At 37.1% G+C, this 72,089-nt stretch overlaps 1 protein-coding gene across 1 annotated transcript; it reads left to right on the forward strand.

Annotated features, from left to right (window-relative positions):
- The first annotated feature begins 567 nt into the window (after positions 1 to 567).
- On the forward strand, positions 568 to 34,645 carry AGL (amylo-alpha-1, 6-glucosidase, 4-alpha-glucanotransferase). The gene is made up of 34 exons (XM_066555419.1): positions 568 to 649; positions 1,072 to 1,221; positions 4,100 to 4,310; positions 5,183 to 5,349; positions 5,789 to 5,992; positions 9,877 to 10,058; positions 10,271 to 10,382; positions 10,675 to 10,795; positions 10,976 to 11,078; positions 11,167 to 11,264; positions 11,841 to 11,980; positions 13,674 to 13,861; positions 15,470 to 15,593; positions 16,139 to 16,302; positions 16,822 to 16,923; positions 17,152 to 17,304; positions 17,385 to 17,535; positions 18,664 to 18,788; positions 18,899 to 19,011; positions 19,125 to 19,259; positions 19,781 to 19,911; positions 20,467 to 20,603; positions 20,854 to 20,987; positions 22,111 to 22,286; positions 23,944 to 24,046; positions 25,267 to 25,492; positions 25,906 to 26,017; positions 26,410 to 26,545; positions 27,720 to 27,832; positions 28,551 to 28,762; positions 29,309 to 29,406; positions 29,959 to 30,046; positions 30,133 to 30,266; positions 31,564 to 34,645. Exons 2-34 carry the CDS (start codon positions 1,140 to 1,142, stop codon positions 31,679 to 31,681), a joined length of 4,593 nt encoding a protein of 1,530 aa, XP_066411516.1. The 5' UTR covers positions 568 to 649; positions 1,072 to 1,139; the 3' UTR covers positions 31,682 to 34,645.
- Positions 34,646 to 72,089: the final 37,444 nt, after the last annotated feature.

Consider the following 72,089-nt stretch of genomic DNA (forward strand, 5'->3'; position numbering starts at 1 on the left):
CCCGCTCGCTGCCGCAAGAGCGCGGGGCACGGGGGGAGCCCCTGAGGTATCTCTGGGAGAGCCCCGGGGTAACCCTGAGGGAACCCTGGGGTACCCCTAAGGTATTCCTGAGGTATCCTCTCCCTTCAGGGCGCGCTTCGCGGAGCCGGGAGCGGAGGGGCGGGACCGGGAGCTAAGGGGCGGGGTCGGTTCGGTGGGGCAGGGCCGAGAGCGGAAGAACGAGGCCGGGAACGGAGGGGCGGGATCGACGGGGCGGGACCAAGGCCGGAGGGGCGAGGCCGGGTGGGGCCCTAGGCGGAGGGGCGGGGCCTGACCGGGGCAGAGCGAGAGCGGAGGGGCGGGGTAGCCCCGGCCCGGCCGCCCCGCAGCGCCGTCGGGGCGGGCCCTGGGCTCTCGCGGGAGCTGCGCCGGCGCCGCCCGTCTACGAGCGCGGCCGCCGCGGAACCAATAAACTTTGTTTAAAAAAAAAAAAAGGCAAGAAAAGGGCAGGAAAGGAGCGCTGCCGCCACGGCTACGGGCAAGTGCGTCACTGACCGCCGAACCGGCCCGGGTTGGCTGCTGCGGGCAGCTCCAGCCCCGGCTCCGCTCGGCCTCGGCAGCCGTCGCCCTCCGCGGGGAGCGGCGCCTCCGCCGCTCTGCGGGCCCGCTCGTGAGTATGGTGGAACGGCTGCGGTGGGCAGCGCGCCCCGCGGAGGGCGGCAGGGCGGCCGTAAGGGGCCTGGCGGGGCACTCCGGCAGCGCCGGGGCGGGCGCGAAGAGTGACAGGTGTCAGGCTTCCCCTTCCCGGGGGCACCCCTGTAGCTCTGGCTGCGGGCCGGGCCGCGCTGTGGGACGGGAGCTTCTCCGGGGTGCTGCCAGCGGCGGTCCCCGGCCGGGGCAGGGCTGGGCTCTGCCTGACAGCTCGTTCCTCACCGCCTCCCCTCCGCCCTGCCCTGCAGAGCCGAGTGTCCGCGCTCCCCCGGGACCGGGGAACATGTAAGCGCGGCCGGCGGCGTGAGGCGCTCCTGAGCGGCCGCGTGCTGCCGGGGGTCTCCGCTGACCCGCGGGGTTTTGTCTGTTCCCCCACGGCAGGGCTCGCCTCTCCCTCCCCGCACTGAGAGTCCCGGCGCGCCGGGAGCGCCGGACGGGCGGGCGCAGCCATGGCGGGCGGTAAGGAGACGCGGCTGCTGCACCTCGGCGAGATGGAGAAGCTGGACAAGACCCTCTTCAGGCTGGAGCAGGGTAGGACGGGGTGCCGGGGCCGGGTGAGAAGGACATGGCCAGGACCTCGTCGTCGTCTTTGGGTGGTAGTGGAAAGAAGAGCTCATCCTGAAGTGGAGGGTTTTTGGGGGTGTGTGGGGGGTGTTGTTAGTTTAGGTTTGGGGGTTGGTTTGTTTTGTTTTGATTTGTTTCCACTGCAGAGCTCTATGGACTCCGCACACAATTTCATCTGACTCGTTAAACTCTTGAGAAATGAAGAGCAAATTGGCCAAGAGCCGTCAGTCTTCATGGGCGCAAAGCATTTTTTAGACAGGACTTTTCCTTCTCCTTTTATAGCCTGTACTTCAGTGACCTGAGAAAGTCCTCATAAGTCAAGGTCTCCAGTGTTTATCTTCTTATGCAGCACCCCATGTTTTAATATTGCAGTTTTGAAATCTATCAGTAATACTTGCATTTTGCAAAGTCTGCAGGTTTGAGGTAGTGTTTCAGAATATAAGCTCTTTAACAACTCCTAAATCTTGTTATCAGATTTGTTATATGATCAGAGCTATATATCATGCTGCATACTTAAAAGAACTTGATGTTATTTCTTCCTGAGAATGTTTTTAAGTCTATTTGTAAAAAAAAGTCCAAAACCAAAATCCATCTACTAATTGGTCTACTATTGTGCTGCTTAGCAAATTGAGACTATAAAACTAAAGCCCATGTCTTTAAAAAACATTTTTAACAGTGCAACAATTTTTAGTGAGAGTTTTTGTGGATTTTTTTACGGTGTGTTACTAATCTAGGAACATAAAGGAGCAAGATTTTGGTTCTTGAGAATAAAAATTCTCTTCAACTATATTGATTCCAAAATCTCCTGACCAGCCTAGTATAAAGAAATGTCAATAGTGAAGAAGTGCAGAGTTGATCCTAACTTCCATTTTTAACTTATCCATCAAGTTGTGTCAATTTTCTTGAAAGGAGGGAAGCAGAAATGCATGGCTGTCAAACATTCCAAGTGCCCCTGCTGGTAGCAGTCTCTGAGAGGGCATAGCTAATTTTGAGCACAGCATTTCTGATGTCATTGTAACTCTTAGAGGAAATAAGATATCAGTGGTATATATCCCTGTGCTCTAATTTTAGTAATCCCTCTAACAAAATGTCAGGCCAGTAATGAAGAGAGTGTACTTAACCTTCCAAAAGTGGTTTTATATCTATATCTATTACATTTGAATGAGCTTCATTTTACCTGACAGACATTCAGATCTGAAAACAACTCCTTTACCTGGTGGGCTTTGGTGCAGTGATGATTTTGTTAATGAGAGAAACACAAAGCTGCATAACACTTATGTTTAAATGTATTCAGATATTGAACTCTGGTATTAGAGTCCCCATGATTCTATTTAATAAACAAGTAGTGTTTTTCAGCCTAAGTTATTGTAACTCGGTGTCCAGAATTTTTTACACTTTGATTCATTATCTGTATACTAATAATTTTCCCCTTCTTTGCAAGCACTCAGGTTTCTTTTACTCCCAGTTTTGTAGGCTGCTAGGGCTAGTAGGTGATTTACTGCACTTAACTACGTGACTGGCATGTTCTATGTAAGAGCTTACATCTGTTTCGTTCACTTGAATGAGCCCTGTACTTAGCCACTTGTGATGGTGAGCCTCATACCTGCAGGTGGAAACCTTTCTAAACCCTCCTGACTAAGCAGAATTTTTTATGTCTTACTCAGTAGAGTACATATGCTTTTATGTTCTAATTTTTTAACTTAATTTTTTCTCACTCTCACAAGTATCTTAAGCCTAAACTTAAGCCTTTCTGTGTGTGAGAGACCTGGAGCACACGTACAAGATTCCCTTTAGTTTGTTGAGCTCTCTCAAAGTTTAATAATTTGTATATTGTAGATCACAGACAAGTATACATAATTCTTCAGTTAAAGCATAAGAAATTTCCCTCTTTAGTGAATCCTTAGTGAATACAAAGGTATTTGAAATATTTTCTGGTTTTAAATGTGTTCCTGGTTTTTTTCAGATGTTTTCATGGGTCAGCCTACTATATAGACTTGGTAAACCTAAGTACTTAAAGACTATGTAATCCAAAATCTACATAAAATTGTGTGTAGTCTGATGATCTTGGTGTTTTGCTGTATTTTGTTTTTAAAACTTTATGTAGCAAAGACAAACAAATTGGAAAGAAGATGAATGGTGCCATGTAAGTAAAGGAAAAAGGATATATGTAAAGTATGCCAAGAACTTACGAAGAAAGGGATAGATGGTGCAGTTTTGAGTGCTGCAATATAAGGTTTGAATCTGTTAGAGAGTGTCCAAAGAAGAGCAGTGAAGATGGTGAAGGTCCTTGAGGGGAAACCGTCTGAGGTGTGGCCGAGGTCACTGGGCCTGTTCAGCCTGGAGGAGAGGAGGCTGAGGGGAGACCTCATTGCAGTCTGCAACGTCCCTTGTGAGGGGCTGATCTCTGCTCTCTGGTGACCAGAGACAGGAGCCAAGGGAATGGCACGGACCTGTGCCAGGGGAGGTTTTGGTTGGATGTTAGGAAAAGGTTCTTCACCCCCAAGGTGGTTGGGCACTGGGACAGGCTCTCTAGGGAAGTGGTGACACACCAAACCTGACAGAGTTCAAGAAGCATTTGGACAACAGTCTCAGGCACGTGATGTGATTCCTGGGGGATTCTGTGCAGTGCCTGGAGTTGGACTTGAGTGGTCCTTGTGAGTTGCCTTCCAGCTCAGGATGTTCTATGATTCTATGCTGTAGAAATTTATAATTGTGCTGAAATTCTTAGCAAATATGATGGTGTTATTAATATGGTAGCAAATTAGGAATTGTAATAAAAGACTAGAGATATCTAGTCCTCCTGATCAAGTGATTTTACCTTTTGTCTTTTTCTTTTTTTCTTGAGGTTTTGAGCTACAATTCCGATTGGGCCCAACTCTTCAGGGCAAGCCCGTTACTGTGTATACAAATTATCCAGCTTCTGGAGAAGTATTTGATCGCCACAAGTTCAGGACACTGTCGTGGCACAATCCCACAGGAAAAGAAGATGACTCTGACAAATACTGCAAGTTGGATCTCCAAATTTCTGGGTCATACCAGTACTATTTTAGTCTTGGGTAAGTGAAATTTGTATACCTGCAGCCAAATGCAGTTTGCTCCCTTGGTCTACATCTTCACCTGAAAAACCCCCTTTTTTTCATGCATTTTTCGAATTGCAGCCAAGGAACCAATTAGAATCTGCCAATGAAAGACAGTAACTCGTGGTTATATAGTACTTTCTGATGCAGAAATATTCTGGAGAATATACAGAACCAAGCTGATCAACTTTCTGTGAATGTTGGAGAAGCAATCTGTTTTTACAAGTTTAAAAATTCATCAGCATTCTGAGTATCTCAGAGATTATTTTGTACTTTCTTCATTGACTTTGAGGGTTGTTTTCTATCTAGCACAGATGTTCTGGCATTCTTTACTTGGATCCTTTACTTCGTCTTTTGTTTTAGTGGGACAACTGCAGAAGAGAATGCCACTGTCTGTAATAATTGTAGTCTGTTATTTTGTGTTTCTGGAAGATGGGTGGTTAAATTCTTCCAGGCTTAAGACATTCAGCTCAGGTACCTTCCTGGGAATGGGGCTCAAAGTGTAGATCTAGATGTAATAGATGGGCACTTGTGCTTTCTGTGTTTCCATATGCCAAAAGGAGAAACCAGTACTCCATCTCAGAAAATGGCAAAGGTATCTCACTTTTCCAGAGTTTTAAGCTCTGTATCCCATTTGTATTCTTTAAGTCCAGTAGAGAGATGAGGCATAAGAGATGAGCATTTCAGTGTTTACTGTTTCCTTCATGTGTCATGCAGTCCTGTCCCCCTCTCTCTCCAGCCACTGTACTGGGCGACTGTGTTTCTGAAAACCTATGGTATTAGAATTCTCTCTCTGAAACAGACTGGTACAATGGGTGTTAATTATACCAATGCAAATTACTTTTTCCTAGAAATGAAAAAAGTGGTGGTGGTTACATAGTTGTGGATCCTATTTTGCACGTTGGAGCTGATAATCATGTGCTGCCTTTGGATTGTGTTACACTCCAGACATACCTCGCTAAGTGTCTGGGACCATTTCATGAATGGGAAGATAGGCTGAAAGTGGCAAAAGAAACAGGTAATGCTAATAGACATATTCAAGGAGAGAAGTTTTTGTTTTATGATCAAAACCCAAAGTTACATGGAAGAGCTTCAGTGTAAACAATTAATAGATTCTTTGTTGATAATATATTTTCTACTATATTCAATTTCACTAACAGATTAAGTCAGCGAATTGATTAAAATATTGGCAGAAGTGCAGAAATTCAGGGATTTCCTAATATTGGAGACCACTTATTGTTTTAATTTCAGATAGACTTGGAAGTTTGTAGAACTGACAGGGTGATTTTTAAAGCTTGTGTTGCATAGAATTTCAAGGGGAAGATTCAGATGAATTTACATTGGTTATTCCAAACAGCATCTCTGAGTACATAAGTGCAGCTTATTATGCTTCTTTCAATTAATTTTGATTGGTTTGGGTTTTTTTCTCATTTAATAAATGGGTTTTTATTTCATAGGTTACAACATGATTCATTTTACGCCACTACAGATGCTTGGACTATCTAGATCATGTTACTCATTGGCTGACCAGTTAGAAGTAAACCCTGAATTTTCAAACCATAATAAAAAGTGCACTTGGAGTGATATAGGAGCACTTGTGGAGAAACTGAAAAATGAATGGAATATGCTTTGCATCACAGATGTAGTCTACAATCATACTGGTATGATTTTCATTTGTTGCTAACCAGATTGGTCCTGTAATTCTATTTTGTTATTTCCCTTAACTTCTCCCTCTTTAACCCATTTTTAGTAGCTGTTTTAAACAATGTAGTTGTGTCTGTCTTTGAGTCTCTCAAATCCGGGACAACTCCTTGCCATTATAACTGATACGTCTCTGTAACAGGTATAAAAGAACTTAGTATTGCTCCTGAAAGAGTGAGGAGAGCCCTTCTTAAAAAGAATTACTAAGTTGTGTATCTGTATTTATATAATACGCCTATCTGCATTATCTGTGGTGTGCAGCTCCCATATATTTGAACAGAGTCTGTATTATGAATTGTTTGATGAATATAACTGAGTACTTTCTTGTTAATAGGGTATTATGCTTGTAGCTGCTTAAAAGTAACTGCTCTAATTTGGGTCTAACATGCAGACTAGAAACAGAGTTGGAACAAGAAGGTAGGATTAAGTAATGGGGAAAATGTTACAGCTCAGTCTGTGGGGGAAGAAAGAAGAGAGCTTTGTGTTTGGGACAGGCTGTTTTTAGGCATAGATATGTTAATACATCAAAGCTGTTACTTTTCTCAATTGCTTGAGGGACAGTGGATTTTCTTCTGTGTGATCTGATGAAATTTAAAGTGTAGTGCTTAAGAATTTGTAATTTTGTTGATTATTTGGATAATGAATTTTCTTTGTTTTTAATGCAGTTGCTACTGCATACTATAATCCTAAAGATCATAATTACCATTCTCATACCAGAGACTGCAGAAAGGGGTTATGTAGATTGATGTCTTTTGAGGGTCAAAAATGCCTAAAACTAAATCATTTGTGAATTTCAAGCTTTATTTGCTTTAGTTCTTTGGTGTTGACTTTTGCCAAACATTCCTGTCCAATCAGTCTGGAACACAGTGCTTTCCCTGTCTGTTGGTTGAGAAGTTACTAATTATAGTTGTTGGCTCTGTGTCTGAAGGAATCAGGCTTTTGAACATCCTCCCAGTTCTCAATAAAAAATTTCTTATGCTTTTTAACTAGATGTTCAGTTTTTCTTAGCAATGCTTGAGATCCTCTCATTTTTGAACAGTGTATATTTGCATGCTGCTAAGGGGAATTTTTTTGATGGACAGAAAGATCTTAACTACAGTAGTTACACACCAGAATATATTTGAGAAGGAAAATGTCATGTTATTTGGCTACATTTGTAGAAGGACTTTTTCAGGTTACATTCAGAGTTAAAGTAATCTTCATTGGGGTGGATGACTCAATGTTTGTACTCTGGTGGAAAGATGTTCAAAAGTATCTTCTAAGAGGATAGAAATATTCAGATGATTGTGGTTCTTAGATCATTAAGCAAGGTATCCTTGATGACTTTGTTGCCTGTCGTGACCCTTCAGCTTACAGGGGTTCTATCTGTTGGTAGTTTCTGCTTTCTAGTGGAGACCATTGTATAAAAATGGCATTGATTCCCCTCTCCCCCTGTGGGAGCCAAGCAGCATCACCTGCAGGATCAGGCATTAAGCTGAGGTGTTTGGTGTGAAGCCCACAGTGTGGGCACAGCAAGGAACAGTGGGAATCAGCTCTGGATGTCTCTGTGAGGCTCTAATGAAAGGCAGCATCTGTGGCTCAACTTGAAAAGTGAAGTCATGTGCTGATGTGAAATGTCCCCAAGCCTTTGGCATCTTTGCAGGAGTATCACAGATAAACTTGCAAACCCTCTCTGGTAACTGCCTATATTCAAATAAGAGATATATTTGCATTTACTTTTCACCAGGAGACAGAAGAAAGACAGTTGGAGGTTTTTTCTCTTTTCTGAGCTTTCCATGGCTGTAATAAATCATATAAAGTTGTAAAAATAAGTGAAGTAAATTGTGAAGAGTGAAGAGGCAAGTGAAAAAGTGAAGAGGCAAATGTTGTACAATTGAAATATAGCACTTGAGTAAATCTTACCTTCAAGTAAAGTTTGTGTTTAATTTATGTAAAAAATGTGTTAGTTAAGAAAATAATTTTGGATTTTTATGAGAAGAATGTAATGAATTTTAGAAAGTTTTCTGTAATTCCATATCTTGGAATTTCCATATTCCTATACTTAGTTTATTCTATACATGTACTCTTTCCTATGGTATTATTTCCTTAGCTGTAGCAAATATCATCACCAGTGATGTTTTGGATAATTTTTCTTCTGCAGTTATGTTACGTTGCAAATCACTGGAACTTAATTTTTGATCAGGAAACATCCTTCTGTACCAGAATTAATGGAAGGCCTGTTGACTTTTTTTTAATGCTAACTCTTTAGGTTTAAATTATGTGTTGTCTTTTTAGAATTATTTGTATTTAGTTATGAAATTCCTTTATAGTAAATTATAGTTCTTGTTAGAAGAAATAGAACAAGCTGGTTTTACTTTTTGGAGAAGCAAGTTTTTTTCAGAAGTAGTAAAGGATAAAGAAAAAAAGAGTAGGAGGGAATAATCCGTTTGGCCTGGAACAGCCTTTGACAGCCTAAACTTGATATTGCTTTACATAACTTTAAAACATGGTGGATTTAGTAGTAGGTTTTATTGGAACCACAAGGATTTTAATTTCCACAAAAGGTTTGACCTTATAATGATGAAATTTTGCTATATCTTGAGATACAAGATGGGTGCTCAGAAGAGCTGTTCACACTATAGACTGAGGTAGTATTTCTCTTTTTCGCTTTGACATTTTTGTTTTAACTTCTTTGAACTAAGTAAACTTGGGATTTTAAGTGTTACTTGTTCTGCTGTAATTCTGGACACATCAGTGACTCTTCATGTTTTCAATATAATAATTTGTTATATATTTCCCCATGTGTGAAGTACTACTTCTGTTTTTCTCAGCTTTTCTGAAAACCTGTTTTTTGTTCTTAGGCATTCTGTGAGGTTTTCTTTTTATTTTCAGTTTGAAATATTCATTCAAAAGAATATATGAAACTTATTTTCATTTAAACAGCATAGCAAAAGAGATGCAAAAATAGAAAGAAATTAACTCTGGGATTTTTCTTCATTATTATGCTTCCAAAATGAAAATTCTGTGCTATGTATGTATTTACCTGTACTGCTGCATGCATGCTGTCTATATTAGAATACCACATACTACACCTGTGTTCCAGGAAGGCTCCTTACCTTCTCTCAGTTAATTTTTAATGTCCAGCAATCTTCTGGTGCTTGTTGATGCTGCAGGGGAAGCTTGGCAGATAGACACAGGGTACAGTGTTTGGCCTGAATGAGTGTTCATTTGCATGCACCAGACAGTGCACTCATCTTGCTGTGTAGGACTCAGGGATGTTGCTTCCTACAACTCAGCTTCTTTCTCTGGACACCAGTATCACAGCTAATCCTTTCTTAAATGCCCATTTAACTATATTTTGCATTAATTATTTTTGGGATGTGGGCACTCTTCCTCTCTAGCTGTATGTAGCATCTTGACAGGATGAAGAATATTAAAAAAGAAACAACTTTATATTATAAGTTTGGGATGTATGTTTGGCTTTCAACACACAAGAATATCAATACCAAATTCAGTATTTGATGTATTTCTTGCACCAAAATTTAGTTGGTTTATTTTGGTGTTTTAGAATTGGTGATACTATTGCATATCTTTATATAACTAACAGAAAGTTTTTCTAGAGTCTCTGCAGCTGTATGTTTGACCAAAAAAATCAGTAATAATGGTAAATCAGTAATAACATTTCTGCACAAGATAGGATTTTCTATTGACATGGGAAACTTCAGTGTAAATGTGAATAAATGAACTGTATGTGCCATAGTAGCTCAGCTTCTCGATGTTAGGATTTTTCAAAATACAGCTAAGGGTTCAGCTTATGTATTTACGTTTCTGTTTGGTTTTTCCCCCCCTCCCTTTTTTCACTAAGCTACTAACAGTGAATGGCTCAGGATGCATCCGGAATGTGGCTATAACCTTGTAAATTCTCCTCACCTGAAGCCAGCTTGGGTCCTGGACAGAGCTCTGTGGCATTTGACTGGTATGGTGGCTGATGGAAAGTGTATTGCCAAAGGGGTCCCTCCCTTGATTGAAAATGATCAGCACTTGAATGTAAGTGACTGAGAACGAAGTATAAGCTAATGAACTGCATAAATAGCTGAATAAACCTTTGATATTTCTAGAGTTGTGTAAATACACAAAAAATGGTGTATGCTTTGCAGATAGATTTACTGAAATAAGCCCTTATTTCCCCTTTCTTTTAACTTTTCTTAATTATATTAACAAACAACCTTAGTAACGAATGCATTTTTTTATTTTTACAGTGTTTACGTAAAATAATTTATGAAGATTTATATCCAAAACTGAAACTATGGGAATTTTTCCAAGTGGATGTTAACAAAGCTGTGCAGCAATTTAAAACCCTTCTAACTCAAGGTAAGGGAAGATCATGTTGCTGAGGCATGTGAATTATGTATTTATAGTTCAAGAGACTTAGGTAAGCTTAACAGTTAGACAGAAAACAAGATAATGCTATTTTTTGCTATGTGAGACATCCCCTGTGCTGATTTAGGCATACAAAAATGCTTTGAGGGCTAGGAAAATCTGTAAAGACCTTCAGTACCTTCATCCACCTGCATCTTGGTTATGCTAGAATTACAAAAATTGTGTGTCTGTTAAATGTAATTCCTGTTTTTACTTTGAGTACTCATTTCTGTTTTGTTCTCAGGCAAAATGGGCACTAAATCTGATCCAAATCAACATCTTCAAATACTTCAGGACCCTGATTATAGACGGCTTGGCTGTACTGTAGATATGAACATAGCACTAGCAACGTTTGTACCACACAGGTACTGTATTACTGATTACAAGTTAAAATCTAAGTGAAGCTAAACTTACAAAGCCAAAAAAAGACCTTCTTTTCAGACATGAGGAAAAATTAGTTTTTGATTCTTTTTAGTAATCTATGCTGTATGTTTTTAAAATATTTTTCTCTAATTGTTCTCTGCTTTTTATGTCCTCCTGATAAGCAATGGACCAGCTGCAATAGAAGAATGTTGTAACTGGTTTCGCAAGAGGATTGAGGAATTAAATGCTGAGCAATACAGGCAAACTTGTCACCATCAAGAACAGGTGTTGAAATTATTGTTTTAATGCTGAATTGTTTAAAATTGCAAATAAACAAAGGCATTTCAATAATGCATCATTTGATTACTTCCAGGCTGTCAATTGCCTTGTGGGGACTGTGGTTTATGAACGAATCGCTTGTAATGGTCCTAAGCTGGGACCTATCAGTAGAAAACATCCCTTGGTTACCAGGTATATACATGTTTTCTTGTTTGTTTGGAAACTATTAGAATCTATCCAGGGAAAGCAAGTTCCAAGTTCAATAAAAGTATACATTTATATGTAGAAATACAGGCTTTCTTTGACATGGACAAATGCCACTTAGCAAATTGACAGGGTTTTTTTAAGCAACAGCAATAGCTATTTCAGAAACAAATGTGATCAGAAAGCATGAGACAATACTCAGAGCACATCAAAACCTTACATAGTGCAAATTGCTGTTGTAGGTGGAAGAGGAGTAGAGCTAGGAAAGTTTACACCTTTCATGTTTTATGTGCTTGATGCCCCTCATATCTAAAGAGCTACGGCTTTACTCTTATATTACCAGCTGACACCAAGATAGTGGCAACATCTGTTCTTGCTCCTTTAAAGCTTCCTTCAAAATAGAAAACTCTCCATCATTTATGCAAGTTGCTCTCTTTTTTATCTGTATTATGTACAAGCCACTTCATAGCAGATGCTTTAATTTCAAAGGCAATGAATCGCAGCTTAGGTTACCATACGTAATTTCTCTTTGATTTCTCTTTTAATTGCCTGTCTATTCCATAGATATTTTACATATCCATTCAAAGAGCTGACTGTGGAGGAAGAAGAAGCTATGATACATCAGCCAGATAAAGCTTGTTATTTCATGGCTCATAATGGCTGGGTTATGGGAGATGATCCTCTTAGAAACTTTGCAGAACCAGGTTTGTAAAAGAAATCTGAATTCTTACAAACCATTTGATACTCTAGCCAAAGCAATAAGGATTTTATTTAATCTGTCTGTTTTCCAGATGTATTCCTATGAAGCTGCAGAATAGCAGATACTAAACTTATAGCACTTTAATTTCCCATTCAGCATACAGATGAACTATAAGAACTGGAATTTGAGGTACAGTTTTACAAGATTTGAGAGGGAAATTACCAGCTTTCTGCCACTGAAATGGGGATGTCCTGCCTCCCCACTTTTGTCATTGTCTTTGTTGCTTACTTTGTACTTTGTTCCAACACCAGTGCTTGTTGGCATTTCCATGAGACAATGACAGTGTGGCAGAAAAACTAATGCAATGAAAAGGTGAATAGTGTTTTACTGCATTAGTGAGCAAAAACTGGATCCTTGAAAAGTCCACTGAGTGGCAGTCAGGCAGTCAAGAGATGACCCAGTAAATCCAAATTAAGTATGCAGATTACTTGTGAAGGTAAAATAGGGCATGAAATCACCATGCACTAAAATATTGCATTCTAACTCCTTTGGGGACAGTGTTGATATCCAATAAATGAAAAAAAAACTTGTGTTCAAAGCCATTCACTTGGTAAACTAAATGAAACAAGGGCCAGTTTAATTGTAATTAAAAAACATCTGAAAGTTTGAGTTTGATTTCTGCAAAGTAATCTACACCCCTTTCACTAAATTTTATTTACTTATATTGTTCTCGAGGATTGAGATAATAGGTGTTTCAAGTTGTTTTTGTTTAATTGCCTTCAGATTATTGCCCTTTCTTCTAGACAGATTTTTGTATGTTTTTTCTCTCAGTCGCTGGCTTTAGTTAGCATTTTTAATTTCCATTACTGAGGTTTCTCTTGTAACTCAGTTACAGGGTTGTGAGTACTTTATATTTGTGTTATGCCTTTGTTTTATGCCACACATTAATTCAACTTAGAACACAATGTGAAAATGTGGTACACAAAGGCACCATAAAGGAATTGCAAAACAAATGCAGCCAGTTCTCTAAATGATCCTTTGAAAAAATTGCAGTGTACATCCAAAGAAACACCGTTTTTCTCTCTGTCTGGCTGTGCTGTGGTTAGTGAAGAAAAGGGTTGGCTGTGCTTACGTGAATGTTTTGGGAATTTGTGGTAATTTATAGTTCCTTTTCTTTTGCTTAGTGGCTTTGGAAATTCATCAGAGTCTGCTGTTAATAGAAGATAAAATTGTAAATTGTGACTGTGACAAATTATGATAAAATAATGAGCTTCTTTTTTGAATTTTACCAGTGTGAAAAGCAAAACTACTCATTTTGCTTGTTTGATGTTTTTTTCTTTTTCTGAAGTGCAGGTTTTTGTACTACTTTGAAGAATTAAAAGGAATTTTATTTCAATATGAGGAAATGTTGCAGTATCACTATAGAAGCTAAATGTTCCCATGGAAGAGTGTGAAATTTTGCATCAGTGTAGTATATATAGACTTTTGAGTTGATATGATTTTTGTTAGAATTTTTACTGTTCATTAGTGTTTTTCAGTTCTTCAGCAATAGAAAATGCCACATTTTCATTTTGGTGCACATTCTATACTCTTTCTCTCTCTCTGTGTATATATATACATATATATATATATATATATATACATATATATATATACACACACACTAAAGTGAATTTATTTATTTATTTCCTTTACAGGTTCAAATGTGTACTTGAGAAGAGAGCTCATTTGCTGGGGAGACAGTGTGAAGCTGCGTTATGGTAATAAACCTGAAGACTGCCCATACCTCTGGGCACATATGAAAAAATACACTGAAATCACTGCCAAGTATTTCCATGGAGTTCGTCTGGACAACTGTCACTCAACACCAATTCATGTAGCTGAGGTACGCAAAATTAAACGTGTTTGTTAGAAAGCAGCTCCTGTCAGTGAAATAGATCCTGCAGATCTCACAGCAACAGTGCAGGACTTAGGTGGCAGAGTTTAACTGGGAATGAATCTTCCTCATTGCATGAAATCAAGGTTTCTTGTCAGCTGAGGTTCAGGAATGGTTTCAGCTACCTTAAACAGTAGAGTAGAGTGGTATAGTTTTATATAGTTTGTATCTTTTACTTCTCTACTTTAGCTGAAATACTGTGGATGTGGATGGGCCTGGCTAGCTTTTCCCTCACTGAGCTGTGGGTGTAGTGCAATGACTGCCAGTATCCAGTATGTCAGTTTGAGCTGGAGTCATTGCCAAGACTTGATTGAAAGTCTGGCTGGTTTTTTGGGGTTTTTTTTTCCATATATATTTTGCTATTGCTAAATTAAACAAGAAGTGGTTCACTTCACAGAATTTAAAAGCTGGTAATGAACTCCTGCAACAAGTTTCATCTGGCAGATGTATTGCTGAGACTAGTGCTTCTTGTTTCCCAGGGAGCTGACTACATCCCAAAGTTGTACTTGCCTAGTAAACTAGCTTTAAATAGGTTTGGAGTAGTGCATCTTGTTAGTGCTTAGTCTTAACTTTGTAACAGAGCTTACCTAAACCTATGAAGAGCTCTCTAAAGCAAGTTGATTTACCCATACAACTTGTAAGTAGCTCCTAAATGCAGCCCTTTCAAAACTTCTGCCATTCTTTTGTTTAGTGTTACTATTTTTGGAACGGTAACTACAAAGGCTTAAACTGAAGTGGTGCTCAGATTTCTTTGTTCAGTAGATGTCTCTTTTATCCAACCTTTGCTCTTGTATTTGGAGCTAAGATTTTGTTTTAAAGCAAAGTAGCTTAAGTAGCTTTGTTTTAAAACAAAGTTAGCTTAAAGTCTACGGAAATTTTCCTAGAATTACTCAATCCATAAGTAGTATCTGTAAAATGTAACCAGGGTTTTCTGAAACTTTCATGTTATCAACATTTTTAATGTGCTGCATATATTGAATTATCATTTATGTTCTGTTAACATTCATGTTAATGCTTGTGTGTACATAGCTGACAATGGATTTCTTGCATTAAAAATGTATTGTGATCTATAGGAGATGCTAGCAACAGCCAGATCAGTCAGACCTAATCTTTATGTGATAGCTGAACTCTTCACGGGCAGTGAGTACATTGACAATGTTTTTGTCAACCGCCTGGGAATTACCAGCCTGATTAGAGGTACAATAAGCAGTTGAAAATTATGTAGGATTGTCATGTATGGTTTGGAGTTTTAAATGTGAAACTAACATTGGTATGCTTTTTTATTTTTCTTACATATTCATGTTCTTTGCTTATGCAATTACCTTTTCTTCATGTTCTGTTTAACTTCTCCTGTGATGTATGCTAATTCTTGGTTTTGCTTACGTTTGTGTGTCCTCTTCTGTGTAACAACTTGTTTTGTTCCTTAATTTTGGCTTTCTGTTTATCTTTGCTGCATGGCATTTTCCTATTGTCCAATCCCTGCCTAGCTTTGAAACTTGTCCTTTTTTGTATCTACCTTTCCCCTTTCTGTGGCTTTTTTGGCTGTGCTTTTTGCAGTACATGCTGGACACAGCTAGAAAATTGCGAGCCGATTTGTATGTAGTGGCTGAACTGTTCACAGGAAATGAGGAGCTGGACAATGTCTTTGTGAATAGGCTGGGCATTACCTCCTTAATAAGAGGTAGGCTTGCTGCGTGTGTGGTCTCTTTCCAACAAGAGATTATAGATGACATGTTCTTTTCAAGAAAAAGTTTTCTACTGGATTATGTCCTTTAAATTTCCGTATTGTGACTTTTGGTAATTGGCAGAAAATAAAGTACTAGCCATAAAATAAGAGAAGATCTCCTTTGTTAGTTTACAGAAGGCTAAATATTTCATTCTTAATCTAGTGAAGGAAAAAGGAGTTGTAGCACAGTTCTGCTATGTAAGTCCTGCATCATGTCTGATTTTTGTTGCATGAGTTTTTCAAAGCCTGTGAGAAATAGCTTGATCTCTGCTTTTTAATCCTTTTTTTCCGATTAGCTTTCTCTTCCTTAATCTGTTATAATAAATTGAATATCCCAAGGCTGTGTTTCCACACTGGAGAATATAGCTATATGTGTTTTGGGTTTTTTTATGATTGAACACACTAAAATAACAACTCCTAAATGCCACGTTAACATCTTTGTGAGTGCTGTGTGTGTGGTAGTTATTGTTATGCAAACACTTAGGTGTTCTGTTCTGTAGAGGCCATGACTGCCTACAATAGCCATGAAGAGGGGAGGTTGGTCTATCGCTTTGGAGGTGAGCCTGTCGGATCTTTCGTTCAGCCACGTTTGAGGCCTTTGATGCCAGCTATTGCTCATGCACTCTTTATGGATATCACACATGATAATGAATGTCCAATTCAGGTGAGCACGTAAACAACAACAACCAAAAAAATTACCTTTAATATTATCGGGAGTGATATTTCCGAACTGTGGGAGGGCTTGATGCAATCTGGATATCCTGAACAATATTTAGAACAAATGCTGTTCAGCTCAAGCTTTCGTGCAGAGAAAAAAATTTTGTAGCAATACTTTCTGACATTTAAGACTTTGTCTTTCAAGGGAGAAGTATATAAAGTTCCTAAATAAACTGATTTGAGTCTGCCATCCAGCTGCTTATTGACATGTTCTCCTGAGCTTGTTTACAGGCAGGAATGAGAGGAGGTGGTGGGCAGGGAGTGCTTATTTTGATGATTTTTCTAAGTTGCTTTTCTTAGTTAATTTGTAGAAATTTTCTCCAATAATTTGTATTATAATTGAGGAAATGATGACCATGGGATTAGCATTTCCTTTGTTAGATTGAGTGCATCTTCTGTATGTTGAATTGGGAGAATTGAATTTTCCTGGTTTCACTATTCATTACCTATATATTTTTTGATGTAGCACCGATCTGCTTATGATGCTCTTCCTAGTGCAATGATTGTTTCCATGGCATGCTGTGCTACAGGAAGTACCAAAGGCTATGATGAACTAGTACCACACCAGGTACGTGTCTCCAGTTCAACTCCTAAGCTACCTTTAAAAATACCTTTTATTCTCATCGTAGAACACATATTTTAATGTTGTTTGGAATCCCAAGTAGCTTGCTGACTGACATTATTTCAGATTGTGTAGCTTCATAGGAAATTTGAATTTTTTTCTACAGTTCAGACCTTAAGGTGTGGTTATTTCCCAGAGTACTTCATATTTGTTTAAATTTGGTTTTTTTTACAGATCTCTGTAGTATCTGAAGAGAGGTTTTATTCAAAATGGAGTTCAGCAGCACATCTGACCTCTGGTGAAGTTAATTTCCAAACAGGAATTCTAGCAGGAAGGCTGGCCATAAACAGGCTGCATCAGGAGCTGGGGGCTAAAGGCTTTAATCAGGCAAGAAGTGAGGGTAACACTGCAATTTCTTCATATGTGTGCTCTGAGTGAGCACAGTTGCAATGTTATGTCTTTTCTAGGTGTATGTGGATCAAGTTGATGAAGATATAGTTGCAGTGACAAGACACTGCCCTAACACACACCAGTCTGTTGTGGCTGTGTGTCGAACTGCCTTCAGGGATCCTAAAACTTGTTTCTACAGTAAAGAAGTACCTGAAATGTGTATCCCAGGTAAACAGACTTCTTTCCAAAAGCTGTTGTCATGTACAAAAATTTCAAGTTATTTATGCTTTTTAACTTCAAGCACATGCTCACGAAATCCATATGAGAATTTTCAGTATTTAACACTCCTTATTTATGTACTAACATGTATGTCTCAAAAGTGGTTTAAGAACCAATAACAGACTTGCAATGCTTAGGGTTTTTAGAAACATTCATATTGAGTATAATCCTGCTGCAAGTTCCCCGTGAGGGGAGGGGGGTTATAGTCTTGTTTGTGAACTAGTAATAGTTCATAGTAATTGTACAGAGTTGGGGGGGATTATTGTTTATTCTGTTATACAGGGAAAAAAGGTTAAAATTTTATCCTATTCATTGATTTGATTGTTGTTCAGCTTTCAAATATATATATGGTGGTTTTGAAGCTTGAAAATATATCTTGATAAATCTCTGTATTGAATAAGTAATGTGAAGACAATATGTATGCATTACATATATTAATACATAGTATATGTATGCAATACATAATTAATTATGCAGAGTATTTACTGTACTTAAAAGTAGCAAAGTATAATGACTTCTATGCATTACCTGGAAATGTTTCTGAAGAGAAGCTTTCCAAAGTGGCTTTTTAAGTATACTTAATTCTTTGAGTGTGTCTGTGTGCTTGTTTTAAAATCAGTTGCATTATATTTTAAGTTATTTACAAGACTTGCATACCTTATGTCTGTGAACTACTTGAAGGATACAGAAAATTAGAATTTGTATATTAATAATAAATTGTTACTGCTTAAACCACCTGTAGCTGCAGTTTGGAAAGCAGTCTAGCATAGTCTCCTAAAAGACAATAGGCAAATTAAGAAAGCTGATGACCAGTAAAAGACATCTGATTTTATTATTAATTTATTCTAAAATAACAAAAATTGCCATTTTAAATACAGTACAGCATATGAGTGTGTAAGGAATATTTATAGGTATTTGAAATACTTGCAATATGTTTCTGTTCTTCTGCTGTGCGACAGAGACTTGTCTATTGAATATTCAGCTTTTTCATTTTAGCTTTTGTTTCATAATTTCAAAAGAATCACTTTTTTCATTTCAAATATCCTAAGAGCTGCAACATGGTTGAACTTTTTCTAGGTAAAATAGATGAAGTAGTACTTGAGGCAAGGACCATTGAGAGAAGTGCTAGTCCTTACAAAAAAGATACACATTTTATAAATGGATTGCCTAATTTCACAGTGGAACTCAGAGAGCATATCCAGGTAATTAGCCTCCTTCACTATGTTCTGATACAATATTTTTTAATTTGTCATATTTTGTATTAAAAAAAAAGACAGTGGATTTCAGTTGCAAATTTATTTTCTTTTTTAAGATAAAAGAGAGTAAAATCATAAAGCAAGCTGGAACTGCTATAAAAGGGCCAAATGAATTCGTTCAAGAAATAGAATTTGAAAGATTAACACCAGGAAGTGTAATAGTATTCAGGTATGTTACTATTGTTGCCATATGGCTGTGTGGGTTTGAAAAGTGTGAAAGGAGACTGGAGAATAGTTCTTCTAAGTGCTGTATTTCTATAAGATGTGCATTTTTATGTACAGAGTTAGTCTGGACCCAAAGGCACAAGAGGCTGTGGGGATACTCCGCAATCATTTGATCCAGTTCAGCTCTCATTTTAAATCTGGAAGTCTTCCTGATGATCACTCAGCACCAATATTAAAAACACCATTTTCTTCGTAAGTATTCTTTAAGTTTCTGACTTAGAACCGAGAGCTACTAGAGGAGCTGAGAATATTATGTACATCTACTGGGGGTTATTGAGTTTTGGTGATGGTGATACAGGTGGAGTTTGAATTGTCAGAGTGCAATGAAAACTATGAGAGGTCTTCTTATATGTGTAATAGTAAGTGGAGCTAATACTGAAAAACTTCCCAGTTTGTGTAATTGCTGCCTAAAGTAGACTTTTTAACATGGTTAGTAGACTGTTTAAAAAGTCTACTTCTCAGTGTTAGGGTGTGATTGTTTGGGTGTGATTTTGAACATAATACTGTGTTTCTAAATAAACATTGAAACATCTGGGAGCATCTTGAAGACCTGAAAAATTAGGCTTCTAATTTCCAAGATGAAGTATTGAGAGAACTGTATATATTTTAGTATTTTAATTTAAGTCTGAAATGAGAATTGTTTGTGAAATCCTTTCCCTCTTTCCTTACTGATGTTATTTTGGGTTTTATTCTCTTCTCCCCTGTATTTTCAGAATTGCATCTAAACTAACTTTGGCTGAACTAAATCAAGTGCTGTATAGATGTGAGGCAGAAGAACAGGAAGATGGTGGAGGCTGTTACAATATACCAAACTGGTCACCCCTAAAGTATGCAGGCCTCCAAGGTAATAGTTTCAGCATTATTTTTTCTGTCAAGTAAAAAAAGTAAATGAGAACTGCTCAATTTAGATCACATCACACAATAATGCTGTTGTGTTGCTGCTGCCATTGTTTGGTATAAAAATTAGGTTTTTTCTGCTTGACCTTGCTACTAATTGGTGTTGTACCCAGGAAATCTCATAGTAGAACAAAACCCCTCTCTCTCAATGCTTTGAAGCTGAACACTGTAGCCCAGGATGTGTTTTAACACCAGTGCCTTGACTTTTAAAGTAAAAGAAAAATATACTTCCAGTGAAAAGTTGCATTAATCTAACCTGAGCTGTTAGTAGATTACTGAGGAGTGTCTGTCATTTATCAAACATACAAATTCCATCATGCTAGTTATTTGCAAAGATGTTCATAATTTATGCTGAGGAAATTAGAATTGGGTTGTAGCTTGTTATGCAGAGGGAGAGAAGCAATCCGGTTAAAGCATCTGTTGCTATGTACCTTTTGCTCCTGCATTGTAACTGCTGTTTGTGATAATGTCTTTTAATACAGAGTTGGGTTTGTATCTTCAGGGTTAATGTCAGTGATGGCAGACATTAGACCAAAGAATGATTTGGGTCATCCATTTTGTGATAATTTAAGATCTGGAGACTGGATGATTGATTATGTCAGTAATCGTCTGATTTCACGTGCTGGAGCCTGTGCAGAAGTGAGTAAAAATACTTATTTGGTAACTTCAAGGTTTTAAATTGCTAGTTAGTTTCATTTCCAATTACTAATTTTTTTTTTAAATTCAGACTGTCTATAACACATTTCCTAACTCTGAGAAAGTTTGGAGCACTAGGGTACAGCACAACTGGGGTGTAATACATGTACAAAAACTGTAACAGTATGGATTCTGAAGGCACTGGCTTTTGAACTTGGATGGATCAAGTTCTAATTCTGTTGTATTTTACTAGGCTGGTAAATGGTTGAAGGCCATGTTTGTGTACCTAAAGAGAATTCCACGTTACCTGATCCCTTGTTACTTTGATGCCATATTAGTGGGAGCATACACAACGCTTCTGGACGTGGCATGGCATCAGATGTCGAGGTATGCTTGGCCTGTTTATCAGAGCTATAAAGGCATCTGGGTACTTACAAAATTTTATCTGCTGGAGAATGCAATTTGAATGTTTTCATAGTCCTCTAATGTAGAAGGGAAAATTGATAGAGAATTATCAAATCCATCTTATAACAGTGGTGGTTTGGAAGACTTGAGTGTTCAGACATCTATCCAGGGTTTTGATTTATAACTACTGTTGGGATTGCACAGTAGGAGGAGGAAACCCTAAGCCAGCATCTTTTTTGCCAAGCTTTGGAAGCTTTTTTTTTGGCCATAATTTTGGTACCAATGCAATGATTCCTTTAAAAGTTCAGGTAACTTAGAAAATACCAGATTGTATTTGATGCCTTCTTCAATACTTCTTCATTATTACTCCCCATTACCTGAGCACTCTGCTTATTTTTTGAAATAACGTCAGAGTCTGCTTCTTTTTTTCTTGCAGAGGGAAGAGAGACTCATGTCATGGAGGCTTCATTGTAGCTATGACTATACTGAACAAGTCAATACTGTTTGATATGTTTTGTAAAAACAGGGATGTTAAAATGAGAATAGAATCTGGTATGGCTGTGCAATCATGGAACGTAATGCATTTTCTGAAAAAATGCTTGGAGATCAGCTAGTCAGGAATGGAGATCAACTATTTCAGGGAATGCCTTAAGAGATTTTTGATTTGCACTTTTTGTATATATATGTAAAAATATGAACTTTAAAAATACTGACTAGTTTTGACAAACTTTTGTTCATAGTAAAATATTTTTTATCATATTTTTGAAATCTTATGTGTGTGTATATAGGCATTAACTAAACCAAAACAACTTCTTGTTTTTAACTGTTTTGTAGAAGTACATGTTATAAACACTTCCATGGCAGTAATCAGTTAAGATTTGACTCTTAACATTGGGCACCCATTTTAGGAAAACATGTGATTTACAAATTAAATCTTAGATAAAAAATCAGTTAATGCAAAATGCTAGTATTAGTTCATTGCTAGTTTTTTTAATTTCTTATGTGTAATGCTTGTCATAGCCTTCTGTAAATGAAAAAGGGTACATTTTATAGACTGCTATAGTTGAATGCAAAGTTATTTTAATTTAATTCTGTTGAATTACAGCTTTGTGCAGAATGGATCGACATTTGTTAAACACCTTTCCTTGGGTTCCATTCAGTTATGTGGGATAGGAAAATACCCTTGTCTGCCAGATCTGTCTCCTTCCTTACATGATGTTCCCTATAGGCTGAATGAGATTACAAATCAGAAAGAACAATGTTGTGTTTCCTTGGCAGCTGGTAAGTGAGAAAAACCTTTTAAAAAAAATAAGTCTTCCAAAACAGTTAAATTGCTTTCAGTAACTATATTAAAATCTTCTGCATCATGTTTGAGAGCCATATGTCAGAAATGGTGTATAAAATGTAGCAGTTTCACTCACTTTGCCTTGTGTTTAGGGTAAAGATTTGCTCATGTTAAAAGTATGGGAGTTTTCTCTAGCAGTGCTCATGGAGGTTGGGAAGGAGAGCTTTGTGTATAAATGCTTTATTTAGAGACTTTTCTTGCTATATTTGCTGTTACCATATACAGAGTTCTAAAAAATGTTGTGTTCCTTTCCAGAAGACTTGTTCGAGATAAGTATACTTATCATAAGGGGTTTTAGTCTGTCTGTTATAAATGTGAAATTAAAAAGTGAATTTTAGTACAGAAACAAGAGTGAATTTATGGTTTACACATTCTCAGAAAGAACTATTAGTAGACCAGAACTCCTGATCTAAAACTGTCTCCAAAAGGAAAGAGCATAAAAGCAGTCAGCAAGTAGTATTTATACCTCCAAATGTTCTGCCACCATCTGGCAATCTTCCTATGGGCATTTGCCTATGTCCAAAGTATTATCTCCTGTGGCTTAGAATGAGTTTATTTTGGTTCTGAGTTGGCTCATTCCTTTTCTGAAGCCATGGAAACTTTTAAGCATCCACAGATGCAGTGGCATCTCTCTCAGTGGAGTGCTTTTCTTCTTTTTGCCATCATTCTTGTGTAGCTTTATTGCTCTTAGTTTCTGGATTTTAATAACATTCCATCTGCCTGCTTCAGTGTAACCTAGAAGCAGAGAGACACAGTGTTCCCTTAAACTGGTCATAAAGATTAATTATACTGAAGGGTTTGGTTTTAAATATTCCTTTCACATACTCACTGGTAGATGTGCCTGAGATTTTTAAATTGTACACAGATTGTCATTCTCAAGTGCTGCTGCCATGTACTGTAAATTTGCAGAGATGTGGAGGCCATATTTGAGAATTAGCAAATACTTTGTTAAAGTGACCGAGCATGCACAAGAGACTTCTGGTTTGAAACTTTGCCATGTGGAGTTTCTGTTTAATAGATCATGAAAGGAAAGAAATGGCAGAAAAGACAAGTATGGATGTTACTGTTGCAATTATTATGCCTTATCAGTAGGATCATTCCTAAAGCTGCATGTTATAATGTCTGCAGTAAAATGTAGATGTCTAAGCTGCTGGAAAAGAGAAGCAGGATGTCTTTCACAGTGTCTGAGAACAGTCTCATCCCCTTTATGCTGCTGAGATGCCACAACCCTCATGCATAAACTCTTTCCAACAAAATGTTCCAATCATAATTCTGATTTTTTTGGTTAATTTTCTTTCTGTTTCTTTTAATTAAATTTTGGTTAAGTTGCCAGGTGATTTAATAAAAATTAAAACATCACTGTTAGTGGTATGAGAAATGCTTTTGTGTGATCTTGAAATTCTAGAAGACATTATTCTAGAGTAGGATGTATTTATCAAGAACTCAGTCTAGGTGATTGTTTATTTGAAATATCTTAATCTAGAAAATGTTATATATGAGGATTTTTTTTTTACTTCTGGTTATTTTATACATGTGTGCTTGGAGATTTCTGCTATATCAATTAATTAGATGAATAATGACGTTTCTTTTCAGGTTTACCTCACTTTTCTTCTGGAATTTTTCGTTCGTGGGGAAGGGATACTTTTATTGCACTAAGAGGGCTACTGTTAGTTACTGGGCGCTATCTGGAAGCAAGGTAAGACTGGCCTAGCCTTGGTTCTTGTTGGCTTTGTAGGCACTTAGAAAAAAAGCAATGCTCTCAAAACCTGAGCTTATGGACAAGATGTTTGAAACACTTCATGTGCAGTATAAAACTTTAATGACACTAGACATATTTGGGAGCTCCCTCTAAGTGGGATTAAAAATACTACACAAATAGTCTTTTGCCTTCTTAGCACTGATACAAAGCTGATGTTCTGTAGAGATAAGATAGTTTTAACTCCAGCAGTGCTACTGTTTGTCCTTAAACAAAGTGATTGTTTCACTAGTACTTGCATCATTCTTGCTGAGCAATAATTTCAGAGTTGTTTATGTAAAAACTTGAAGTAGCAAAAGAGAATACTGTTCTAAACAGAAAGGTGTGAATGCAGGTCTGTCATTTTTTTTGTAACTGCAAGTATTGGTCTGTTGATACTAGATATCACCTAATTGTGTGTTGTTGTAATCTGGTAGCTGTAAATATTTAACCTGACAAATGAGCCAGACATAAGCCAGATGAATTTGGTACTTTGATTAATATTAATTTGAATGGAGTTTGGCACATAATAGAAACATAAAAATTAATTGGTGTAAATCAGCATGTATTTATGCTGCTGTACATTTGGCCAACTGTTAGCTTTGTCATGCAGAGAGATCTGCAGTCAACTAGGATCTTTTAAAGCTAGTTGGAATCCATGTTTTCTGCAAGGTATGCGCAACGGTTCTCAAATGAAACTTCTCATAACCTCAGTTGCTGTCACCTCTCTGTATTTTAATAGGAATTTCCCATCTACTCCTGCCCTCCGTCCCCATTCCACCCCACCCATCAGAATGGATACCAGGGTAATCATATACAAGGTCATTAAAAACCTTCCCTGTGACCTCAATGGGATTTGGATTTAGGATCTATATCACTACCTATTAAAAAGCAAATTATCTTTTCCATATGAATAGATGATGTATATTTTGTACAAACTGACTTAAATGTATTCGTGTTGAGGAATTTGTTAGGGAATGGGTGGTTTTTTAATTGTAAAAGAAGTTCATGCTAAATTGAGTAATTTGTAGCTTTCAACAGCAAACTTTTGGAATCTATCTTTAAAATGCTGTTTGTCTTCTTGCTATTATCATAACCCTGTATGCTTTGTACTTGATGCTTGGTCTAACAATGGCCTTGAAGGCAACTTAGTCAAGACTGTGATTTTTCTTTTGTTTTAGAAACATCATTTTAGCATTTGCTGGGACTTTAAGACATGGTCTCATTCCCAATCTGCTCGGTGGGGGGACACATGCTAGATACAACTGTCGTGATGCTGTGTGGTGGTGGCTTCAGTGCATCCAGGAGTACTGTAAAATTGTTCCCAACGGATTAGACATTCTCAGGTGTCCTGTTTCTAGGATGTACCCAAGAGATGACTCTTCTCCTCAGCCTGCAGGCACTGTGGTAAAAAATTCTTCTAACTGAATTATTTAACAAAACTATAATGTTTTAATGAAAGGATGTAATTTTTTTCTAGCTACAAGAACCTGTTGCTATCTGCTATTTATGGTGAAATTTGATTATAGCACAAGAATTCCACATTTTAGGCACTTCTTGCATCACCTGATTAGACCAAGTGCAAGGAGAAAAAAAATTCCATCGGCTTCTAAATATTTTTTGTTGCTTTTTGTCTTGAAAAAATGTTTATATGAAAAGTTGCATACAATGTTATTGCCATTGCCAAGAATGCTACTTGAAAATGTTTGATGGTGTGGGAGTTGCTTTGAAATATCATATAAACTAGAGGTTTAAGAAATGCTTTCTACTCATTTTTCATCTTGCTTTTCACATGTCATCCAAACACGTAATGAATCTAGGATCAGCCACTTTATGAAGTAATACAGGAAGCAATGCAACGACATATGGAAGGCATAAATTTCCGAGAAAGGAATGCTGGTCCTCAGATTGACCAAAAAATGAGAGATGAAGGTAACATACACAGAACACTTGCTGTGCAAAACAGCAGAAGTTGATGAGTATATTTTGTATTTCCTTTTCCTCTTATTTTCTTTTTCTATTGAGAATTTTTTAAAATATATATTTATTGTAACTAAAACTGTATTACTTTATATATATATATATATATATGTAATATTCTTGAAGTGCCTAAATAATAGCTTATTGTTAGCAACTGGTCATATGTTATGGTGCAAGTTACCTTTAAAATTTCACTTAAAGTACAGTTGCCTTCAGAAACCTACCTCAGGTCTCTTGTTGGAGGGCCTTTTTGTTTGTTAGGAAGTTTGGGTTGGGGGTGTGGGTACTTGAGATTTTGTTTTGCCTAAAAAAATTAACTAACACCTGATATTCTTTCTTGTCAGGTTTTAATGTAACTGCAGGCATTGACCATGAAACTGGCTTTGTCTTTGGAGGGAACCGCTTCAATTGTGGCACTTGGATGGATAAAATGGGAGAGAGCGACAAGGCTCGCAACACAGGAATTCCAGCTACTCCGAGGTATGAAAGCCCTGCTTGAGGGAGGGTTTTTTAAATTTATTTTTAACTTGAATTCTTCTGCAGAACCTATGAGTTCTATTGACACATCTGAGAAGTTATCTCTCAAATGTTCTACATGTTTCCACCGACTAAAATGATTATGGATTTTTTTTTCTTTGTGCTGATTTGAAGTCAAAAGCTGTGTTCTTAGGCAGCTGTGTTCTTGGGTGAAGCCCATGGCTTCTGTCACAGTCTTAGCTCCATGCCAAGAGTTGACTTCTGAATTCAGGTAGTAAAACGTAATTTAGGAAATAGTGCATACTTGCTGTACTTGCAGTACTTTGTTATTCAAACTTCTCATCTGAGTTATATATTGATAATTGTGTTGTTTGAATACTTCTAATTTTGAATTCAGAAATATTTACAGCATCTACATTTTAAGTGTTGATATTAACCATTTTGACATAGGCTCTTTATTATGTGCTAGCAAACTGCTGCAGGCATTCTTGCTTGAGTTTAGTACAGTATCAGTTTCAAATTAATTGCCATCCATGGGTAAGAATTGAGGAAAGTGTTACCTTGTTGACAAGTCGAGGATTTTAATTGGGAACCAAGAGCAGTTGAGGTACTTTCCAAAAGAAGCTGAGTTGGTGATATGAGAGAGAAAATTCCATCAAGTAGACAGTAAAGCTGAGTATGATACAATATGAAATATTTGCATATACTGATTACATGAATATTACCTGAAAAAAGAAGCAAATCCAAGAAGTGCATTTAGTCCTAATTTCAATCCCTCACTTTTGACTTGAGTTATCTCTTATGGCAGAACTGTTACCTAAGTTACAGAAGTGTGTGTGCAGTTGAGAAGCTTTGTATTGAACAGTTTTAACACCAGAGGACCACATTGGGGTTTCATGTTCTTAATCACTGGTATAAAATTATCTTCCATTTGTGCTAATTAGGTGGGTATGATAATACCTCTTTAAATAAGGCTGTTGGACATAAACAGATAATTTGCTACCCAGTTTACAATGAAGTTCATTCCTTGACTGAGAAATAGAGGAATAGTAGGAAAATAAGAAAAAAGAAATTGTTTAAATAAGAGACTTAGAAATTTAAATGTTTCAGTTACTTATTGAGCTTTAATAGCCTTCTTAAAGTAAATAATGAGGGTTTTTTATCATTATTCTTTTAGAGATGGCTCTGCTGTGGAAATGGTTGGCCTGTGCAAGTCGGCTGTTCGCTGGTTGATGGATTTATCTGGGAAAAACATATTTCCATTTCGTGGAGTCACTATAAAAAGACATGGTAAAAACAGGCACATCTCATAATTGTATTACTGGGGTATAAAAATAACTAAAACAATGAAATAGTGACCATATAACTTCAGAAGAAGGTTTAGGGGTAAAAGGGCAAAAACTTGCGAAAGTATCTTGTATGATCAAAATCATTTTGTCAGTATAAAAATTTATTAGATGTTTATATTGTCTTCTCAATCTTTCAGATAGTTTATTCTGTAGATTACAAAGGAATTTCAGAGCCTGAATACCTTTTCTCAAAATGGGTATAAGCGATGATGTTGCTGTGTATTATGATGATTGCATTATTCATTACAAGAATGCAAAGTAAAATGATGCAGGACACTTTATGTTATCTTTCTGTCCCTCCCCCAGTATTCATAACACAGGAAACCCCTTGCTGGGAATATTTACATAAATATCATAGGAAGTCCCTTATCTTTTGGAGGGAGTACTCTTCTAATCACAAATTTACTTCAAGCTTAGCCAGCCCAAGTGAATATGTACCCTGTGCAAACTCTGATGTTGCGTTAGTATCATTAGAAATTTCACTGAGCTGTTGTTCCTGTGATCTGTACAATTGGCCTAAATGTAGGGAATCACAAACTGAGAGAGGTGCTCTTGGTCTGCTCCTGTTATATTAAGTGTCAGGAGTTCAAGCAGCATACTTCTGCTGTTGTTGCTGTGGCTGATTGCAGAAAATTAAAACAGTGTCTAATATCTTGCAGGAAAGGAGGAGATTATCACATACGATGAGTGGGACAGGAAAATTCAAGGGCACTTTGAAAAGCTGTTCTTTGTCTCTGAGAATCCAGCAGATCCTGATGAAAAACACCCAAATCTTGTACACAAACGTGGAATTTATAAGGACAGCTATGGAGCTTCGAGTCCATGGTGTGATTACCAACTCAGGCCAAATTTTCCAATAGCAATGGTTGTGGTAAGTGTGGGCAAGTGGGAGGAGGGCTTTGCACTTAAATGCAACCTTAGTTCAGTTATATAAAAAATTAAGGTATGTCTGCATGGCATTCTATCAGGAGTATACATTGCTTGGAATACCTTTTTGAAAGCAGCTTTTTTTCCGTGCTTTTAATATTCATCAATTTTGGACTATGTCCTAAAAATATATCAAGACAGGACTTGCCAGTTTTCTGTATTTACTGTATTCAGAATATCTTTCATGGCTAGGTCTGGGAGGCTGCTTTTCCCATCAAATTGGCTCTTAACAAATCCAACAAAGTCTTTGTCTTCATTGGATTTGCAAAGAGCTTCAGTGATGATATTTGTCAAGGGTATATAAAATAAAATCAAAATTGAAAAAAGAACTGGATACCTTCTGTGTTCTTGCTTACTCTGACTTTCAGGTTCCAGAAGTTGATTCAGTAATGCAAAACTCAGGCTTTTTGTTGTCTTCTGCATTTGCATACACAGCCTTATCTATGTATATGCACAGGCATTATTCATTAAATCTTTATTATTTTATTAGGCCCCTGAGTTGTTTACACCTGAGAGAGCTTGGAAAGCTTTGCAGATAGCAGAGGAAAAGCTTCTTGGTCCATTAGGCATGAAAACCTTAGACCCAGAGTAAGTACAGTAGAGATAAGATCAAGTGGTAATTCCTAAAGACAATAAACAGAACAGTAGGAATTATTTGCTGTAGGGCAGGGGTGGTGGTGATGGTGTGAAATCTTCACTTATACCAATGAAATAAGGCTGCAGGAAGTACTTCCAGAACAATTGTTTTGAAGTCTGTGTAATTGATTTCTTTATATAGGCAGTGGCTGGGTGATTTTGGATGGCTCACAATAAACAAGTCAAATTTGGTATCATACCAAAAATGTTGAATTTGGATCTTGGGACATAGAGTGTTTGATACAGTGCACAGCACTACAGATTGAGTAAAAGTAAAAGGGTAGAATTATGACTCTTAAGTCCTTTCAAGATGTTGACCATTTTCCTACAAATTTAAACTTTATTTGGAATTTCACTGTCATGTAAAGTACAGAACCTATTGGAGACCTCCCTAACTTAACCATCAATAAATGTAAATTACAAGTTTTTTGGTTAATTTATGTTTTCATTTTTTGTGTATCATTTTTAATTAAGACTTTGTTTGCATAATATTTTTTTTTGCAGTGATATGGTGTACTGTGGAGTCTATGATAATGCTCTTGACAATGACAACTACAATGTAGCCAGAGGGTTTAATTATCACCAAGGACCTGTAAGAGCTACTTCCTTCAATTTTAGAGAAAGTGTAGTCATCTTTTCAAACCAACTGCTTTGATAATCATCTCTTTCTTTGTTTAGGAATGGCTATGGCCAATTGGATATTTTCTTCGTGCCAAACTGTATTTCTCTAGGTTGATTGGTCCAGAGATATATGCAAAAACTGTAGTTATGATTAAGAATGTTCTTTCTCGCCACTACGTTCATCTTGAAAGGTAAGGTAACAACAAACACAGATACAAAATACTGAAAATACCAAGCTAGTGGTATCCACCATCCAAATGCATGTAAGAGTACAGATCTACTGTATAAAGAGGATCTCTTTTCTAGATAGGAAGTTGACTGCTATATGTGCAATTGCAGATCTCAAGTCAGATTTCAAATACAGGTGAGATCTAGTGCCTTTCACAGATTGCAGAATTCCTAATACTTACCCATGTTAAGACTGGGTGAAATAAATCATACACAAAAATTAGCATCTCATTTCATACAAGAAATCAGTTTCAGAAAAAAGTGTCAGTGAGTTATTTTTAAAAAAAACGAAGTATTTAAAAACAAACTTTGTAGAACATAATAGTTGAAGGGCAAGTAGTGACAGATTAAAATTGCAGCCGATAAAATGATGGAAAATATTGTTAGATTTACTGTGTTCTAAGTGAGAAAATCAAGATTCTGAAGCTGTCATACTAATAACCTTGATTTTCTAAAGAGACAGAGGAACTTGCATTTTGAGTTTTCCATCAAACCAAACCCACACACTGTTTTTCCTTTTTTGCTATTTTAATTAATAAGGCTTTGAGACAAACTAAACTAAACAAAACACCTTGCCCTTGATATCTCTTCTGTATAATCTGTTCTGCAGCACATGAAACACGTGTTTATTTGTGCCCAAAAGAGTAATTCAGGATTCATGACAAAAGAGTTTGTCTGACCACACAGGGAAGAAAAAAGAATTTGTGAAGCATTAAAGTAGTGTACTTTTTTTTTTACTTCTCTGTTTTGATACTTTGTTTCTGCACAGAATAATTAATGTAGCAACAGGCTTTATTTGTATATTTGTAAGTGTGCTAGTCTGTTGGAGGAGTTTTTGTTCCTAAGGAGGAAAAGAAGGTTTATGTAAACACGCTGTCTTCCAGCCCTTGTCGCTTTTTAGCAGGATAATCAATTTAAAGTATAGTTTGAATGGCATTGTTATCTCATCTTCCAAATGCAAAACTACCAGAATGAGAAACAGAAGCAGCACACCAGTTGTGTAAGTTCAGTTATTATTAGTAGCAGAGAGTCTGCTTTGAAGAGACACTTCCACTACAATTAACAACTGCAGGTGAAAAAAGTATTAGGTCTCAATTATTAAAGGCTATACTATGCTTGTAGCAGAGCAGACTTTTAGTCAAGCTTTTCAGTTTCCTACTGAGCTTATCTTCCAAAAGGCTTTAAAATGAAATGTTCGCTTTTTTTTTTTTTTCAGCCTATAATCTAACAACAGTACTTATTTCTGTTTTCTTTTATCAGATCATCCTGGAAAGGACTTCCAGAACTAACCAATGAGAATGGGCAGTATTGTCCTTTTAGCTGTGAAACTCAGGCCTGGTCAATTGGTGTTATCCTTGAAATCCTTTATGACTTGTAAAAGTTTATTTTGATTGATTTGGTGAAACTTCTGTGGTCTTGTTATTGGGCATAAATGAACACTTGGCTTACACTGCAAGGGAAATTAACTGTTTTGCACAATCACTTAAGTTGTATCCTGACTTTCAGAGATGCTGATGCCAGCAGCTTCTGTGCCCTACAACTGTGTGGGGCTTAGGTGTTTTGAAAATCAGGGCATGACAATAAAATAAAACTGCAGTGCACACTCGATGCAGCAACTTTTAGTAAGGAGCAATTTCAAGAATATGCACAAACTTAATTTTAAGTAGCGTTGGTTTTTTAGCCTTTTCAAAACAAAATCTTAATGTAACAAAGTAAATTTTCTCCTTCCTGAGCTAAAAATAAGCTGCACAGCTCTTATGTTTTTTTTCTTCGTCTCTTAAAGAGCAAATGGATGTTTTTGCAAATGCATGCTGAAGGGGGAGTAGACTAACCTCTAGCTTTCTAAGTTTGGTATGCTTTGTGCTCTAGCACCTTGCATTAATGAAGGCATAATATGTTATCTCTCCATTGAACTGTACAATGGGGATGTTTCTGTATGTGTTCAATTGAACACTCCACTAAGCAACCACAGAAATCAAGTGTATGAATACTGTAATAAATCAACTTTTGAAGTTATATATAAAATTTTAAAAACTTTACTTTGAGAGTTAAGCAATAACAAGATAACATCCTATGTTAATCTGTCTTTAGATTTATTTAAATACCATGAGCCATATAGCAAACCTGTTTTTTCATTTATATCTGGTTTTCACCATGGTTTTCACCATGGCTAATAGAAGTGTGCATACAGTGCACAGCCTATATGTTAGGGAAGGCCAAAGTGCTTGACTGCTTATGAAATTAGTTTATTGAAGAGATAGGGTCACCTGAGCCCTTCTTTCTTGGGAAAATCCTAGCTCTATTAATCAGGTACAAATGCTTAACACAATGGGAAGACATAGTAGCCTACTATCAGAGAGGAGAATATGAGGCTTCTGGACCTTCTGAAATTGCACCAATAACAATAAGCATACTGTGTGGTGTCCTTTGGGAACAATCCAGTGAACATGATGCAAAACATGTTTTTTCATATTTGGATGCCTGCATGTCCTTATTAAGTTCAGGGTTCACAAACTGAGAGGAGAGCAGTTGGTAATTCTCAAACTCTTCATACAATTTTTTCATCTTAGTGCAATAAACAGGCAGAGAGTGATGTTGACAACACCTCCCACACCACAAGGCAAAAAAGCAAAAGCACTATTTCTGAATGTTAGACAACATATGCTGAAAAAATAAATACAGGATGTAATTTTAATGCACTAAAACACAGATCAAGGTTTTATCATGTCTGTACTTTAAAGTTTCTGTATTCTGTCTAAAGTACAGTGCACATACTGTCTTGTTCAGGAAGATGTATTTCAGGTAGATACTGTAAGGGCAAGTTAACTGGTTCAAGAGATAAATTGTAGCAAGTGGCTATACTCATATACTCATTAACCTTTGCTTGAAAGGTTAATAAGGATTTTAACTCCCTTGCTCAAGTGTTCAGTCTTTAGAAGTTAGGAATGGGTAACGTCTATATTATACCTGAACTTTTGAGCTGCAGTACATGGGTTGGGAATTTTTTATTTTCTCAACACAGTGCATAAGAAATGTCAGTTGATCAAAAATGTTACTGAAATGTCAGCTACAGATTATTTTTTTAATGTGCAAGAGGCATAGAAAGTATTTTTCATACTGCACTGAACTTTCCAAAATTCTTGATAATTATATTGAAGTTTCTGTCCTACTGTTTCACTAGCTTTACTGTTTTCCTGGATACTTATTTCTTGTCTATTATATCAAGGTATGTTTTATGGCTCCTGTGGCTTAGAAAGCAGGAACAAAATGGCAGAAAAGAATTTGTTCTTACTTCATGAAAACATTTTAAAATTGGAAGTGAAGCTTAAGAGCTATAACTGTTGAAGATTTCCACCAAGGGTCAAAATTATATTCATTGGCAATAACACTCTTTAAGTGTTGGGAAAAAAAACATGAGTAATTTTTCATCAAAACCTTCCTATGCTATGTACAGATTGCTTTCCAGTTTTGCAACCTGCACTGCTGATAGAGACTGCATATTTGTCACTGCTAGGGTTTTTTTCCTAATTTAATAGTAAAATTTTAAAGATTAATCACCACTGTGTACACAAAAATACATATGTTATGAAACTTCTAAACATGCCCATTTATAATGTTGCTTCTGCACTGATTAGTTGAGCATAGTTTTAGTGACAAATATTTTAAATAGGGAAAAAATATGTATTGGTTGACTTTGCTGTTAAGTAGCAACAAAAGTAAGATTTAAGGTTATTAACTTTCTTGGGGGGTGGTGGTTTATTGGTTTTGGGGTTTTTCTTTTTTTTTTTCCTCAAAAAGCTACTCAACACTTTGTCAAGCCAGACAGTTTAAAAATGAAGAGGGAAGAAAACAATGTTAACTTTTAACATAAAATGAGCTGATATCCATATAGATCAAGTAATTACCCCTAAAAACAGCTGACTTATATTGACTGATCCTGAGCTGTATCATTATCATTTATAGTTTACACTCAAGGACTTGCAGTAATGCAAACTTATAATTGGTAAAATAGAATTAAACTAAATAACTCAGTGAGAACTGTGCATCCATTGTGTTCCAGTTGGTGCTTCTTGATCTATGTTATATTAAGAATTGGTTTTCCTCCCAGTTGAAATAATTTAATTGTTACCAATGCTCACACAGTTAATAGCTCTTGATTTATTCAAAGATTATTAACTTGAGAATTCAAGTAAACTAATGTATCATTCTCACACTGCATGTTGTAATGTAAAATGGAAACATGAGCTTTACATGTCTGTCTATCACAGCAGCAACTGATTTTAGAAAATGTCATTATTCATTTCTGAAATGCACAAAATAAAATTCCTTAATTCAGAGTTAACCTTTTCTTGTGATTTTTTTTAAAAAGGTCAAACTTCGCAGTTGATGTTGCTTGTTCACTTCTTGCAGTTTACCCACAATGGAGAGATTGTTAACTCCTCAAGGTGAATGTAAAAATGTGCTAACAACACTTACTACAAAAACAGCAGCTTATTAGGAAAAAAGCATAAATCTGAGATTCTTATATTGGTGTCAGTATCAGCTGCCCTAGCTGAGTTGGAGTGGGTTTGGGTTAGCTGACCTTCTGCTATGCATGTTTATATAATTTCAGTTACAGTATTGCAACTGCATTACGACAACAGTCGTGATTAAGTGATTTACAGATACCCAAGTGACACAGTGATTCACTTTTGGAGTAAAACTCCTATCACTATGGAGAAGGCATTTTCACTTCTCAGCTCTGCTTGTAAAATCAAAGTCTCACAGCATAGGTGCCTGGTATACTGAATGTGTTTTGCAGTGTCCCCATTTCATTCCATGCTTTATAAAAAATGGGATTTTTTCTAATTCTCTATTCAAGCATTTTCTTTAGGAAGTAGTTTATTATTCTATTGTATAAACTTTTAATAAGTATTCTATTGAAAAATGGGTAAGGAAATGTAAAAATGACAAGTCACTGAGGTGTTGGGGGGCATTGGTAAGGTCAGAGCTGCCACCTCAGCCCTCACGGCACCTCAGGCAGCTCAGTCGGGGAACAGATGGGTAAAATGTTATTGGTGGCTGGAAGGTTTCTCTTGAAAGGTGCTCTGGAGCTTGCCGATGGCAACTGGGGAAGCGCCTGCGGTCAGGACGCCTCACACAGCCCGCGTTGCTGTGTGAGGTGAGGCAAGACCCTCAAGCCCGTCGATTTCGCCACTCTGGAGGGCTTCCCCCGCCGGGCGGCTGGGGCGAGGGCCTGGCGGGCCCGCGGGCACACGGCCCCAGCCCGGCCGGGGCTGCCGGGCCCTTAGCGGCGGGACGGGCCTCAGGAGGGCTCTGCCCACGCCGCCGGCTGCGGCGGCTCAGCCGCGCTCTGCTTGGAAAAAACGGCGAAACCTGCCCCAGCTGACAGCTTGTTTTGCTTTTTGAGTGTGCCTGGAAACAGTTCCAAGGAAAGTGTACTTGCCCGTGAGCATCATGGGGTTTGTGCAAACTTGGGAGCTTGTATGCCTGGTGTTTAGTGTAGCGGTACAAGGGAGAGATCAGCTGTATTCACATTCTGCCAGATTTGCCTGTGCATTTGGTATTTCTCAGAAGTTAGTGACTAAATTAAAACAGAGCTTCCCAGTTCTGAATTTTGCATCAAAGTGCAGATGACCAAGTGGACCAATGCCCATTTTTAATGGGGAGTGTTGATCTCAGAGTGGCTGAAGGAGGCGCTAAGTTGACTGTTAATTGTTTTAGTGATAGCTGTTTTTTACGGGGTCAGATTCTGAAGCAGAATTAATGTGTGGTGGTACAAAACCTGAGAATAATATCGAAAGCAGACTGTGGCTAGTCAGGCGGCATTCTGAGCCACCTGACTAGTCACAGTCTGCTTTCCAGGCTCTTGTGCTTCTGCAAGCACTTGTGCAGTCCCATTGGCCTGTGACACGTTTGTCTCATTGTGTATTACCTCCTTGAACCTGTTTCTTTCAGAAATCTTAATCTCTGACATGTGTCTGTTCTGTTTGCAACCTTTCACCAACAGGCAGCTGTTCACCCTATGAATAATAATCTCAGCATATTACACAAAGTTCAATACCACTGACTATATTTGACAAATAATAAACTTGTTCAATTCACATAAGCCTATGCAATCTGTGAGATCCATGAGCACTTCCCTTCCCTTTTGTGTGCCACAGCAATATCTCAGTGCAACTTCAGATAGAGAGACTATGCTTCATGTAGTGCCTTTTTGCAAAGAGAATGAAAACTGGCCATGAAAGAAGAGAATAATGCTGCAGCCTGGCAAGGGTCTTAAGTTGGATGATGTGGACTCCAGATACTAAAGGAGGTAAGTTTTTTTTTGAGTTCTGTATTTCTGAGTTCAGACTGGCAAGTAAACCAGAGCTTAATTTTGTGTGGTGGTGAGAAACATAAGATGACGTCTTCTAATCAGATATAAAGGAAGATACTTGCAGTCACGTGGTTTACAGACTTATAAGTACAATTATTTTAAAACATGATGCTCTAGAGTAGGATTAAATTATAATAGTGGGAGTATTTTTAAGGTGGTTTTTAGAGTCACAACCACATAATTTGAGAAAGCTGAAAGATTAATTCTTGCAAGTGACATCTCAAGGAGAAGGTCTCTACAAAATGAACAATCTGTTCTTTTGTGGGATACATTCAGGGGCTGTTTTTAAAATTCCTTTGTAACTGGTCTTGTGGCCATTGTCTATAAAGGTCCTAGATGCAGCCTAGACCTGAAGAGGGATACCTGTTTTAACAGTATGCAATGAGAAATGGGTTCCAAATGCAGGAGTAAGGCTCCCACCTGCTTGTGAAACACCCTGAGGACCAGCCAAATAATGAGCTAATAGTGTCTTAGAGCAGTCGTTGGAGGGCAATAGTGGGTTAAGTGTTGCCAAGATGTGTTGCAGTATTATACCTAAGGAGAACTTAGGGTAGGATTTTGAGGTTAGTTAGTGTGTGAATTTTGTTGATATGAATGACTGATAAAGTGTCAGGGATGACATGTTAGAAGGGATCTTACTTGAATGCCTGGTAATCCAGGGACTAGCAGCGTGAGCTGGAGGTGAACACCTCAGTAGAAAGCTGGGGATGATGGGGTAAGAATAGTGCATCTCCCTGTTATAGACAGAAATTAACATTTTCAGCCTGGCAGCAGAGGGTGGCGCCAGTTGGCCCCTGTGGCCCTGCTGGGCCGGCCCATTCAGCCCCTGCTCCCGTCAGGGCTCTGCATTCCCGCACAGCTACACTCGCTGTGCTGGCCCTTAATGGCTCAAGTCTCCTTTCCTGCACGTCAAAATCATAATAAAATCTAAACATTTTTAAATGTTTATAAAATGTTTCATTGATATATGATTATGTGGGAGAAGTGGGAAAGGAATACATCTTTGATGGTTTAGTGACAGCTTGATTTTTTAAAGGGATAACTGGAACTAATTAATATTTCAGTATTAAAAGATCCAGTAATCTATTTCTGTGTTATTGCAAAGTTCAAGAATCTATTTATGTCCTAAAAATGGGAAATGCTAGGATATGAAACCAGCTGTATGTTAAGCATTTATTTATTATTTGCATCATAGTTCATTTAGTGCTTCTGTAATTGCCGGCAATTTTTTTCCGTTTCCTTAAATGCTGGTTTATGCACAAACAAAAAAAAAATTAATATGAAAATTGAAAATAATTCTGCCTGGGCAATCTTTCACTATAACTGTGAGTATTTTAACTTAAGTATGTTGTTACATGGATATTTTTTAGTGGCAGTCATTGTGTGTTTAACGGGCTGCATTTTCTAGCAGTTATTCCACTTGTTGAAGCTGGATGGGAACACCCACATGTTCAAGATAATTTTGTAATTTGTAAAGCCTGTAATCAGACCTAGTGGGACAGCTGTTCAAGAGCTGGTTTTGTTTTCTTGTAATGGCTGTCTGGCTAGTACTGCTAGAGGTCTCCCTGCAGGCCTCTGCAGGGCCAGGTTCATGTGTTTGGAGCTGTTAGGTTACTGCAGAGCTTTTCCAAGGCCTCCAGACACCATTTGGTTAAATTTAAGAACTAGATGCTGCTATCACCTGGATGAGAGTAAATCTAGAGTAATTTAATTTCTATGCCTTGAATAATTACAGGTTTATTTTTGCATAATTTTGTCTTTAGACCGTTTATACACCTTTGCAAACAGGATTTAAAAGCATAAATCAGGTGTAGCAATGCAATGCAGTTGTTTATTCCAGGGTAGGGGGTCTGTACTATGCTGGGGTTCATTGTCACTATAGGTTCCTTACAGCAGTTTCCCCCTCATGCAGAGGGGTGTTGTGCCTTCCTTGTAGGTACCTTTGCTGGAGTCTAACAGAACATACTCTAAATTCTGCTGTAGTCCCAAAAATCTGGTAAAATTTTGTACTTTGGATTTATCAAATTGCTGAAGACATTCTCTTCAGGAAGGTTAAAAGCAAATAAAACCTAGTTGAGGATCAGGGGGCAGGGAGTGATAGTGGTAGCAGTAGACAGGTGTTCCTCTGGTTATTTCCATCAGGTTTTCAAATAAGACCTTATAAAAATTCCTTAAAAGCACTAGGATTTGGAAATTTGTACCTGTGTTATTAGAAATTCTTGTTTTGTCTGTGCTGGAGGATTGAGCAGAGAAGTCTGAAAGTTATAATATTTAAAAAGTCAATGTTTATTAGTTTTGTAGCTGAGATAAGAACCCTTCAGTTAGGTAATTAAGCATTTCTTCCAAATTTCAGCAGATACTTTTTATTGGTTGTGAAGTAATTGTTCTAAACTGGATATTGATGTTAAATGTCATCTTGCTTCATATCTGTCTCCCTGATTTCATTTAACATAAAAGGCTCCATGTAATTGTGGGGAGTGGGTGTTTCTGTGTCTACTGCCATCCAAATTATAAAGCACTTCAACATTTCTTTAGAGAGAGAGCTGCAGTATAGCTCTTTCAAAAAGAATCTCTTGGAGGGCAGAACCCCAGTGTTTGAATTTTAACTTAATGTTTGACGGTCTGAAGAGCAACCCTACTGCTTGGTGGTCAGTGAATCCTTCAGGAAGGTCAGAGATGGGTGATGGTTGAGGATGGGTTACGACAGAAAGGGAGAGTGACTTCTAAGTGAACATCCAAGAGAGACAAGGAGGATGTTTCCTCATCTGTGGAGTGTTTCAAAAGGAGGAAGCAGGAGAGAGAGGAAGTTCTGATTTCTGGTGTGTCTGCATGCTGTAGTACAGCAAAAATGATGGAGAGGGGGAGGCTGCAGTTTACCTCAGTCTGGGCCTCCTGGCTCGTCTGTATGACCCTGTGTTTCAGTGGAGCAGACAGCACAGCCACAGGGCTCTACTGCTGTTACACCAGAATGCAACACTGCCCTGACCAGGAGCTCTGACCACTGAAGGGAACAGCAGCTTGAGGAACTAGTTGTAACCACAGATGAATTTCCAAACTTATTTCAATTATCACCTGGTTTTCACTTCTGAGCACTAGAAAATTTTGAAATATTGAAATCTCATGGGGAGGAGAACTCCTGTAGGGGCTGAAGAAACATTTTTCACTTGGCTGAAGTGAAAAATTGGCATTATTTTGTCAGCCCTATTTCCATCTCTTCAGCCAGTTCACTATGGTGTCTTAAAGCAGACTCAATTTCTCTATCTTTCACCCTTCCTCAGCATAGCTAAAATGCTACTGTGAATTTCATCCAGAAGTCATCAAAATCCCTGGAAATGTAAGTACTACATCAGACTCAAAGGTTTTATGTGCTTGAATGTAACATTTTAAAGTCTTTTGATGTCATATACAGAAGGTAATTCAGAATAATAATTGTTGTAATAGTATATTTTGTCTCATAAATTTAATTCTCAGCGTACTCTCTTTAATTTGCTATAATTATACACTCAATGTGCTGCTAATAAATACACTCTTTCAACATGCATCTGTTTGATGTATATATATTTTCAAACATGGGGGAAGCAGTACAAGTCAAGGATACTATATCTTTAGCATTTTTCACTATGAATGCTTTGTTAAATACCATGTTACATTTCTTTTCAGGAAACTGACATAAGGATGCTTTGAAATAGGATGGTAAATAGTTGTGACAGAGATTAGTACACACCACTCACACTTGTATGTTTCCAGTGCTAAAAATTTAAGGATTGCTCTGAATTAACTGAAGGGGCATTGGCATAGTATGCAGGTGTCTCTGTGCCCTTATCTTGCCTTCTTGGAAATTGTGATTGCTGCACTCTGAGAACTTTTGGTGGACACGCTTATTTTTGGAAAGTTTTGATCTTTGTTTCTTGCTTGCTTATTTTCACTGCCCCTCACAATTAATCAATAACTACTTTCTGCTGAAAATAAGAATGCTGGTAACCCAAATCCTACTTAGCTGAATCTGTCCTCTAAGGTAAGAACCGTTGGTTTTGCTGCCACTGTTGCATGTGATTTCTAAATGCTGCTTCCATTGCTGGGGGTACTATTAAAAGAAAAAACCCTCCTGTTGCTAACACATGGATGAGGAGTGACTGGTAATGAGTCATAATTTTAGATAGCAGCAAGTTCAGCAGAACACAGACATTTAAACACGGGAAGTCCAGAATTAGTTTCCCACCTGTACAGTGTTAATTCTGCCTGCTTAGGTCACTCCCACTGCGCCCCAGTAACACTGATGTTTTGTCTGAACACAGCCCTTCTCAGGAGATGCTTCTGTCTGCCCTGTTGGCAGGATCCACCTGTATGTGCTTGATCTGTAATCCCACTGTATGTTTGCCAGGGATTATACAGCCCTTCACACCATGCCAAATCTCACCATGCTTTGCAGCAGACCTGCAGGTCTGCTGTGCCTTTAAATAGCACTACCTGTCTATATTTTACTTCTACACAGGTTGATTTTTTAAAAAAATATTCCATAATTTATATCTTTGGATGTGTAGACCACAAATTTATCTATTACTCTAAAAAACCACATTTCTATTACTGTTACTGGAAGCCACACACTCCTACCTTTGTTTTACTTCCACATCAATAGAGAAAGCATTGGAAATATTTTAAAAAATTACCTAAAAACCTCTCTTGTTTCTGTGAAGCTTATATTTGAAGTTGAAAGTATCTAGCTCCACTGCTAAATAATGTGGACTAACTATCTAGGAGATGTATGTTCTTCCTCAGGTACTTCTGACTTGAGATGGGTTTCCATTTTCTTTTTACCCTTTTCCTATGCTGTGTTGCAGCCCTTTCTTCATTTTCAGTTGTATTACTTCACTTGAAATAATGTTGGGAACTATTTCAAGCACCTTTGTGGTGTGGGTGTTTAACCCATTTACAGCAGAGCTGCAAAAGCACATTTGTGCCTCAGCAGTGCACATGGCACAGTGACTGTGGCTGTAGCACCTGGGATAATGTATTCCTTGAGTGGCTGTGGAAATTCTCCCTCAGTGCTTCGTGAATCACTACAGAGTGGTGAATCACTGCAAAGTGGTCCTTAGACAACTGACCTTGAGTTGACTCTCCCAAATATTTTCACTTACTAAACCTAATTAAAAGATGCATTAAGGATATTTATATTGCTGTATCTCTATAATTACAGTTGCTATAAGGATGCTATTCTTTTGTGAAAGGGTGATAAGATGTTAATAAATAGCCTCTTTCATACTGAGGATAGCATCATACTAAGCTTGAAGGTCTTTATAATAATGGATTATAGTAAATTAATACTTCATAAGGAAGATTATGTATCATAATTGTATTCAAATGTATCACAAAAAATAATGCATTCTGTAAGGAATTTATTTAGTAGATGGAACACCAGATTGCAGGAACCCAAGAAAACTTATTCATCAGCCCTCGTGAGCAGAAGTGCCCTGATTGTAGTGTTCTGATGGCCCTAGGAAGTCAGGGCAGTAGTTCTTAGTGCAGAGCAAAAATTAGAGGACTAACAATTTAATTTGTGGGACATGCTACACAGTACCTGTTTACCCTGGCTCTCTGTATGCCCAATCATGACAGGTCTAGCCCAGCAGAGAGGGACTCTGTACCCACAACAGCCTTGATGGTCAGCAGCTTCTCTGTGGAACCATCCTAACAAAAAGATCCCACTAAAGACCAGGAGTGGCCTAGGCCTTCACTCCGTGGGAATATAAAACATTAGATCAGAAATGTCATGGAGTTCAGTTTCTGGTTTTGTCCAAGTTATTTTGTATCTCATGGGTATTACAGGCTTTCACATTTCATATATTCCCTGTTTTATATTGTGAGCTTAACATCTAGTGCATCCTGTCCTTCTGGTAGAGAGCTCTGTGACTCTGACTGTTCCCTCCGTGAGAGTCACCTCCTTCTCCTCCCTGACCTCTGGCTAAATGGAGGAGTGGATTGCTAGCAGAGGAATGTAACACTTCCAATTTGCCAGGTAGGCGGTGATTGCTGCGTTCCAAAGAGGTTACCTCAGCAACCCCCTCAGAGATACACGCAGTGCACTCTGCTTCCAGAGTTTGTTAACGTTATAAATCATGTTCAGTGTATACTTGCTATACTCTAACTTACCTGTTTCAACTCCAAGGAAAACACAAATAAATAGGTATCTGTTTTCTCAGGTGACCAGCTTCTCACATTAGTTTTCCCTACCAGTCCTAATAGAAAGTAATTATTATGATCTCAGCCATTTCCTTTTCCTCACCTTCCTATTTTCCATTACACAACTATAATTAGTATTGATTATACCTAATTAGGATTCATTGTGCTTCAAAGGTTTAATACTTGGTCTTTGCCTCTAAAAGGTGATAATCTTACATTTTGGCTTAACATCATGAGTAATACAAGAGACAAGGGGAAAATCAAATGCAAGGACAAGAGCGACCACTTCAAAAACACATGATCTTCTCCTTAGTTAATGAGCTAGTTATCTGTAATTTAGTAAAGTGTAAGTTCAAAGCATTTTCTTGGCTAGTATATGGAAGGGAATAGTACTAGTGTGAAGCTTATTTATTTATTTCAGAAAAATGTGCTGTCTTGAGGGCAGCAGTATTTTTCTGTATAGCACACATACACTTTACTGGTCTTGTAAATTGCTTGGCTTGTTTACACACCAGGGACTCCCTTTTCCATTGCACAAAAAGGTACCCAATGAGTCATGTTCCCTGTAAAACGGGCATGTTTAGATGCCCATCCCTCACCTGTTTGCAGCTCTTTGTTGTTAATTCAGTTAATTTCTGCATTTTCTTCTATGTTCTTGTCTTTGTGTGCACTTTATATCCAGGGTCATGTGACACTGAAACGATGACAGGATTTTGTAAGCTGCATTCCCGTTTTCCTCCAAAACAGATTCTCCTCTTCAAAATACTAGGAGTTGTGTGTATTCTCACGTTATTACTTTATCTAGGAAGTTACATATCATTGTTAACATTGTTAACATTTTGCCTTATCTTGAAAAAGGGAGACTAAAGAACCCGATTCTTGACTACTTGAGGAAAAAAAAGTATTTCGTAGCCTAGTTAAAATTATGGTCTATAGAAATGAAAATTTTCTGGCTTGGTCTATAGGAGTGAAAATTTTGGCCTGGTAAATCAAGCCTCAGGACTGAAAGTCTTGCCAGAAGAATATGAAGGTTTACAAATTGACTTTGCCAATAGGAATTTGGTACAAGGCACAGCTCACACAGGAAAACCATGTTCTGTCTGATGGAAGAGTCAGTGATGTTGTAGGAAATACTTTAGGAATGACTAAATATATAGGTCAAAAAGCCTCTGTAGACATGCTTGGTCTTCACCCTCTAGATCCATTGTCTCTTATTCTGCTAACTGTAGTGAGCAGTGTTTGCAAGCTAGAGCTACTTGCACTACTAAAGCATGTATTACATTAGTTGCTCTGAGTCTTTGTCTGTTACAAATTCTATTACTGTACTTCTATTAATACTATCTCTTACCATGCAATAGGAATCCCTAACAGAAGCCAGGTTCTTTTGTTTTGATGATGAATTTGTGGGCATTGTGGAGATTGTGTTGGGAAGCATTATTAAATTCTATCTCAGCCAGACAATTGCAGAATGGTGAGAAGTGCCTGAAAATGTAGATGTTCTAAATATACTGCACTTCTAATTAAGTATTTCAGATATGATTCCAGGAATATTTACTATTTTGAAATAAAAGGGAGACATTGTTCCAGCTGCTAGGAACTGACTATTTATAGAAAGTGAGTTGGTTTTTTTCTTGTAGCAGATTTCAAATTCACCATGAAAAAAATGTTATAAATACTGAACAAAAATTGTTACCTGACTATTCCATTTGAAAGGGAAAACTCTGTGCAACGCAGGTGACATGAGAACACATCCTGTGGTGACTTCTCACTGCTATGAAGAGTGAAAGGAAGGGCTTGGGAAACAGGGAATACCTCTGGAACTATCTAGACTGATTGACTGACAAGTCCTCAGTGCCAAGATGCATGTCCCAGTTCTGGTACAGTTAGAGGAGACCTGTAAATACTTAATAACAATCAACTCCTTCTACTCAGAAAGGCCACAGTAAAACAGTTTCTTACTGGGCTTCTCTTGGGCCTTCCAAGTGTCTATCAGAAAATTAATATATTTGTATCAAGGCTTTCTCTGGAAGCCCCAAGAAGGTGTCCTTGTGTGGATTATGATGCCACAAGCAAACCTAACCCTTGTTTCACTAAGCTTACTAAATCTTCTTGCAAACATTTTTTTATTTATCTAATAAGTGTCTTTTTATTTTTACTAATTTAAAGAGTCAAAATGATGGAAATGATAATTAATTATCAAATGAAATAAATTAGTCAGTCTAGAAGAATTTAATCCAATAGATTAAATTCCATGCAGCATCTCCATGTTACCCCCTCGCTCTGGCTCATCAGTAGCTGCTGCAAATAAACACAAGAGAAATCTTTCACTACGTGTTTTTCACTAAATCTTTGTGTTCAGGCCACGAAAGTAAGGTACTTTAGATGAATGAGTGAAGCAACTTCCAGACTCTAAAATATTTTAATAGTCATTTGCATTTAGAAAAAATGTAAAAATAGATTGCCACCAGGAATTTGTTTAACTTACACACAGAAGAGTCCTTCTTGATACCATATGACAACTATCTCTCAATAGAAGAGTGTGAACAGCTAGTGAGAGATGCTGACTTGGCATAATTAACCTGGTGGATCAGGCAGAACTTGGCACAGTATAGTTATTGCCAAGGCTAGATGCACTAGAATGACCTCTGCAAAGTGCCTTAAAAAAAAGGGGAATAAGATAGATTTTGTGAAATTCATGAATGCAAATGCTTCAGGAGGGATGTGAAATGTACTCCTGGTCTGAGCTATAGCTTTTACATAGGTGCAGACAGACCTTGCTTAGAATCAGGAGGGCTGCCTGAGATGGAGCTGCCCTAATCAGTTATCTACTCTGGACTACAGTTTGCATTCTCAGATTCCATCTTGGATCATTAAAATCTCCTCACTGAATTTTTGTTAGAAGTATTAGTTGGCAGTGACATGTGTATTTGGTTTGTTGGACAAAGTTTTCAAAATATTTTTGCTCAGTCTTTGGTATTTGGACTTTTAATCTACAGTCAAATTTACAAAACACATTTCCTACACCCAGTCCAACGTAGGGAAACTAGGCCATAAGGGAAACTTTTTCAATTTTAGGTAATTTCTTCACCTTTAGGAAGTTCTCAGGTAGGAGGGAAAAGGAGTGTCCTTTTATGTGATCATATTCATGTTTTTCTACTTCAATTATCAATAGCTCTTTACTAAATTCTAATTTAATTAAGTTTAAGTTAAGATACTGTTGCATTTAGGAGTAGAGTAGGTACATCTTTACCAATCTCCTCGATTTATAAAGCTAAATATTCTACTGGTTGATTTTTATATTTTTTAACCAACAACAAAGCTGGCATAAGTAGTTTATCAGAAGTAACCAGGTAATAAGGACAGTATTTTTTCCAAAATCTGTAATGTGGGAGCAGACCTTTTCTGTCTTTCAAGAACTAATCGGTTGTAATTGTTATATGTTTCTATATTTTTTCTAAAAAGTCATTATTATTCTAAAAAGTCATTCTCAGAGAATCAAATGGTTCTCTGAGAAAGGAGGCCATAATAAAGCATTTTCTTCAGTTGTTCTTTTCTCTGTGGTTCCAATTGATGCATCTTTATGGCAAGTTTTGCATTTTGTAGAAAAGATCACTTATGTTGTCATCTTTTAAAGATGTTAAGTCAGAGTTTTTAGTCTTATACATAGTTTCAAGTACCAGAAGGTCTAGAAGTAATCCAGTAGTAATTACTATACATTTTTTTAAAAGGTTGTATATTTGAGTTATGTTTGGCTTATGAAAATTAGCCAAACATAACTTTCTTGCTGAAGATGCAGATGGAAATTTTAGTTCCTGAATAGCCATTTTATACATCAATTTTGAAAACATGTCAAGTTAGTGTTAGTATAGGATTTGTTGCATAATAATCTGTTGGATAGTTTAGAAGTAGCTCACAAGATGGAGATATAAGGAAATTATTGACCATCAGCTATAGTAAATTGAGCTGTGCTACACAGTGCTCATGCCTAATATGTGCAAGCAGTTCGCATCCAATAAAGGGCTCTTGCTCCAAGTCATTGAGAAATCTTTGCTTATATAAATTAGCTAGTTGAGCCACCTAAGCAAGTTCTTTTCTTCTGATGCTTGAAAAAAGAGATGAATAAATGGAGAAAAACCAGTTATTGTTATTTTCAGTTACCAACTTAATCATTTTCAGATATTGATATGCATCAGACTTCTCATATGTTATCATTAAAGAATAAGCCTACCATGAGCAGTGTCACTGATCAGTGCCACCTGCCTCTTCCTGAGCCACTAATGTTCTTCATTATCATTTTCTGAAAGTACATTTTCTCTCATCCTTCTGCTATCAAGTGCTTTGGGATTAATCTTCTTTTGGAACTGCAAAAATGGCTTGGATATAAAGTAGAAGATGGAGTTCTGATGCAATGCCACCTAATCAAGTCCTGAAATAATTATCACAAGACTGATTTCAGTGCAGTAAGCTATCTGCAGAAATGATAATAGGTGTTGCTCAAGCCTGGCACACCTAACTTGGTGTTTCCCAAGCCATGTAAATAAATAGTCTTCCTTGGGTATCCACACCTCTCCTGTCACACCATTTCTGAGCAAAGAAGGGTCCTTCATCTAGATTAGCAAATAGATTGAAGCAGACACCCTCCTATTTTCAAAACACTAAGTATAATTTTGATATGCTTGCAAGTGGAGAGTATAATTACCATTATCCTCTGGTACTATAAGTGACATTGCTGTTACTGGTTCACAAGCTTCATTTTTAGGAACCTGTTTTCATCCAATACCACAAAAAGAAAGCTACTTTAAACTTCAGCTCAGATAATGACACATTTTCTCTAACATTAAATTTTACCTTTCATTATTAAATACTTTTATTTAAAAACACCTTTGTTAGGAAAAATAGTGTAAGAAATAGCTGATTCTGTGCTTATTTATTTGCCTCTCATCTTTCCAATACACTGAACATGCTATGCAGATAGTTCTAGCCTTGTAAATGAAAACTACATTATATGAGTGTATATCAGCATATACACTCATATAGTATATGCTATGCTTTTAATTTTCATTCTTCATTAGCACCTCAGTTTTGTATGATCCACTGGATTTCTGCATGTCAAGTAAAAATTTTTTGAAAAATTCAACTTTTTGTCATTCTAACCTAAAGATAATATCAATAAGTCATATTTGATCAAGTAGAAACAAGATCAGATTACTAAGGTGTGTTACAAACTTCCCAACATTCCGAGTCAAGACTTATGTGTCATCTAGAACTTTGGAATGCAGTAAATAATTTGCTTTACAGACTGTTGATGAATTTGAAAATAGTTTATGGCTTAGAATTATCATCAGTTCAGTGTGAGATTCGGCAGCACAAAGCCAGGAAAGAGCAGATATCCTTAGGGTGCTGCAAGATCTGCTCCAAAAATTAATTGTAGGGTAAGTCTAATGAAACTGTTGAAAACAGGATGTGATGAAATATGAAGCACACCTTTGGCTCCCTCACAAAACCCTCCCCCCTCTTTCTATATTCTCTCTCAAAATAAATAGCTGTGGCTGAGTTGAAATCAGAGTGCCACTAATGCTGCACTTTCCATTTTTTTTTCTGAGTTTCGGTGGTTGTTAAATACTGGAGACTGAGCCATAAATAGAAGCAATTTTCAGTGATCTCCCACTTTTTTTACCTTTTATCCTGATTTTGGAGCTTATCACAGTTATCCACCATGTGTGTTTGTTTAGACAGAACTTCAGGGTCTTACTGGACCCCTACTTCTGTAGGACAGTGTGGATTAAACCTTCTCCCATGTTGAAGTAATGAACTCATGTTTGCACTGTTCCAAACTTCACATAGTGAAAAGAGTCTGGTTTGGTAATGCTGCAGCCTTTGTTTCTCAGTCTTGTATTGCAAAAATTAAAGAAAAAATTTCACAAGGTTTCTGATATACAGGAGGTTTATGGCTTAGAATTATCATCAGTTCAGACCAAGAGGTTGGTCAAAAGGGACTGACTAAAATGAACACACCTAGACGTTTGTGTCTTGAAGGCATTTGAACACACATTTCCTGTCCTAGCAATAAGTCAAAACATTGCTCTAATTTGTTATTATTCACATTTTTAGAATACATGAGCAGTTCTAATAAGTTGTTATTTAATGATGTGAAATGTCTCTCTCAACTGCTTACAGGAATTTCAGTTTTTCATTTCCACAAGTGGCATTGCAGATCAATAGCAGCAGCTTGGCTGACATCCTAAACCAAAGCCGTGGGAATCATTGGATTTTGGTCCAACCCCAGTGTTGGTGTGAGGGAGCTCTACAGCAGCAGTCTCCCCTTTAGCTAGAAAAGCAAAAGCACTGAGAATCCAGGATTGCAAATTCAACCCTACAAACCTAGGGGAGCAGAAAAATAATAACCCTTGTTCTCAGTACTTAAAATACTGGCAATATTTTCCTTTTTTGGGGGGGCAAAAGCCTATCAGTTGCATGTCTCAAAATGAATTTGCCCAGAATTTCTGTAATTTTTTTCTCCTCTCCACATCATCTGCATTCAGCTGCAACAGCATATTGAGACACGTCTTTGTCCAGCTAGGTTGTGTTTCCACAATGAGGGAATTGGAATCAAGGTTACCATTAATCTAGAGGCCAGAAAAATTTGTGATGTGTCTCCATTAGTGACAATATTAATTCATAATAAATTCAGGGCCATCCCATTTCTCTAGGACTCCAGGTCAGTGTCAGCCTTTGAACTTTGTGTTGAACCCTTCCAACAAAGTGGCCCTCTACAATTAACCATCACTTAAACTTTTCCAGAATATAAATTATAAATGTATAAAATTTCAGGTACCTTGCAGCTAAGCACCTAGACATTACAATTTGAGGTTTATTATATATATGAATAATGAAGAGTGAATTTCTCTGTACTTACAAACATCGTATATTACAAACATGAATTATAATGGAAGTTAATTTTTATGCTCTGAAATTATTAATTTCCTGTTGTTGCCCATTAAACATTTAATACTGAGATAGGAAAAAAGGGCAAATTTGTTTCAGAGGCTAGCTAGGCCACTGATCATTTTTTTGGTCATCTCTGCCTTTGTCTTGTAATGGGGATTTATGTGGGGAAAAAATTGAAAGCTTATGACTTTCAAAGACCTCTAATTGCTCTTACAAAAAGCTGACGGGGAAAGAGCTGCATATGAAGGTAATTTCTAGTAGTGTTCTCAGTCCTTTAGGGCTACCTTAGGGTCACTCAAACCTGAAGCTTTGCCAACGTTGAGGTAGAAAATGCATATTGTTTGCAACTCCTACTTTGGGAAGCCCGGTCCAGTCAAATATTTGACTTTGCTGGCTCTATTACTTTCAGTCCAGTCCAGTCAAATATTTGACTTTGCTGGCCCTTTTCTCCCCTTTTTCTTTTCTCATTTTAATGTTTATATGTTTCTGCCTTCTTAGCAAGGCACGAGAGTTTGTCCAATTTAAGAGCTTTTCAGTCTTGGTATGGTAGTTTCTGTAGCTGCATGGTATGGTATGTCCTTTATAATTTCACACAGTTCAAATTAGATGGAAAGATAATCACCTGGAGAGTTTGAGAATGAGCTGGCTGGGCTCAATACACAGTATTATATCTTTCTCCACTCATCAAGCAAAACAGATTTCAAGAGCAAGATTCAGGGGAAAAATAAGTAAACTGTAACTTCTTCCTTCAATGTTTTAAATCACTACCTCAATTTTTTTGTATTTTTTAAAATTCCCAATTTGCATGAAATGTACATGCACCTTCTTCCTAATGCTTTTTTTGAGAGTGGTTTATTTCTGCTGTTTTTTACATGTCAGCTGTATGGAAGCTTGTCCCTGTACAATCCTTCTGTGAGCATTTCATTAGAAGAAATAGGCCAAATTTTAGTACTCTTGACCTTGCCCATTCCAGTTCATCCACTCCCAGCTGTACATCTTCTAATGCCTACCTCAGTCATGCCAAGCTCACATTTTTCTCCATTGAGTGTCAGGTCCTGCTGGCAGACACTGCTTCTCAGTTAAAAGTAGGGCTCATTCTCAGTTATAAATCTCTGTGTTGTTCTAAGCAAGTGTAGACCTGTCCAGACTTGTCAGCGAGATCATCTTAGACAGAGTAGTTACTGCATTCCTTTTGCTGAAAGCAAATGTTTGGAACTTAGATGCCCTGATGTAATTTTAAAACTAGGGATACTAGAATATAAACACATGGTAGAGAAGTCTCAGCTTTAGTAGACGATCAATTTTAGGTCTAGGATAGGTCTTGCCCCAGTTCATCTGTTTTTTGGCTATCTGCAAAACAGGTGAATCTTATTGTTTTAAAATTTAGAATAAATTAAACTGAAAGTTTTCAGAGGTTTAATGCTGTCTCCTGTAACATATCTTCTATAATTTGACTTGCAAGAGTCTGCATTGGGCACCTTAGTAGAAATCAGTATTGAGGTTTTTCTTGTAGCAAAGGGTTTACTGAACACAGCCCCTTCCACCCGACAAAACCAGGTGGAAAAGAGTAAGAGAAGTGGAGCAGTCTGTTTGGGTATTGCTGCATCTAATTTCTAATCTTAACATAAGAGTTTGTAATTTGTCATTGATTCAAAGTACTGATACTAACAGCGTTAGCATTATTCAGACACTACCAAGCAGAAACATTCACTTTCAATGTGGGCTACACATTCCTATTCCAACTCATTTATGATTGAGTTTTTGAAATTCGCTATAGTAGATGATAATTTTTTCTTCCTTTAGGGATATTGACTAATTAAATCATGTGTGTTTCCTAATATACTAGGTGCAGAATGAATGTTTTAAGCTGCTCACTCACTGTAAGAGCTCTGGACACATATATATCATTAATTAGCCTTCTGTTTTGCTTGTATTGATGTGAATCAACTCACTTGGTGATAGAACTGAAAAGTGCAACTAGCTACAAATCTATTTAAATTACACCTTTTGGCCCTACTCAGAATTATTCACTTTCCAATGATAGAGTAGTTCAGTAGGCCCCAGTGTGGTGTTGTGGAATGTCCTGATCTTTAAGATATGACACCATGAAATGTGACAGGTATGAGAGGATCCTTGTTCAGCTCTGTTGCTGTGGACAGATTTCAGTAGACCGTTGCAAAATAGTGTGCTGAAATCCTAAATGCTAGTTGCCTTGTGTTTGACCAAATATGTGAACATCACAATTGTTCCAAGATCTCATATTTTTTTCTGAACTGTGGCTCTCCTACACACAGATAATGTTTCCTAGAGAAAATTCAGTTTGATTTGAATGGACTAGTGCTACAGTTTGTAGTGCCACTATGATTGGACTTTATTTTTGCTATGATTGTAATACACACCTGTAATGCTGTGAATGCCATGCTTTACCTTTGAGAATATCTTCTGTAGACAATGATACAAGAATAGCTTTCTCTGTCCTCACATACTAGGTTCTCAATCGTAGAATGCTTCTGCTCTTCCTTGGTATTTAGTAACACATATTTGGTGAAAGGGAATGCTTGATTAAGTTTCTTTTTCAAGTAAAAAGGTGGTTTGTTATTTCCTGTACTCAAGGATCTTGCTGTGGATATTGGCTATTTAGAAACAGTGTATATAAACAGATATATTTCCTCCAGGCCATGTTTTAATTTGAAGGGGGAAACAACACATGGGCACTGACGTTTTACCAACATTAAAACATCACATTGAATTTAGGTGACCAGCATAAACCCTTATCACGAATGAAATGAGGATTGCTGTGGTGGAAGTAGAAGCATTAGTTTCAAGTTGTTGCCCAAAAATAGTTACCAATCATTTTGTCAGCATGAATTGTTTGAGGTTGTAGGAGATAGTCTCACATTTTTCATGGCCAAAACCAATTTAGAAGGATATTTGATATTCCATCTTCTCAGTAAAAGGAATATAAACCTAAAAAATCCAAATCCCAGCAAATATAGACAGGAAGAAGAGAGATGAAGGGACACTGGGGAGAGGTGAAGCCTTGGGAAATTAAAACTGCTGAAATTAAAACTAAATCTAATGTTACTGTGTGTAACATTAGATACCTACATCCACAGGGGTGCTCCAAAAAGGTTATGTAGGGCTTTCTAGAGATCCTCCACAGAGTATTCCCATCTAAGAGTATGTGAAGGCTAGACACATTAGTTCAAGTCCCTTTGTTTTCTAGACTACCAGAGGGAAAAATCAACAAAGAATCAATTTATGTGCTACTGTCTATGACTGATCTGTCAAATGGTGGGTTGTACTAATCCATAGCAAATTTTAAAGCCCATAGGCATTTTTATAAATCTTTTGTAGTCTGATGTTTGCAATTAGATTCTAACAGTAGAGAAAGGATGATTTTTTTTCTAAAGACAGTGTCTCTTTCCATAGACTTACAGATCATTAAAAATTTGTCTTGATTTTGGTGTCCAGACAGTATGCACAGATACCACAAATGAAGGAAAACACAAATTTCTCACTAAGTGACTCACTTGCTTGGCTAATCTTGTCTGTGTAATGCAGAATTGTGATATTGTTACAAAGGGACTCTCCTATAACCTTCCCAGCAAACATCATCACGCTATTACTGTTTACTCTGACAGCAGCTTCTTTCCATCCAAGAAGCTCAGCAAATTTCACAACCATTAAGCCTCCCAATGAAATAGTTAAATGTCATTATCTCATTTTCTAGATGAGGCATATAGAAATTAATGACTTGTTAGAGTCATACAGGAAATTTGTGACAGAGCAAGAAAGAGATGGTAACTCCTCCAGCACTCATGCCTTTTTTTTCATTTTCAAAATTATTCCTTTATTCCTCAAATAAAAGGCACTCCTGGTTTTGGAACAGCATTATAAATGAGTGAACTGAAAGGCTAAGTTATTGAATAAGTAAAAGAAAAGTACCAAGTGCAGCTCTGCTATTTTTCTAGCAATGCAATTGAACAACTATGCTATTATTGGCATAGGATTGCTTTTAATTAGAAACACACTAGAGTGCAAGAATCCTAGATCTCAGTTTGAAAAAGGTGAGAGAGGGGAAGAAGGACCTCAGTGGTTTGATATAGCACTAGAAACCTGGTATGAGCAGCATAGAAGAAATGGTTCTCTTTGATCTGCTATCATGCCTTAAATGTGCTGATTCATCCCTGGGCTTCTTGATTTGGCTGTGGCTGAATCTCAGTATTTCTATTTAAACTGAGCAAAAGCACTGTTTACTGTATGGGTCACACGTGAGGTTCATTTAAGTTTGTCACACCTAAAGAAATCCCCATTAAGTCCACCAACCGTTCTAATACACAAACACAAGGAATTAAGATGTCAAATTCCTCACATTATTGCTTACACATAAAATACATCAGAGATTTTGTTTGGAAAGCTACTGTAAAAGTGAAACACTTTAGGATGTGTGTTTCATTTCTTTAGATTATTCTTGCTATTTCACTAGTTACTTACATATTCCCATCTATAGTATAATACTGCCTATACAGGAGGTATTATGCTATCTTTATGTGTGTTTATATACATATATAGATATACCCACATTGTATGGCATGAATTTATGAAACTTTGAGCTGATTTTTATTGTATAGGAAAGGATGGTGGAGGGTTTTAAATGCAGTAGTAGAAATGGGAAAGTTTGTCCTGAGAGAAATATGTATGAATCTTTGAAAATAATTACTGCATGTATTTATTGTATGGATAATACAGCCCACCTACTTAGGTTTAAATTAGAGGAATCCCTTAGGAGGAATTTCTGGCAGAGGTGAAAATAAAGTACAATCTTGTAGATGATCAAGAGCCCTAATCAAAAAGTTAGAAAGCCGGTGATCATGCTCAGCCTGACTCTGACCTGGGCTGATGAGTTTCTTCTTCCAGTCAAGGTTAGGGTGGAAGAAGATACTTATGAAATCTTAAAGATGCTGGCCTATGCAGAGAAAGGGGTTGAGTGAACTTTTTAGGGAGTGTCACTGAGTGCTGACAAGGACTGACGCATACCCTGAGTGGCAGCAGACTTTCTATATGACCTTGGCCAAGTCACTTAATCCCTCTGTGCCTTGGTTTTCTCATCTGCAGAATGGGGTGTAAACAGCAATACTTCCCTGCCTCACAGGGAGCTGTTTGCGAGGTGTGTTCAGAGACAAACAGGAAGAATGTAGTAGAAGTGTTACTATTTGTTACTGGAAACCTGTAAAATATCAAATGCCTTGTTGGTCATGTCCTGGAAAATGTACTATGAACTGGTTGTTTCTTGGGAATTGGATATTATTGGAAACCACATGAGCCCATCATACCTCCCCTCTTCACCCTGCATCCTTTCTGCTCTCCAGTAGTTGTACACAAGTAGTGCACAACTCTTCCCATAAAAAGTATGCTTCCTTCTAATATGACAGGTTTTTGGCTTCTGTAAATGATGAAACTGGGACTACCCAAATCTACAGTCACATTCTCTTACCTAAGAACAACCCGTATAGATTGACACAAAGATAAGTAATCTACTTAATCTTTAGTCACATTTTTGAAGTAGTTAATAGCAATTGTTTAAAGTTGATTTTGAATTCCAAAGGAATGTTTGCTAGTAAGGACATCTCCCTCTTGGCCTGAGAGATTGAAACAAACTCTTAGAAGCTGCAGCTCTATGTATATAAATAACAGATCCATGGTCTTTTTGATCTCACAGTGGTGCAGGTCTCATGGGTATCTGTTACAGACATGCAATGATCTCCCAAATTAGTCAAAATACAGTTAGCCTAAGCAGCCAACATTTTTCAATGACTGGGTGTACACCAGCAAAGGAAGTTTATAAAATCTAGTTTTGTATCCTATATTTATGCTGCTTTTGACCCAGTACTGTTGGATTGACAGAAGCTCTAGAGCTGAACTTACATGTCTGAATCCCAGCTGCTCACTGATGAGTGGACCATACAGGCATAGATGTGCACTGCCACAGGGACTTAGAAATAGCCTGTAAACATATTTCAGTGGTACTTGAAGTGTTCTGGATCTATAAATACAAATTACAGTCAAAGAGCATTTTTCAGTAATACCAGTAGGTAATGTATGTAAGAGAGACGGTTTATCTTTTCAATGACTGAGAAAACAGTGAATTTTCATTGTTAATATGAAGGCTCCAGTTTTCTTGTGGACTGCATATCTTCGTAGCAGGATCCCTCTAGTATAATTTCTTCCATTCCATTAACATGTTTAGGTTTACTTAAATCTGAATGTAGAGTCTGGTAAATCACTAACAAATGGTAGTCACTGTGGCTTATATGAAGTATTGCATATGTTTGCAGCCACACCCAGGCACTCACCTTAAAAGCACACAGGGACAATGGCGCTTGTTAGCTTGCACAATGCCTGAGATAACGTGATGCAATGTTCATAATGTCATTGCTCTTGTATGTGCTGTTCATGTCAGGTGTTTCTCCTAAGCAGCACGTAAGTGCATGGCACCCATCAGCCCTGCAGTCTTGTTCACCCTCATCTCTACTGGGACACAAAAGGTTTGGTGGAAGTAATCCATTTGATCACTCCCTTTCTACTCTTATGTCAAGTCAAGGCAAACCTGTTTTTTGCTCACTAATTCTCATGTAAGGCTCCCAGTGACTTCATCTATCTAGGACTTAGAGGGTGTGAACCATTTTGTTATTTATAGAATTACTTATTTTTTACACAGGTGTTGGCAGGGTTTAAATCAGACAGGAAAAGTGCTAACATGATTGAAGACAAGAAATTAAAGACAACAAGGAGTTGAAATTTTTTAATATGTAGAAAGGATAATTCTCATATCTTTTTTCACTAGAAAAATGTGTTTTTCTGAATTATCAAAGAGTTGAATATTTATCAAGAAGACATTTAACATATTTCTTTGGGAGAGCAAAATGTACTATGTAAATTTTATTTGGTTTTACAATTTTTTTAACATTTTTTTCAGAAGAAAAACACCATATTTATATCTAGAGTTATTTTGAGCAATATGTAATATTACTGTATGATATGTTGGTGTCTTTTCAAGATGGGAATCTATTTATTGAGCATAGGAAGCAAAATGTTCCTTTATAAATAAAAAATGTGGCAATACTTTAAGTCCTTGGAAACAGAATGTAAATATTGACATGTTAGTATAAGGCAGGAGACATGCTGGTTCTGAAGGAAGACTAAATAAATGTGTCTTTCCATTTAATCATTATTCACATAGTTGTTAAGAATCCTTACCACTAAATTTAGACTAGAATGTTTTTGAAAATAACTCCTGTTGAGTACTCTGGAGTTATGCACAAAAAGTGTACAATTATAACATCCTCTTATCACACTAATACTGTAAACTGAGAAAGCTGCTTTAATTTGGAGATGAAATGTGGAATATTACAGAAATTTCTCAAATGGTCAAAATAGATGTTAGGAGAACAAATTTAATTTCTGTCATTTGTAGGGATTATTCTTGACCTTCCCTGTTTAAGCAAGGAGGAAACAAAGAAAAGGACAGGGAGAGCTTGGGAAGACACCTGGCACTTAAGAGGAGTCAAGGATGTTCAGAAATAGTTGTGATTTTTTTCAGAACTATGAAAAATAGTGCTTGGAAGAAATGAAGTTTCTTTCCCTCCCTTCCCACTCACTTTTCCATAGAGTCAGTTTGGAGCACTTAACAAAAGACATAGATTGTTATAAACTCAGCTCTTCATATCTGTAAGAGCACTTGTTATGTACATTTTCTCAGAAATCATTTTGGAGCAGCTACTATTGCAACATTCATTGTGTCCAGCACATGTGAGGCATCTGAGCAGAGTCTGCCAATTCTCTGGCCCAGGCCAAGACTCAGGAGTCTATCTATTGCCTATGGGAAACATCAAAGCACTTTGAGAAGGATACCAGAACCTGATGAAAATAACACCACCTATTTTACCGTGTTATTTATGTATGTATGGTGACTTTAGCTGAAGGTTTTTTAGGCTTTCTAAGATTTCCACTTGCAACATAAACGTCCAGATTAAAAATAATCTTTGGCTCAGTTGTTGCAGAGAGCAAGCAGAAAGCTGTTGAGGGTCATGAAAGTGGTTGGAGGTCCTGATGTCAGTGAGGAAGAAGGAAGTGGGCTGCTTACTCTGATTTGTTTCAAACAGCTTTTAGTAGAAACAAGGTAGTACTGGAAACTCTGCCAGGGTTTGCAGTCCTTTATTCAAGAAGACAGTCTTTTGCTTATGTGAGTAGCTGGCTTCCCCTGTGTCCACCATGTACCCTTTAAAATTTTCACCCACTGCCCAGTAGGTATCCCCTTCCTTTCAGTGTTCTGGGCTCTGGCCTCTCTGCCATGCTCCCTGGCTTCTTCTTAAAATGAATTGGCCCACTGCTTGTGGGACAAATCTAACGTGATTATTTGAAAGAAAGACCAGCTAACTCCATAAGGGCTGCATACAATCAGAGATCTAAAAAAAGAGGCTAATATTCCCACGGGAATTTGCATTGAAGGCATTCCAAGCACCAGGGAATTCCATGGGCACACAGTGTAGTGTTGTTCTGCACAGGAGTTTCAGTACATAGCAAACTTTGTAATCATGGTTTCACTAGAGTCGGGAGTTTACCACTTGTTCAACTAGTATTTAAATTATGATCTCAAAAGTTTCCTTTCACGTGTGTAGACCTGAAAAAGACTTTATTTTTTAAACTGGCATTTTAGAGTACAGGTAAATTAATACAGAATCAGTCTCCTCTGTTTGATTCAGAGGGAACACTATTCCTTTGAAATAAACTGCCAGCAGAGTGTTGTGTAAGACGGACACAGGTTTACAACTCTCGCATTGTAAACTAATGGTCTGAGTCTTTACCAGCTTATTCACAGTAGTATTTTATTAGTGCTCCAGCCAACAAAAGCATATTGCTTGTGTTATCTATGCTTCTTTATAACCATATTACCAAGATTACAGCAATTCATTGCCTGACATTTATCTATCTGACTGTCAAATCAAATATTCATGGAGTGCTCACTGCTGCTCAAAGTAGCCTGGAGAAACAGTTCTAATCCCTCTGGTTACCTCTCAGTATCTTCTAGCTGGTTGTGAAGGAGGTCTTGCATTATGCATTTGCAAGATCCCATCTCTTTGGTTATGTGTTTCTGGTGTGAGCACTTGTCATTCCTTCACTGTGTAATTTATTTGATGGTGTTACTGGTATGCTATTGCATTTGTGGTGTGCAGCATGATTTTGTATTGTTATTTATAACATTGGTATTAATGGTAAGTTTGGTGGTATAGTAAGACAAGAAAGATTATGATCTCCTTCCCAATGGATACCAGCAGATAGGAAATAAGGCATTTCATAATGGAACAGTATAAATAAAATGCTACTCATTAAAGGCAATTAACTGAAAGAGAATACAGTTAGTTAAATGCACTGAATCTTAAAAATAGCTAATTCTCTTAAAATGCTGTGAACATTTTGATTTCAAATACATTTTAAATTAACAAGCATTAAGGAATTAAAGAAGGCTCTTATAAACAGTCCTTGGGTTAAAGGATTTCCATTAACCAAGGACTCATAGATTCACAAAATTCCCTGGTTAAATAGGAATGTCTGTCATATTGCTAAGGTCCTTGAAAATGTCCAGAGGAGGCCAACAAAGGGCTGAAAGTAATGTCCTGTTAGGAGCACCAAAGAATTTTGAGCTTGTCTAGTTTGGAGAAAGGGAGGCTGAGGGGTGACCTCACTGACCTCCACAACTTCCTGAGAAGGGGAAGTGGAGAGGGAGGTGCTGATGTCTTCTCCCTGGTGTCCAGTATAGGACATGTGGGAATGGTTCAAAGCTGCTCTGGGGGAAGTTCAGAGTGGACATCAGGAAACACTTCTTTATTGAGAGGTTGGTCATGCACTGTAACAGGTTTCCTAGGGAGGTGGTCAAAACCCCAGGCCCGTCAGTATTTTAGAGTCATTTGGACAGGCATGGATTAGACAAATTCGATCCCGTCCAACTGAAAATATTCTATTCTATTTTATGTCATTCACCTTTTGGACTTCTCCTAGTCTCTGGTAGAGACCTTGTGAAAATCTTCTGAAGAGTAAAAAAAATGTTAGTTTTGAGTGCAGGTCAGTTGGAATAACTTCAGGTTCTTCCCACAAAGTGCATGAGGAAAAACAACCTAATTAACTCTTTGCTCTGAGAAAATGCTTGGAAGTATGAAAGTCATTAGAATTTTCCAAGTCTTTTCCAGCTGTGAAAAAGGAGGAGAAAATTAAGAAGCAGCAGCAGAATACTCTGTAGTAACAGATTAATAAGACTAATATAGAATATTTTACTGGAATTGCTATGAAATATTAGTAAGAGGTTTTTGTATAGCATAATTCTTTTGATTTTAGTTGGCATACTAGTTTAGGCTACCAGCCTTCAGAAGCCCTGCCAGTGCCAGATGCCTCGATAAAGGTCAGAGGGGCGTGACTCACCTGTGAGGAGGGTGTTGTCACCACCAGCTCTGGGCAGGACAGTCCCACCTGTGGTGTCCCAATTTCCAGGTAGGATGCACCGCCGGCCCTGATTGGCCGCGCTGGCTCCCGCCTCGGCACGGATTGGTCGAGCCCTCCACCTCCTCTGTCTCATCTTCCTGGGCACCGGCACTGCCTGGCTGCAGCTCCTCCGCACTGACCACAGAGCAACCGGAGGATGCCCACGCATCAGCACTTGGTCGATAAGGTGTGTTGCTGGGGATGTGGTGGACAGGGTGCACACTAACTGGTGATGTTTATTCTCAAGGGCTAAAGCATTGTGTCTGTGGCTCATCAGGAGCATCTAGGAGGAGAAAAATAACTCATAAGGAATGGGAATAGAAAGGGGTATACAGGGGCTAATCTTAAACTGTTGGCAGTATGGGCTTGCAAAGACTGTATTTTTCAAATTATGGAGAGGTATTTATCATATTCATTAAATGCTCTATATTTTAAAGCTTTTAAAACAGTTTTTGTCTCTATTCAAAAGTTTGCCTAAGGCTTTGGAGGAGCAAACCACCAAAGTGACTCTTCCCAAGTCCAGTAGACTTTGAATGCAGTAGCTAACTAACAGGGATTTAATTGGTGGCCTGAAGACATATTAGAATAAATATGGAATAGAATTCTTAAGGTAGCAGCTCAGGTGTCGGAAAGGTGAGGGCCACATAAATTCATAGGGAGAAAGGTTTGAATCTGTGATAAAAAAATAATTATAATTTTTCCATCAGATGAAGGAACTGAGGATATAGTTAGTTTTTCATCATTATATCCAATTAGAAGTTTGCAAATAACATTTATTTGCCAGAATTCTCTATGTTTCTATTTTATAAATATTTAATTTTTGGTTTTTTACATTTTTCACTGAGAAAATGTAAAATATGTAATGTAAGGTAATATGATTGCATGGATTATGTATTGGAACTCAGAGCCCATGGAAATTTTCTGCCTCAAGTCTGGACTTGGAAATTTTTAAGATGCTAATATCTCTCTTTCTCATCTAAAAGCTAGTTCCAAAAGATGACATGATGAGACTCTTAGAATACCTCTTGAACTATTAAATCAGAGAGCTGATGCAAAGAGAAGGCATCTCAACCATGTTTCAACTTGTTGTACTTGTATTTCTGGCTCTTTTCTAGCAAGAAAAAGAGGAAATATTTCAGACTGGCTTTCTTTCATGGCAGAGTGCAGTTCCAGACAATTTTCCAGTCCTAGCTAAACTAGGACTTTGCGCTTTGAAATGGAACACTAATTAGAAAAAGACTTTTTTTTCCATCTCTCCATGAGTCAGACAGAGATTTCAACAACACACAGACTGGTTCATATTAAATCACTGTTTACCACATCTGTTGATATAATAGCACCCACATGCTGTATTTAAAACTTAATTAGAGGTGGGCCACGTCAAAATCGTCGCAAGAGATTGGATAACCGCGCCCAGTGTGCTGATACCAAAACACGATGCTCACCAGATCCCATTAGAGTGACACTGATGAGGCTTTGGAGAGGTGCAGCCTTCATCTGCTTTAAAGACGTGATAACTTGCATCTATCGCTTTCCTGGTTGGTGCTCTGAGTAGTTGTGACACCTTGCAAACCTTCATCATCCTACTTGGAAAGCTTCAGCATTTCACAGTCACCTGTTTTATTATTTGTTGACTCAGTGGCTTTTAAAAAAGTTGTTGAAGTTCAGGGTTAAGTACATGAATATTCAGAGTTGTGGTTTTTTCCCCTGCTTCCAGATGCTTCTGTTACTTATTTCATTAGCACATACAAAACCAAATGATCTTACACAGTTCTGCACGAATTAAGATACACAGGTAGATGGTACAAATTGAACACATCTCTTACATTGTGTTTGAAATTCTTTAAGAAATCTCAAGTAAATATCTCAATTCTTTCTGTTAGTGTCCGTTGTGTCACATGAGGCAATCCTGTAGCAGACAGCATGTAAAATAGCATTATTAAAGACTTCTGGAGACTGAACAGCTGTATCAGCAATTTTGTAGCTGGAAGAGTGAGTTGTTCATAAGGTGCAATGGCCTTTTAAGTATGTAGTGCTTATTATTCAGTGCCAGTTGAATATTTAGATTTTGAACATGGGCTGAAAAATCTGATGTTAAACACCTGAGAATACTTCTGGGAAATGTTTCCTTTCTTTCTTGGAAATAGTTTACCATCATTGCAAGTGAACTATAGAGAAAATACATTTTTTCTTCCTGGACGGTCCTGGAAAATTGGACTTCAGTCTTGTCTCTTAGTTATTTTTTGTGAATTTCTGTACTGGCTATAGTTTCTTTACTGGTTATAGTCATTCTTTACTAATAGGAAGCACACAGTAGTTATTTAGTATTTTTAAAATGTTTAGAAGTTCCAGAGGAATTTGCAGAAAACTTTCGTTAAGTCCTTCAGGAAACAAATATTTGAAAATCTTTAAGAGTACTCCAGGGCATTTAACAAGATTTCTTGACCGTCCCTTGAAAGTGAGAGTAGGGAAAGCAGTCAAAGAAGAGCGTGCTAATCATGGTTATATCTACAGTTTGAGAGAGCAAGGATTCCCTCTGAATTCTTGTATAGCCAAGGAGCTGAGCTAAATCTGCCAGTGCAACAAGGAGGAACTTTGCTTTAAGGACTTTTCTAGTTCAAAAGTGTAATGCAGCAGACATGGCTGTTAATGAATTGCTGATATGTAACCTGAAAATTTAAACTACCTTTAATAATTCTGTATTTTTAAATGATAATATTTGTGTCTCTTATTGCACTTTTCTGCCGGTGTATATAAGTCTTTTATTGTAATTTTTTTTCTTCAAAATACATGAATGCAAAGAAAGAGCAGCTTTCTAGGCTTGCTTTGTTTCTTGTCCTGGAGAAAAGCTGATATTTGCCAAATGTGGCAACTACTAAAAGAAGTTACTATGACCTGTACTGTCTTTTTGTTCCACAGATGAGGAGACACTCCTGCTTTGTTTTTTTGTTCTGTGGGATATTTTTGCCTGGAATCCTTGGTTTTCCACAGACAAATACCTCAATTGATTGTGATTCTCTGTTACCAAACTATGAAGTTGAACCACAGACATCTGCACCACCATATATTATTGCTGTATCTTTTGATAACTTTGAGCCAGGAAATGAAGTCCAAGGTAAACAATCTGAATGACATAAAATCTTTGTCCATGACTTCCAGAATTACCAATCTTCATAAAAATCCCCCCATTTCTCTCTCAGTCTAGATAATTTATTTTTTAACTTCAATCTTGTTCATATATACCTGAGATATTATATTTTATGTTTTATATCTGTATGGACATACTTGTATAACTGAAAATGCATTCTTTCTTTTTTTCTTTATCTAATAAATATATCTTAACTTTATGCTGCAATTTTTTGTGACAAAATTAAAATTGAGTGGGACGGCTAGCCAAACTAGACTAATAATTAGTTGCTCATTAACTCTGTATTTGATTATTTGCTGTTGAATCAGGCCTCTGCAATACAAAGGGATCCTACTCATTAGTTCTTCACATGCTGTCATCCTACAGGAAAATAGACATTCAGGACGCTGTATGGGACTACTTAAGAGTGATACATTTTGAGTCACCCTTCTAAGAGCTGCATCCCAGATTTTATCACATTGCAGGAGGTGGAGCTATTGTGGCTTAAACCCCCTTTTTGTTTTCCTAATCCCAAATTGCTCTCTGGATGGAGCACCTTCACAGCAGGGCCACTGCTCTTTTGGTGGAGCAGAATTCCTTTTGAAATTGTCACTAAATAATGAATTCCATGCTACTTTACAGAGAAGCATCTTTCCAAATTTTTTCTTTTACCTTTATTGTCGTTCCCCTCATAATTAGGAAAAGTGTTTTAAATGTTTTTCTCTTAAACTTGTACAGGGCTTAAAGTAATTTCTGCACTGCGCAGAATTCTGCACAATGCAATCTTGTGCCTTGGAGTGAAGCAAATTGCATGGTAAACATTTAGGCAGTTTTGGTGGTACATGACATTCACGTTTCTCAAAATGCCTCTTTTCACAGTAACTCTAGAAGCACTTGGAGATGCTGGGTTTAAAGGATTTAATCTACAAGCTCGAGAAATAGATGGAGATGTTCCTGTTGGTACTTTTAAAATTACAGATCCAAACACCAAAGGCTTGGAATGTCATAACATGACGGTATGTGTGTGGTCTTTACGGGAGCTTGCGTTTCTTTAAAATAATAGAAGTAGAGATCATTTTTATACAGCAAAGCTATTTCTTCAGTAGAGTTTAAAAGATTGGGTTTTCTCAAGAACTTCATCTATCCTTTATATGTGATATGAACCTAATATAGAAATTCACTGGCTCTTTGTAGCAGGACATCAGTGTTACCTAATGTAGTAGAGACAGTTTCTGTAATAATATAGCTAAAAATCACTCTTCCATCTTATATAATTATATGTATTTCTTTTTAATTGCAGAATTCAGCAGTGAGTAATGCCAATTCAGATGTGAAACAGAAGGTTACAACAACATGGATTGCTCCACATGATGTTAGAGGAGAGCTTCAATTTATGTAAATAGTTGCTTTTATATTTTTTTTCCTTGCCTTGAAATTTTCTTTCTATATTGAGATAGACCTGTGCTGCTGTTTGAGATATTCTTGTCCAACTTAGTTTTTTTCATAGTTTGCCATAACTTCACACTATGTTCATTAAATGATTTCCATTTCAAGATATAGTTATAAAAGTTAATGTCCTAAAGATCTTAATATATGTAAATAATTCCATCCAGCATAATGTTATTAATGGATCTTCAAGTAGCCATTTTTTACACTTTGAATTCTTTAATTACAACAGCAACAAAATATGAATGTAACTCCTTCCCTGAAAAAATGAAATTCAGACCTATTCAGTTATACCTTTCTTCATTTTGAACAGTGGTAGAATAGTAATTTGATGTAAATTCTTCTAATATAAATTTTAAAATAAATGTATGACCTATGAACTAACTTCTGAAAACATGAGAAGACATATTTAGCCTACTTTTAATGCTACATTTCTTGCAGATGTGAACCTTGTAAAAACATCACCTACTCCAACAAATGCATGCTTGAAGTATATTGGAAAATACCTAAACATTCAATAGCTTGTATTGTTTGAAGTACAGATTTATGATAGGGTCACCTTTGCCTTGCTTCATTAAATCTTGAGGAATACCAAGAGCAGCCAAAAGAATACAAAACCACAATTGCTTCCATTTATTGCCATGAGAATCAGTTCACCATCATAGATGCAGATTGTCAGAGCGTGTAGGACAATTCTTATGGACATTTGAGCCAATGCTCCTTGCTGGTGTCAGAGCATCTTCAAACAGCATCTATCCCTCTTCTGCTTGTTCTCAACATCTGTTTGAGTTATCTTCAAAGTTATGCTGGATACAAGCCACTACAAGGAAAAGTATTCTGTGAAACTTGTACTGTATGCACTTAAAACTAGAACACAGTGGATGTTCTTGTCTGGGGGCAAAGGGGGACAAGAGTTTATTAGTATTTTATAATTAAATACACTGATAGAAAATAAATTATTTTGTTTCCTCTAGTGCAACTGTTGTTCAAAATCTAGAGAACTTTTGGGTTGGAATTCAAAGCAAAACTCTCACACCTACGCATTCTGAGTCAGTTAATGCAACAGGAAAAAGTAAAAGGAAGGTATGTTTTAGTGTATTTGAATGATAGAAATTAATACAGTAATTAAAGTATCTTTGGCTTGATACAAGATATACACTTGTTGTCATTTAGTCCTTAACTAAGGCAAAACCATTAGATGTTTTCAATAATTTTAATTTAACTGCCTAATCCTCTTATAAAAATGATGAAAAAATAAAGTTAATACTCTTTTTCTCTACAGAAATGAGGAAAGTAATAATCTATCTATCAAAACAATCCATGTCTTAAAGCAAAAAAAAAAAAGAAAATAGAATTGGTTATAGAACTGTACTGTACTTCTGATGTACAGTGCAGTTCTTAACTGCTGCCTCAGCTCTGGGAACTATAACTGTAGAATCTTCTTTAAAGGAGTTGGTAACATTTTTTTTTTCCAAGAATTATGCTTCTATGAAATATATTAAACATTGGCAGCTCAAGTAAAGAAAGTCTCCTCAAATCTACTGCATTGGACTGCAGCAGCAGTGATTTATGTGAACTTGTGATGTAACCAAGAGTGAACACCTGTCTTAAATCTCTCAGTTCATCAAATGTATTATCTGTTTCCTATAATAAGCTGCTTTTTTTCCCCCAGTGAATAATTTGGTAACGCTTCCTCTTTTGTTCTTTTCCCCACAGCTTATGATAGAGTTAGAATGTAACAAGGTAAGAGCAATTTTTCTTCAATTTCCCAACTTCCAGTTACCTCCATTTTAGAGTTCTTCTCCTACTGGTCCAGTTGTTTCATGCTTGTTGCATGAAGATTCTATTGTACCATTCAAATTACTTTCCTAGCAAGATGTCATTTATGCTTTCATTTTTTTATTCAGTTTTGAATGTATTTTTATTTTTAATTAGTTAACATCAGTTGGCGGATGAGATTGTTAAAATGTGTAATATATTGTCAGCAATTAAACACTTGATTTCTTCACTCAGACCACCAATGTGAATTCAGCTGATTTCCTGTTTAAAGTAATTTTGATATTTTTATACCAGTCAATAAACAGTAACTGGAACCTGTATTCTCTTGCAGCGTGGAGGGACTTACTCAACAGGCCGATGCATCATGGTAAATATTCCTTCTCCAAAGACATTGACATGCTGCTAACTGCCCAAGATCTCAAGGCCTAGTCAAAAGTTGCTTCTAGAAATGTCTTTATCCCCCTTGTAACTCAATTTAATTTTCTTTTTGTTAGTTTATCTTTTTTTATTAAAAATCTTGTCAGCCTTGTTACCATTTCCTTCTGCAGATTCTCTCTGCTAATCTGTAGTAGCTCTAAAATAGAAGTTTTCTTTTTCCTCTTTTCACTCTTTATTCTTAGTGTTTTCTTGCTCTTCAAGATCATTATTTACTTGCCTTTTGCAAATCATGATCTAGGTATAAAATATAGCTATTTGATTTTTTTCCTTTGAAAACTTTCGCTAGCAGCTCAGTGAAGAAGCCTCTTTTCCTTCTTTGCTTTTTTACAGCAAATATGTTAATGATTACATAGTCATGTTAGTAAAAAGTTTTCATCTGCTTTTTAATGATTGTGGTGGTATAGATCTCTTCCTCGATGATGGACATCAAGTGTGTGAGGTCAAATAAAAAGGATACAAGCAGCAGAATTATGTTATTTATAACAGCTGGATTGGCACAGTGTTGATTATTTGTCTTGAAAGAGCTCTGAAATGATTTTATTAGTATCAGTGGAATGAAGTAATAGAAAACTACTTTGTGGGTTCTTCCTTTTTCCACCAAGTAAAACTTTATTTCCTGAAAATCACTTATTTAAAATAATTTTTCAGCAAGATTATAAATACCAGTCTGGTTTCTTTTCAGGTTGGACCTTCCGGGTCCTCTCAGAGCAGCTATTCAGGCAGTCAGGTATGAGTCCCAAATTCCAGCATTTGTATGTTTTCCTTCAGTAACCTTGAATGACTAAAATTCTGTAACATGAGGTGATTTACTGTAATGAAATCTCTTCTTTGCTAGTTAACCCAGGATGGCAGAGGTGTGTTTGCAAACCAGCCCAGCAAACAGTGTGTTTGTACCTGGGCTAAGTTCACTACCTCCATTCTCTTTTACTCAATAGCTTGCTCCAGTTTAATGTCTGTATTGCTTTTAGTACTGGACTATATTTGCAGTTGAACATTTAGGACTATCACTGTCTAGTTAGCCTTTCAAAACCTCTGGGGTATGCATTGTCTGCATTGTCACCACTTTCACTTCATTCATCACAGCAATGTATACTTGGTTTTTAGTTGATTATCTCCACTACCACTAGTATGCCTATTTTCTCTTTTACTCTTAGATACTTTCTGGTGAGTCTCCAGTTTCTTGAATTGAGATTATCAAGGACATATTTCTTACTACTTACTAGTGGTTATATTAATTAGTGAATTATCTGGTAATATTCCATTTCTTCAATCTTTACTGCTTGTAATTAATTACCAGATACAGAGAAATACAAATTATTTTGATACATATGCTAAAACCTGGTTTTCTTGCTTGTATTTTTTTAATATATAATATATATTCTTTTATAAGAGTTGAGTTTCTCATCTTGTCATATAACTACTTGATTTTTTTTCAGTAATATTTTGAAAGATTTCATGACCAGTGACAAAGCTGATGAAACTTATATGAAATACAGATGATGTCTCACACTATATTAAAATCATTATATAGGCAGTGTCAGCAAACTGGTAACCTCATTACTTGCTTATCCCTTGCTTGCATATACTCATTGTCAGCTGCGCAGCTTTTCATGCCGTAAATAGCATGGCATTGGGCTTTTTCTCTCTTGCCCCTTTGAGTTTTTTATATGGAAATAATTGACTTCTGTTTTTATTTCAGGGTGGAGTAGTGTACACAATAAGCAAGAGTGGATGTGGCCCTGTAAGCACTATTTTTACATTTTCTTTTTTGCCCCCAGCACAACTATATTCATAGTAACTCTTAGCTTTCAATGACATTATTTAAATAATATTCATATAAGAGTCTCTGCTACAAATAGAAAAACTGATGAAAAATAACTGGTTTATTTTTTATTTTTTATTTTCTTAGGGAGGTGCTGCTGGTGCATATGGCCTAAATGCCTGCAGAGATGTAAGCTGATTACATGTATTTTTACTGACTGTCTCCTACTATGCTTCTTAACTCATCTCCTTATTGAAATTGCATTTGATTCTGTTCTGTAGAGCTATTGAAGTCTTCCTAAAAATATTCAGGATAATACTGTTAGCTTAAGGTATTATTCTGAAATTAAATCCCAGAATTAAAAGATGTTACACTGCCAGTTCAAAGCCTAATAATTTATGTTTTAAGGTGTATATGTACACATAGTTGATACACAATATCACCTAGTAGAAACTCTTAATTTGTTTCCCTACTAAAATGTCAGAATTCTTACTGCGTAATGCTTTTTATCAGGTAAAATTGTTTTCTTTGGATATTTTTGAATATTATTAGGGGTTCTTTACAATCTTTGCATATTAATTCTTTAATTAGTTTCTATTGTCCATCTCATTTATTTCTTTTTCACATGAAAACAAATTAATAATTAGCAAATTATTGTATAAATAAATACCTGATTTATATTTTTATTTCAGAGTGCATCCTCATCCAGCAGTGGTCTTGCTTATGGCCAGGTAACTGTATTTTCCAACATGTTTTGAGCTTCCTAAGGTATTCAAAAGCTAAGCAGTTATGCCCAAATTTACCAAGCAATAATTAGATTTGTGGAAGGGGATAAAGGAAAACTCTCTTCAAATGATTTAGTAATGATCATACCTGGAAATAACTTCATCAGATGAATGACATATTTGGTGCTTGTTGCTGTATCCTTACTTCTATTTTCCACCAAAATCAATTATATTTATTCTATAAATGGACACCAGTTACTTTTACTATGCTTTTCCAAAAGTCAGTGCTTTGTTTGATGGTTACTAAGAATTAAAAGGTTTGGGGTTTTTTGGTTTTGGGTTAGTGTTTTGGATGAAGGTAGAAGAGCTTAATTTTTTTTTTCCTACTGATAGATTTTTTGATGAAACATTTGCAGCTTTTATACAGTACTTACCCTGTAAAATTAGCAAAATAATTTGGCTTCTTCAAAACAATTTAAAGTAGTTGATTTATTGCAGCTGTTAATTTATTAACTGCCAATACATTAATTTTCTTCTGATTTTACTTTTTTTGGTACTTCACGAGTATCATGTTAGTATAATATTCTTGTGGAGAATAGTGCTGTAGTTAATATGCCATACATTTAAGTAACAAATGAATTCTGTATTTTTTACAGTCTGTCCCTTCAAGCAGTTCAGATTCCAGTAAGAAGGTAAGCACTCCCGTTCAAAGGGAAAAATTCGTACAGTTATAACTTGGCATGGCTTCTGTTATTTCAGTTGAGAGTTTTTAAGGCTTTAATCCAGATTGATTCATATGATTTGGTTTGGTTCTTAGAGGCTGAGAGAGCTTCTAATGAGAGAACATTAACACAGCAGAAGATACAATTATTCAATTTGGCTTATGTTGGATTTATGTTAAATGAACTCATTATCAAGTCTTTCTTATTTTTTATCATTATACTGAATAAAGACAAAATAAATTACTCTTCTAGTTTGGGGTGGAAAGTTGAGGATCAAAAAAGGGCACCCAGTACAGGCAAGTAGATATGGTACAGGACAGGAAATCCTGCTTCTGCTTCTACACCTGTGTCATTATATGGTTTGGGGCAAATTGTTTATCTGCTTATACTCTTGTGTAAACTATGTATAGTTTGAATAGTCATTCTTTTTTTTTAAAAATCATTTTTTTTTTAATGCCATTTTATGAAAGGGACCTTCCATAGCATTATTATCAGAGTTTGTAAATTTACACATTTTAGTATTCTTCATTTTTCTGACATATTTAGCAATATATAAATGGTCTTTATGGTAAGTAAATAGCTTCCTCTGGTTTCTCCATAGGTAGTGGTCGTTGCCAACAGCAACCCTTTCCCACCTGTGGTAAGCTGTTTTTCTCTACACATTTTCCCTACAAATAACTTTGACCCAAAAAGCTTTCAAGTATCAATATTTTTAATTTTAAGAAATATCCCTAGAGACAATTTTTTGGCAGGCAGGATTTACCCCATGTGTACAGCTATCTTCAGGGAAGATGTGTTACAAGATAGGTACAAACCTCGTGGTTCTGTGATTGCTGTTAATACTTGCAGGGACAATGGATTAGCTGCAGACACCAGGTGTCTCCATCTATGCAGTCTCTGTGCTCCCACATAGTTTTGATTTTCTGTTTCTATTGCAATTTTCTTCTGTAAGTTTAGTTCCATGGTCACTTTTAAATTATTACATTTCCACTCTGCTTACTTGGAACTAAAAGTAAAGTTAGCCTTCAGGTGCTTGAAGTGAACTTTTATAATGTAATATTTTATATATGTTGAATTTCTAATAGAACATGTTGTTCTAACTTGAATAAAGGTAAAGATGCATTTATTCATGCCATCCTTTTTATATCATTCTTTCACATTTCACTATGTATTGCATCTGAAATATAAGGGCCCCTTTTCCCTTTCTCTGCTGCAATATTCTGTTTAGGCAAACCCTTGTGCAAAATAATGAAAGATTTTTCTGTTTCTTTGCAGCGTCACACCTTCCCTCAGGTAAGAATACTTTTTCTTTTGATTCCTATAGGATCATTATAGTTCTTATGGGATCAAACCAGTTGTCTCAGGATGGTTTGTGCTACTCTCTCATGTTTGTCCCTCATACCTCAGAATTCAGCAAAACTGCCTGGATGAGGAAGAGGATCTGTGTGTGTTGATGTATGTGCAGTGCAGGTGACAGTGAGACAGATTGGAGGGGTGATGATGTCTCAGCTCCCCTCCCCACATTTGGAGACCCCAAGCTGACTGCTAGTGCAGAAAGGTGGTGCACATAACCTGTGCTCTGCTGCTCTCCACAGAAGATGTAAGGGTAGAAAATTACTTAGTAGGGTCAGTCTGCCTCCCCAGACTTTCAGAACTGAGAATAAACTAGCTTAATGCTGGGTGTTTAGAATTGGTACACAGTACATTACACATACAACCTTTCCCTTTATTCTCACAAACAAATACT

This window comes from Molothrus aeneus, chromosome 9 (genome assembly GCF_037042795.1).
Source record: "Molothrus aeneus isolate 106 chromosome 9, BPBGC_Maene_1.0, whole genome shotgun sequence".
NCBI lineage: Eukaryota > Metazoa > Chordata > Aves > Passeriformes > Icteridae > Molothrus > Molothrus aeneus.

Coding starts and splice junctions, on each gene's coding strand:
- AGL (XM_066555419.1), top strand. CDS start 1,140: ATGGCGGGCGGTAAGGAGACGCGGCTGCTGCACCTCGGCGAGATGGAG. Junction 11,079..11,166: donor CTTGTCACCATCAAGAACAG/GTGTTGAAATTA, acceptor GATTACTTCCAG/GCTGTCAATTGCCTTGTGGG. Junction 19,012..19,124: donor GGAAGTGTAATAGTATTCAG/GTATGTTACTAT, acceptor TTTTATGTACAG/AGTTAGTCTGGACCCAAAGG.